The sequence below is a fragment of the Molothrus aeneus genome, chromosome 10 (genome assembly GCF_037042795.1).
Source record: "Molothrus aeneus isolate 106 chromosome 10, BPBGC_Maene_1.0, whole genome shotgun sequence".
In the NCBI taxonomy this organism is placed as follows: Eukaryota; Metazoa; Chordata; class Aves; order Passeriformes; family Icteridae; genus Molothrus; species Molothrus aeneus.
The window spans coordinates 17,374,204-17,445,938 of record NC_089655.1 but is presented as its reverse complement, the minus strand read 5'-3'; the positions used below and the strand labels follow the sequence as shown (position 1 = coordinate 17,445,938).

Genomic DNA, 71,735 nt, shown 5'->3' with positions numbered 1-71,735 from the left:
TGCTAATCAATATCCTTATTGGATTTCAAGCATTCAGGGACTCTTCTTAGACATACCCCCTGAAATTGCCATGAGGACTGATTACAGGGAGACAATCAGATTTGCAATATGGCAATTCCTTTCAGCAACCACAGAAAGGTCAATCAAATACTTGTGAGCCATTATGAACCACTGGACTCATCTTCTCTAGTGACAAGGTGAGAGCTGTGTTTTGGTTGGAATGCAGTATTGCTGCCGGCTTGTACAGTTCGTGTACAGCTCAAACAGAGAGATGGAGACCTTAAAGAGCTGGTTTAGTTTTGACCAGGGAAGGTTTGACTAAGACTGACCATGCCTTTCAGGAATGGTTTTATGTCAGATTCATTCTCTCATCCTGTTTTATAAGTTTTAGAGTAACCTTCCACTATTCCTTGAAATGTCTGGGAAGTTAAAAATCCACTTCTCTCTTTTGTGCCAGTGATAGCAACAGAAAGCACATTTTGTTTATCTGTTTACCACTGTTTACAGCTGTCTAATACAGCTTGGTACAGTGAATAGGTGCACAACTTATGTGCACAATAATTGGCAAAGATGTAGTAAAAGTCCATTTGCCAATGCCTGGTAACTGACATTTTAATCATATTTTTGTATTGCCCTTGTTAAGCATTACTTCCTAATCAATACTTACATCCAGGTACCACTTACTAAAAATATTAACAATTAAAATCAAAGCTAACAATAAATCCAGATCCCAGCAAATCAGTGAAAGCTTCCTGTAGGTTGTGGGTATAGTCTGACCAAAAGCACTGAAATGAGTGCAAGGATCCTTATCCAGTTTAGTAGATGGGATGAACAGTCAGGGTCTTTCTTCTCTCACACACAGCCTCACCTTTACACTCACAGCACGTCTGTGCATACAAAAAGCTACAGAAGACAGATCCCTGAAACCTGTTCAAAAACATTTTTGAGGTTAGGACTCGTCTTCAAGGAGTTTTGCTTCATCCTAGAACAGTCAAAATTAATAAACTTTTTATGTAAGTACATACACCAGGTTTCATTTTAGAAGTATTGGTCAAATACAAATGCACTTCATAAGGAATTTAGGGGATTTTTTCCCAGATAGATGTGAAATAAATAATGTGAATATTCTCACTTCTAGACAGGCAAAGCACACTTAAGAAATGGTTAAAAATACCCGTGAGAGAGCTAGCAATCAACACTCTTTTTACTAGTTTTGTTTTGTATTCTTTTCTGACTAGTATGTTCATGACCAGCTGTTTTTAGAGCTAGTAAAAATTCTCAAGCTCACATTAGGAAGGTTTTCAGTTACATGATCTGTAGCTACAGTTGTTAGAATACTTGGCATGGCCTTTAAAAATGAGAAAATTGTTTTTGTTGAGTAAAGCACCAAAGCTCTGAAATAATATTTCACTGGACTTACAGAAAATGTGTTTGAACTTTGCTTTTAATGCCCAAGTGACAGGCAATTTGGTACTCAGGGAGTTTCCAAATGTGACTTCAAGCGACATCCATTTAATCTGTGTGAACATTAGAAATTTCTGTGCATTTATGAGGGAAGAACTTGTACCAAATCAACCTTGACCAATATTTCTTTGTCCACACTATTGTGCTATCTTGTCTCACCCAGGCTTGCCTCAGCAGTGATGGTGAAGTGCTGCAGCAAGGGCGTCTCCTGTCTTTGCTGCTCACCTTAAATGGGAAAACTGCCCAAGTGGAGTTAAATCCTACCAAGTTTTCCTCTTAACTGTGCACAGCCTAATAATGTTTCTTGTTTTCTGGGCAGAAAATACCTATCTTGTCTCCCATCAGTCTCTGCCTGGCAGCTTGTACAAACCTCTATTACAGACGCAAGCCCAGTAAGAAGCGTATTTGGACTACACTGATAGAGAAACTGGGGCTTATAATGGTGCAGTGGTTTGTTGCTCTCTCAGATTACTTCAGACTCCACAGGGAAAATAAATTCTGAGAGTAAAAGGAATGTGTGAAATTCAGAAGGGTTACAGGAAAAACTAGCCTGCCATTCTCAGAGCAGCAAAACTAATGAAATAAGGCCGGATGATTGGATTTACCACTAAGATTTATTAGGCAGGATCATTTCAAGATTCATGAAACGAGGTGAAGGGCACAAATGCCAGTATTGCCTGCAGCCCTACCCCCAGGTGCCCATGGGGAAAGAAGGCCTTGTGAGAGCACTGAGATGGGCCTGCCTGCTTCCTCCTTTTCATACCAGTGTTTGTGCCAAACAGGGAAAATGCTACATCCTGCTTCCAGCTCCTGTGACGTGGCAGGGAACAGGGAACAGCTACTGGCCCCACATTGGCCAGGTCAGGAAAGAAACTGATCCTGTCTCTGGTCCCTAGTACCAGCAGTGTGGTGAGGGAATGGCCCTGCAGAGAGAGTTTTCATGGCAGACAAGAAGAGCTTAGTGGCCCTTCTCAAATGTCCTGTGATTAATTCCCAACCCTAGTATTTACTCCTTGAAAATCGTTCCTGACTATATGCTATAGTCACTGTCTCCATATAAAAATTGAGAAAATAAAGTTACAGAGCCAAAACGGATCAGCATAAGTAGTGTCAAAGAATCTGAATGATGGGCTTTATTCTTAGGGTAGAAGTGGCCATTGCTTTGGATATGAGTGGATGGAGGATACAAAATCCATAAGGAAATCAAATATTCAACCTCACATTCAGGACAACACTTTGTGCCTCCTCTCAACAAATATGACGACTAAAAGGATCAAGGAAGTTAAATATCAGTGGGGCTGGTTGAGATTTTGTTGTAGTTGTGTAATGAGAAATAGGGCATATTCCTGCTTTTTTGAACTGAGAGTCAGATGGAGTGTAACTAACATTTGTCATGGTACCACTAGTCAAGTTAAATACACTGGAGTGGAACTAGAGGGAAATTGGGAGGAATAATTTGGTCCCACAGCCATGACTTATGGACTGGAAGCAGGACAGTCTGGAGATGTGACAATTACTTTTGTCCTGCCACAGACAGTTGTAACAATTACACTTACACTTAATTACTGCATTTTGACTGTGGTAGGCTAAAGCACTCCATAGGATAGGAGATGTTAAGAAGCAAAATGCATTTTAAATTTAGAAAATCCCCTTGAGAAATATCCTTATTTCACACTTATTATTAGTAAAGCCAGCTTTGCAGTAAAAATCTTTTGTTCCATGACTGGAACCAGTGTCTTCAGCAAGAAGCAATTGTACAGAAATCTCTCAAATGGGGACATCGATGTTCCATCTGCTCTGAAAATCTAGGAGCTGCTGAGTCATCTCCCATCTCATGTGTATTTGACATAATTTTTAAAGGTTATCAATACTGGGGCACTGAGTGCTTAACAGAGAGGGGTTTTTATCTTATTTCATTTTCTGTGAGCCAGGAAGTAAATACCTGCCTGATCCTGCTACTGTTAAATTCACTGACTGAAGTCCTTGTTTGTTCCAATGGTAGAGCATTTAATGTTGCAAACTTAAATAATTGAAATAAGTGACCCTTAGTGATAGAAGGCACACATCCAACAGGCAGAAGGTCATTTTCTTCTTAAGCTGTTTATAGGTATGAATTAAGATGCCTATGAAAAATGCTTTACCATTTCTTCAAGATTCACCCATGTAGCAAAATACATGCAAAGCAAGCAGAATTTAGAGGGGAAGGACTGGAGCAAAAAATTACAAATAACATTGTGCAGCCCCCAGTCTTGGCTGAGACTGTCAGCACCCAGCAGTTTCTGTGGTGCTGCTTATGGGCTGGGATTTTTGGTGTCCTGTGTTCACTGCACACCTTGTGTGTTGGTTTCCTTTGAAAATTTAGGTACTTGTTTTCCTGCCTAATTGGAAGCAGAACTCATTTGAAAATGTATTCGCTTCCCCTCCAGGGATGGTGCTATACCAAAATACAGTGTATGCTTTGGCTTAATTTAATAAGTCATAATCTCTTCTCATATTTTATTACATTTTAGTGCGAGGTGATTTTTTCCAGAGATGACTCAAAATAATACAAAAGAAAAAGCTTGTCCCGTGAACAAAACATGAATTATAGCTGATAAAATCAAGATAGTTTGAAGCCTTGCCAGACAAAGAACAAACTCCCTCAGATTCCTAACTTAGAGAGTAATGTTAGCAACACCAAATTTCCTGAGTAATTTTGAAGTCTAAAGGAACCTTAAGGACAGTCTAAGGAGATCAATAGAAAGAAAAAAAAATTCTGTTAATGCAGAAAATTGCTGCAAAATGAGGAAAAGAACAAGGTAATTTCTGCTGTTCTGATGAAGACTCACAGCTTGCAGTGCTCTTGGACACACTTAACCCGTGCTTTTTGGATATGGATGTTGTTATGCTCATTGGGAACTGCCATCTCAAGAAAGTATGTAATGCTGCCTGTGGAAATGTCAGCATAAGCAGAATGAGGTGTTCACTTGGTTTTCTGAGCTGCCTGCACAGGGGTATTGTGCTGAGGCTCTGTACACTGCACTATCTCACAGCTCCTTGCCAGGTGCTGTTCAAGATGAGAGCTTTGGCTCTAAAGCCATTTATGGGTGGAACTCAGCACTGCTGGCTCGGGCTGAGAGCCTGGACAGAGGGTGTAAACTAAGCAAGTAGCACAGCTGAGCACTCAGAGATTTACACTCTGAGTCCCATAGGATTTGGGTGGAGCTGTTTATTTCAATCTTGAGGTGCATCTTTCAGTCAGACCTTTCTACCAAAGGAAGTGGAACATCAAAGAAAGAATATATTGGATTTTTTAATATATTGAAATCACATTTAAGAAAACATAAATTCATAAAAATTCATTCTACAAAATGTGTAGAAGAGCCTCTCTTCGTCCTCATTATTTTCTCTGTTGCAGAATGCAAGAAATGAACTGATTTCAGTGGAGACTATATCTCATGAGCTGAAATCAGCCCTGGTTCGGTAAAGAATAAAAGAATGTATGTAAGCACTCTTACATTAAGGCTTTGGATGTAGGTAGAGTTGTGACTAAAGTGAAACATTTTTGTTAAACACTTTTAGGCGTGAAAGAGGCAATCACACAAAGTGTGTGAAGCTCTCTCTCTTCAGGATGTCTCACACAGGAACTTTTCTCTCAGTGCACATGATGTACAGGCTTGGTATTTTTAGAATGACAAAAGACTGTTCTTTCTTCATCAGATCATTCACTTTTCTGGATGCCTTGGACCAGAGTTTTCAGAAGGTTTCCACTGGCTCCGGACCTCTGCACAGTTTGAGAGATTTATAATCACTGTGCTGCTCTGCCTCGTGCTTCAGAGAGACGTTCTTGAACATTCCCCAATCTGATCTCTGTTGGTGCTTTTGGGCCTCTCCAAAATTATAATTCTCAGAAATTAGACCCCTTAAGCCACTGGCAATATATCTAAATGTCTGAATATCATGTTCCAGACTTCTTTTGTAGCCTTGGGCAAGTTGCTTAACCTCTCTGTAAGCTTCAGTTTCCTCACCTGAAAAGGAGGGAGAATATGTAATCGTGCTGTGCCACTTAATTCAGGAATGTGAGCAGGAGGAGCTCTGAACTCCTGGGGGCAGAATGCAATTAGGTTACCAAATATTACTAGTACTAGTATTAGTATTAAATAACGATACATATTTATTCTAAATATACCTTTGTTCTACTTGATGCAGTACCATCTAAAAGACCATTCACATTACAGAGATGTGCCCTCTGTGGCATGGCTCAAGTCTGAGCTTCATGAAAATTTTGCCATTGGCTTGTGTGGAGCCAGAATTTCATTTCATGGTCAATCTCAAACCTGTATAAATCAGTGCAAAGACAAGACTTCTATACTGTGAAAGTGTGAGTGGTCCTTCATTATAATAAATACTACAGAAACATTTTTTTAGGCATAAAATACATTTAAAAGGAAAAAACCCCTAACTATGCATTTCAAATCAGTTAAATATTGCTGGCATTAAATATACTTTAGTCTTATGAATAATTTGGAAAGACTATTTCAGAGAAAGATTAATCAAGTTTCAGAAATATCCCAGAGTCAATGATACTCATTGCAACTACTGTCTGAAAATCAGTATGTGCTTTCTGAAGTCTTCAGAGGACTGGTCCCTACCCTAAAGAATTTAAAATATAAGATGGGAAAGAGAAATCCCTGAAACAAAATAATAACCTCTCAGTGTTTTTCAGATGCTGGAATTGAAATTGGTCAAAGTTGATGGCAGTCTACTAATGTCCCTCTTATTCTTTAGGATTTTGTTAAAAATGAAGGCTGCAACACAAAACAGATTGAGAGGGTACAAAATCTGAGATGAGGAATCAGTTCCCCATTGACACATTTTTTGCCTGAGGAGTACATAGCCTCAATTTAAGTCAGACTTTCCAATTCTCCTTGTATAAGTGTAAGAGTGGTTCTTTCAAATGCATGCATCATACTGAAAGGATGGTGGAATTGATGCTTTCTAGTTCAAGGTCTACTGCTGAAAACATTTTCTGCTTTATTAGCTGTTTGCAGGCTGTGATCTCTCAGTGCTCAGTGAGAGTACTCTTGGGTGCCAAGATTTGCAGGGTTCAGGCCAGAACAGAATGTAAGATTAGGCTCTGAACTGGTACAAGTGGACTGACTGCAGGGGTGTAGAAGATGGTACCAAAACTACACTTGTTGCTGCCCACTTATCACCTCCTGGTGTCACTTGGAGTTTTTTCTTTCAGTCTGTTGCTGCAGCATGTTGGTCTAATAAATCACTTGTTTTACACCAAATGCACTATGTGGATCTCTGCTGCTCTTAGCTCACTAACAGTTAATATCTGTGAGCCATACTCTCCAAGAAAGAGAGCCACTCTGTCATGGAGAAACTCTTTATCAGCCTGGCAACTTGTGAACTCCTTAGCATTTGATCTGATGCCGACAGGGCTCCTGATGAAATCAATAGCTGCATTGATTGAGTAACAACCTGAGGGACTGGGCCCTGGGCTGGGCTAGCACAGCCAAGCGATGAATTCAGTGATTGAAATGTTTTCAGTAGAGCTGGGAGCTGTCCCCTAAGACAGGAGATTTTCTGCAGACTAGAGATTTTGGATGTCATCATATGAACTCTGATATATGGACAACTCATCCCTAAATCAATCTTTTCATGGTATAAACATGGCTCTCAAAGTTCTCAGTGTGACTGAGCTCCCAAGAAGAGCCTGAAGGTGCTGCCTTTTGTGCTTCCCCAGCTGTGCTTTCTGAGGCAGAGCAGGGGCTCCCTGCAGGGCAGAAAGTGCAGCTCACTGGCTCCACAGATGGAGCTCCTTGGAGTGACTGGAACAGCAGCACCTCAGAGCTGCCCTGGGCTGTGCTGCCACAGCCATCCCAGCCTTTTGCTCCCCTAGACATGAGCAAAGGCAGCTCTAATTGCTGTGGCTCTCCAAATCTTCTCAATGCCTCTGTGACACTTTCACCTTCCAGTCTTTCAGAAGTAATCCTGAAAATGGTCACTGTCAACTGAGAAAAAAACAATGTGTTAATCTCCACAGCCCCCTGAGGGGCAAACCAGACTTGGAGCACTTCAGTAGCTGGGCTTCATGAGCTCTGTGCTCTGTGCCAGTGTGACCAACCTCTGGAGACCTCAGGGATTCACTCCTCACCTTGGCTAACCAGCTTACCCAGCAGCATGACTGGGGTCAGTTACTCTCACTAAACCCCTGACCTTGGATAAAGCCTCACTGATCCCCTCAGCAGGACAACATCCTTTTGCAACAGTGATAAAAGACCTGGTTCTGTGCACCTCTGCACAGTTTGTCATTGAGTTATTCTCGACTAACAACAACATTAGGAAAACAGCTAAGATTTCTGAAATGTTTACCTGGAATATTGTTTTGGTAGGGTGTTTTGCTGCTTGGTTTTTTCTAATTGATACTAACTGATCAATACTTTTTCATGGCACAGTGAGGATCAAAGCCAGAAATAGGTCTGCATCTACTTATCAGTGCTCTTTTGTAGTGGAAAACACCATAATTTGCTTCAAAATATGTGGTATCTATAGGATTACTAAAGCTTTGTCTATGTGGGGAAAAAAGAGTGGATTAAACTGATGCATAAATTTAATATGGGATGAAAATTCTTCTTCTGGGGTATGAGAGGTTTGTCAGAGTTTAGCTTAAAATGAAGGTCAGAGAGACAGCATATCTGTGCATTTTTCTACCATGAAAAACACAAACTCAGAAAAAAAAACCCACCCCAAAAATGCCCAAACCAAAGCCAAACAAAAACTAAACTTTAATTAATTGTGTTGTCTCTGTTTAGTGTGCCAAAATTTTGACCCAGTGTGTGGGCCACAGGAAGTGCTCTTAGGTAGGTGCTCAAAAAAGCTTTTTTTTCCTCTGTGGGACCTTTTTTACCAGGTGATTCAGGTGATACTGTGATAAGCCAGGATCAGATATCCATCTCTGAATCCAGTTCTCTAAAAAAGGGGGTTATTATCTCCCAGTCTTTCCTCCTCTCCCAGCTGTTTGTTGGTGTCTTCCTGCCAGATGTTATCATGTCCTCAGATTGTTTGCAGGAATGTTCAGAAGAGGGTTCTTAAGTTGCTTCTGACAAAATCCTCTCAGTTAGCAAAGAGCTATTACTTAAACCATTTTAAGTAAACCTGTCTTGTTTTGATTGATAGGATTGGGAATGCTTAAAAGATCATCCCCTAAGAGGCTGTGTCCTGCTTGCCTGCTGATCTGGTGGCAGGGCAGTGGCAGGTACCTCCAGGCAGAAACCACTCATGAATTTTTGTTCGATGCCTCTGCCCAACGTCCCACAGGAACCCCTCAGCCAGTGGTGGTGGCCCAAGACTCCTGGGCTCTGTTCCTGCCTGAGTGCTCACCCTGTACAGAGTCTTAAGCACATCAACCATTTATGCCTCAGTTTCTGCATCAAGGCATAATCATCCTCCCAGCAGGAGCCCTGTGAGAGTTAATTGTAGAGTGATTTGATCCCCTTGGTGCTGAGTTACAGGTGACTGCTGCTACTTCTGCCTTTCATAAGAATTAACTTTTTTTCTCTCTCTCTGATGTCTTCAGTAAATTAAAAGCCAAATTTGTGTTCACAATTGGAAAATGTGCTTCACTTTGAAGAAGTTGTTTATTCTGATGATTCACTATCAGGAATGTTGCTATGTTTAGTGGCCCAGCAAGGAATCCTCCCTCTCAGCCCTCATCAGAAGAGGCACACAATTCCCAGCAAATGCATCAAACTATTCAGCTGTCCACAGGGAGGGCTAAAATCTGCTCTGGGCGCCCCTCACATCCAGTTCAACTTTGTAGTGCTGGGTAAGGTTAGTGTGAGTGCATTCTTGTGTGCATTCAATTAAAACTCACATCAGCTTCTCAGGGAGACCAACACTCAGTGGAGTCACAGCAGCACACCCAGCCTGTCAGTGAGAACAGCAGGAGGGGAGAGTCCCCTTCCAACCCTAACACAAGGTAGGAACATCTTCTCTCCTCACAGAGACAGGCACATAAAGCCATATGCTGTAATGCCATATGAATCTAAGGCTAGAGCTCTGCAGTATAAAATATTTCTCAGCAATGCCAGCTTGAGGAATTCCCATCTCTGGCTCATTCCAGTGACAGCACGGTCCCTCAGGGGATCATCTCTCCTGGCAGCACACCCCACAGCACAGGTGATAATAAAGTCAGGGGTCATTTCACTGCTGAAGAGAACAGAACATGTCACCACACCTGAAAGTGCCTGCTAAGGTGGTGCATGGCTGGGATGCTCCTCAATTTGACTGTTGCTCCTCCTTAAACCACTCCAGTTTTGTAGAGCAGCATGGCATGTATGTGGATATATATACATAACCCATAATATGGTCTGAGCATCTCTTCTAGTGGAATAGCTGCGGTAAGGAGTGTGGCTTACGTGGCTGGAAGAATCTGAAATTGGGCCCTTAAAATGAATATTAAAAACTATTCCTTGGTGATGGCAAAGGGTCAAGTGTGCAAAGTGAGTGATTTTGTAAAACTGCTATTGCCCAGGAGTCAAAAAGCTCTTTTCTAGCAAGTATCCTTCCAGAAAATTCTCACTCTTCAAATTATTATAAGATGCTTTCAGCTCTCCCAGGATGATATGATGGATAGTGAGAAAAGCAAATGAAACATACTGAGTTTAAGCTGGTTTACTGAGTTTAAGCTGGTTTACTGCTTAACTGTATCCTCTACTGGGTTTACTGTTTTTTTTTTTTTTTTTATTAAGCTGCAAAAGAGTTATTACCATTTTAAAGTTGGGAGCTCCAGTCTCCAAATCCTTATAATGCCATGCAAAAGTAAATGGGACAGTGAACTGAAGGACACTGTCACACCTCACCTGCTGGAAGCTCACTAAAATCCTGCCTGTGAAGGCACAGAACAAATCCAATCATCACCTGAGGCTGAGACCGTGTGACCACGGCAGCTTTGGGTGGAGCTTTGTCCGCATCACCAGCCACAGTTAAGGGCCAGCCCTTTCCTCCTCTGTATTCCAAGGACATCTCTTCCCCTTGTGCCTGCCTGAGCAGTCACAGTATGACAGCGCCTGTCATGACTGAAATCTTTAAGAGGAAATATGGAAATAGTGCAGGGAAGTTGGGAGATTGGATTTACCAGAGAAGCTTGACCCAATTCATTCCCCCAAGGGCGGGTTGGGATTGCAATATCTCCTGTCAGCCTCCTGCAAATAGGGACCATCCACCCTGGTCCTTGGGGTCCTTTCCTCCCTCCCTCCCTCCCTCGTCTCCACCACACCAGGGCTCCCTTGGAGCAGCATTGCCAGACATCTGTTAGCTGCTGCTGCCTCTGATCACCTCTCTGCTTGCCACACACTGAGCCCCAGGAGCAGCTCACACTCTCTCAGTGACATTCATTACCTGCTCTTTCTCCCTCTCTCTCTGGCTGCTGCTGCCTCTGGATGGGCTGGTGATGGCACCAGGGCTCCTCCTTCCCAGCAGGCCGGAGCCAGGGCACAGGGAGGGCAGTGTGAGAAGCCTTTCCCCCTCCTGCTCTGCTGCCAGGGTATAGTCCAGGCTGCTCATCTGTTTTTCTGGGACATTCCTGCTTGCTCCCTACAAAGGCTCATTTTCTCTGGCTGATTTCAGAAGCAGTGGGAGATGCCGATGCAAAGCCAGTGTTGTAAAAGCACACTGAAACCTAGCTTAGACTTGGAGCCTGGCCTAGCCAGATCAGCAGTAAAATTTTCAAAAGGAAAGAGGAAAAAAGCTATTTCCCATCACAGGAGCAGTGGGGTGTTTTCCATGGGAACAATGATGTTCTGGTTAAGTTCTAAGAACTTTTCTAATTATTAGGCCAAACCAATGAGAAAGCTGATGTCAGCAGGAAGAGCTGATGGGAGGAATTATAATTGTGTCTGGGGCCATATGAAAGCATTATACCATGTCTTGCTCCAGACTTTGCATGAGTCATTTTCCTCCTGGTCAGGATTGTGTATTGAAGTGCAGACTGGCAGTTGTCTGGATCTTTCCTTGTGCCAAAACTGCTGTGAAGTTGGTTTTGTTTGTTGTTGTTTTTTTTTTTTCCAGTGCCACTGTGAGAAGTACCATCAACAGAATTTCTTTTCTGTGGAGGCAGCATCAAGCAAGGCATCACGCTGTGTGGGGCAGTAATTGCAACACTTGCTGCTGATTTATTGTCAGCAACTTCTCTTGTGGAGAGAGTGCTTCCTCAGTTCCATCCATAAAACTCCAGTGGTTTCAGGAGGAATTATGGCTGCTTGCCACTTCTGAGTATCTGCCTCTGAGCACTTAGGTCTTTAACTGTATGTAGATTTGTTGTAGAAGTCTCTTTGCAACAGAGATTGACTTTTAGACACCACAGTGCAGGAATCTTCCCAAATTATACTGTTGTTTTCATCTGTAAAGCTGAGATACCAGTTTTGCCTCTCCCTTGATTAGAAGGCATTTTAAAAATTAGATCTACCAAGTGATCTACCTCTCTCCTCCCCTTTCAGCACATCCCAGCTCCTCTGGTGTCACTGGACAATACCTGTTGTTTTCAGATAGAGCTGGATTGAAGTTCAGGATACTCTAAGGAGACAGTCATCAATTTATTGATGTAAACTGGTGAAATGAGCTACATGACAGTGCAAATCTAAATTTTGTAGGAAGCAACAAAGAAAACAGTTATGTCATAGAAAACAGGCAAAGCCTGAAAACGGTCCCACAGTTGTGCCAAGCACTTCCTGCTACAGTCTTCAAATCAGAGGAAAAGCCATCAGCCACCTCATGCTCTGTGCCTTTCATGTTCCTATGATGAGTTAAGCCACCAGAGCAGCTTTGGTGCCTTCACTCACAGATCTGTGGGACCTGCTGAATCCTCGTGCAATCTTCCCAGGGCATAATCTCTAAGGTTTAGTTGTACATCAGGCCTACTTAAATGTTCATGCACTGAAAATATGCAAAGGCTTCTGTCACAGCAGCAAAGCTCTGCAGAGCTCCCCTTCCTCAAACCTCTCCTAGGCAGCTCTGGGAGAAGCTTGAATTTTCAGCCACTGTGGGTATAACTGAAGGGTCTGTGCTCAGCCCTGTTGTGAGGGCTTTGTTCACAGTGGAGCACAGATTTTCCCAGACTCAGACACAGGATACTCAGAACTTTTCAGTTTATGCATGCAAGGATATGTTCTTGCACAGAATGCACCTGCTTTGCACAGAATTTTGAAGCACAATTGCTTTAGAAGCACAAAAATAGAGAAATCCCAAAAAAAAAAAAAAGGGAAAAAAAGCCACTGACCAAATATCTATATTTCCCACCTCTGTTTTTTTACCACCATGAGCATTATTCAGATAATTGTAAGTTGATCAGTTTGCCTTTGCAGTTCATCTTATGACTTTTGAGACCTGAAATCTGTTCCCAGCTCTGCCTTCTTGCTGGTACCTCATCTAAACCAGGATGGGCCTGATGAAAAAACATTTCCTTCTTTTGTCACATCTTCTACTCCAAATCTTGTGTATTTTGCTGGAAGTATCTTTCTATATCCCAAGGACTGATATATCTTGATTTATGTATTTGTTTTTGATGCATTTCTCAGCTGCAAAGAGCAGCCCTCTGCACAAGGGCTGGAAGAAGTGAGCTTTCCTGCTTGATCTTATCTTCTTCCTCCAGATAAGCTCCCTCCCATCAGACTTCAATGTTTTCTGATGCAAATTTGTAAAAGTGGAATTAAAATTCATCCTGCTGCAGTATGTGGTGGTTTTCCTGTGACAGTTTTCCGAGTGAGAGCAGCAAGTGTGAAGGTGTTGAAAAGCTGCCTGCAGTGCTCCATGTCAGCTGCAGCTCCCGAGCAGGAAACGCTGCTGTACCACCATCAAAAACTGCTATTAGCACGGTGTCCAGGGCAATGCTGCCTATTCTTCTTGTTCTCTTAAAGAACATGCTATTTTCTTGCTTCATTGCTCCATCTGTAGCACACTGGCAGTGGTGATTGTTATTATTGTTATTAAGGGAGAGCCTATCATGCTTTTCAGTGGAAAATTGGATTCTTGACAAGATCGTTTTGCTTGAAGTTTAGTCTTTGGTGGGAAATTTTCACTTTTTTTATTAAAAATCATTCAAAGAATATATTTTTTGCCTGGAACTTTTATAAAGTATTTCTTCAGTGAAATGTTGTTAATTTTTATGGGAGATGGGGACAGATGTGTTTATATTTTCTGTCTGTTTTTATGGCTCACTGTTATAGCACTGACTCTTGTGGCTCCTCAGAAAACCATTTAACTGCCAAAGAATGAACAGAGGACCAGTATCTGCTTCACAGTTTTATCAGGACAAATCCATGCTAGCACCACTGAAAGAAAAGAAGTTCCCTTGTATATCTGTCAGTCTATCCACAGGCCTGCTTGACTGGTTTAGCACTGGGGGCAGAAGATCCCTAGTGCAGACATGGCTTATATTGGCAGAATAATAGTAATCTTTTGCCAATCTGCTTCAAACTAGTTTCCCATGCTGCATGAACTATGCCTGGAAGAAAACTCGTTTCTGCTGACACTGCTATTGTCAGAAGAAGAAAAATATCCAGTTTCTCATCAAGACAGTCGTTTGACTGCACCCATGATGTGCAGGCAAGGACTCAGAGGCTGTACCTGGTCCTGACTGTCACCTGGCTCATCCTGCAAGGGGCTTTCTGCTCTTGTTGCTTCCTTGGAGTAAAAACAAGTAACACTCCTCCCCACCTCCTTGACTTGGGTCAAAACTGTAAAGGTGCAGGGAGATTTGGTAGTAAAGCAAATCCCCCTCCCAGGCAGTGACTTTCACATGAAGGGCTGGGCTCATGGTGAGACCTGCCAGCAGAACAAGGTCCTGTCTGCCTGGTGATAAAGGCACAAAGCCCTGGAGGCACTGCTGGCACCTCCTGAAGTGCAATCTAAGGTGCATGTCAGCACTGATTAAATGGAAGCTTTATAGAAGGCGGTTTGGACCTTGATTATTTTAGAAGCACCAGCAGTCAGGGAGCTGGATCACTTGAGCTGTCAGCTGGGTGATTTAGTGCAACTCCTAGAGGGAATAATGAAGGTTGTGATAAACTGCAGTGTAAGAAACTGGTAAATAACTTTAATGGAAGAACTGTATTTGGAAACACTGAATAATGGCAACTAATGTCACAGATCTTATGGAAAGGTGATTTCCACAGTTATATATTTAAATGGTCATAGTGGATCTAAACTGGTCTTTGGTAACTCAGTGGAAATCAATAGAATTACTTCAGGGTTGATTTAAGAAAAGAAAACATCATCAATAATGTTACATATTTATTGATAACGTGAAACAATTAACTGCTTTGGAGAGGAGGAGTAAATGTGTTTATGTTAATGCTGATTTATTACTTTATTACTTCTATAACACAAAACAAGACTTCCAAACCACAGCATCCATTTTTTTATCGTGACCTATTTATCAGTTCTTTTTATCACAAAGCCCACACAAATGAGGAGAGGCATTTATTATGTTCTTTTTATTTCACAATGCATAATTCAAATCTGAAAAAACCTGTTTTCTAGCATAAATACACATTTACTTTTAAGGTTTTAAAGTTATTTAATTTTCTATAGGTTATTTTAAGAACTGGTCACATTTTGGTCTTCATTTTTATTATTTTTAAATTCAGAAAACTCTCTAAATTAATGTCCAGTGGAAAATTAGATCTCATGTTCTGATTGTAGACAGAATTAAATCATAAATTCTAACTAAAAATTATACATGAGATCCTCTTTAGGCTTTCATGAGCCAAATTTCTTTGCTACTCCAGCAAAATTTGCAGAGTAAATAACTGAAGTCACTCTGAAATACTGTTTGCTTTCAGAGTGCTATCCCATGGATGCTGGACAGGTGCTTGTATTATTGTAATTAGAATTTGGCTTGATCACACCTGAAGCATCCATACACATGGATTCCAAAAATCCATCTGCACAGTCACAGGGATCTTTTCTGTGCACTTTGGGAGAGCAGGCAGCTGACATTTTACTGCCTTGGGGCCTGTCCTGACTGGGTGCACAACTGTGCCATGGTGATGGATGATGGAGGATCAGGTGTGTGCTGAGCCATCAGACCCACTCCTGTTCCAGCTCTGGCTCCTGGCTGCTGCAGGCAGCAGGGGCTCCTCAGGACGAGTCAGTGCTGTGATCCCTGCTTGGTGTCTGGCCACTCATTTTGTCCATCAGCTCTGTAAATCCTCTGCAGCTCTTGCTATTTGAGTCCTCATTACTTACCAGGCTGAACTTACACCAGTGGCAGGTCTTGTTCTGCCTGCACACACTGGCACCCAGCCCCTCTGCAGCTCCCAGGGCTCTGGTGCCTCCCATGATCACCCCAGAGATTTATGTGCAGCTGGGGCCTTGCATTTCCCACAAGCTCTGGTCTCTCTTTACAGTGTCTGTGGCACAGTGGGATGTGCCCCCAGGAAAGAGGTTGGAGGCACTGGGGACAAGAGCATCATGACACAGGTGCAATTTGGAATAGGTCAGACAGAAGCCTTTTTAGCTATGATCAGTGAGAGAACACTTGGACAGCATCCTCCCCTCTGCTCCTCCTTCCTCCAAGTGGTTGCAGAAATCCAGCTTATATACTGGTTCAGAAAATAACAAACCAGGTGGAGAAAACATCATTTAGGCTAACAAAGGCAGGGAGCCAACCCTGGGAGGGAGGGACTCCTTAAAAGCTTCTTTACTGCCACAACTGTGAGAATGAATCAAAGCAGATAATGAGGCCTTATGGAGAGCTGGCTCTTGGTGGAGCCCACAGGAGTGGCACACTCAGTATTATCTTGCCTCAGAAGTGGGGAGCTGGGAACAATCACAGGCTGTTAAGCCAAAGAGAGCATTCTTCTAGTTAGGATAAACTAAGCCAACCCTCTCAGATCTTAAAAATAATAATTTTACCACCACAGAGGTAATATGAGGTGAGCATTGTCTTTTTTTCATGTTGCAATGAATCTGCAATAAGTGTTGAAATGCCGTCACTGTTCTCCCTGCAAAGAAGAATTTTTAAGACCAGAATTATTAGAAGTGTCAGAAAATGTGAAGAGCAGCAGGGAGCTGCTATGGCTGTGAAGTGGCATAAGGAGAATCTGAGGGATGCCAGGAGGGTGGAAAAACAGTGCCATGCTTCTCCTCTAGCTTTTGAATTTCTGGATGACAGCTGAAGTTTGGAAGCATGATGGTCAGTTTTGTGACCCCTCACTGCAGCTCTCTGGGTCTGACTTTCAAGTCCTGGGCAGCTTCTGATTGACCAGAGTAATTTATGATAAACAACAGTCAGTAATGATAAAAGTGTTGTTTTCTGCAAATAGACAGCATCACTGGATAACAGCCTTGGTGAACTTTTGTTTAGGACCAGTCAGGGATCCTTTTATGATTTTTGGCTTTCCTTTCACTATTTTTCTCCTCTTAGAAATCCTGATTTTTCAAAATTTAAATGATTAATGAACCAGGATCTTCTCTAGCTCAGCCAAAGCATGGAACCACTTTTTCAAAATGTATATGACAGTATTTTTTGACATTTTTTACCAGAAACCTTAATATTTTTATTTCAATTGAAGTCACTTTCTACTTCAAAGTTTTAAGGTAGTTGACATGAGAAGATTTAAATGAATAAAATTAAAATAGAAACAAAATGTTTAAAAATTACAACAAAACACTCTGAGTGACCTAACCTGAACATTTTGTTCAGCTTTCAGTTTGCAAAATTTCTAGACTTTCCTGATTTGACTGCACCACAGGAGCAAAGCATTGACAAACCAGGATTCTTTGGCTGGTGCAGGGGTTCTTCCTGCCCTGCAACAACCACATAAAATTGTGACATAGCAAAGTCATCCCTGAGCAATAGGACTTCTGGTGGCACCTACAGAGTATTCTGACATTTCCAACAATTTTGTGAAGTAGCAAGTTTTCCCTCTATTCTGTTTATTCCTGCCTTTTGGAAGGAATACTAATGAAAACAATTTGTTTGGATGAACTTAGCAAAAGGCTTTTCATAGGTGCATGAATGGATTCAAGTAGCAGCATATGTAGCATATATAATGTATATGAGAATATGAGAGAATTAGAGCAGATCAGAAAATCAGCAATTGCAGTCTTATCGTTCAGTTTAGTCATTCCTTTCTAGAATCCAGCTGTTCCCAGTCCCCTCTGCCTTTCCATAATGCTGTGTTGAGCTAGCCCCATCCCTGAGCAGCCAGGATTTTCTGGGATCCCATCTCAGCACCAAGTGAGGGCACTGCCCCTCCCGGGCAGAGGCAGCAGGTTTTGCTCCTGTGGGTACAGCCCTGCTGCAAAGTGTGAGTGCAATGCTCTAGTGCTGCTCAGACCAGCATAGGTGTACTTGCCAGCCCCAGAAAACCTGTACACAGGTAAAGTAATGCAGTTATCCACTGCTCTGGGTTATGCTGTCATTCTGTATCAAGACAAATTAGTGTACTCGGAAGCAATCAGAAGTAATTACTCTTTAAGAAACAATAGGCATCACTCTGTGGCTTCTACCTGACAGCTAAAGGACTTGGCTTCCTGTGAAAAACCCATACAGCTTAATCTTCTTGTGTCAGATCATATTTCCTTGTCTTCTCTTGGTAAATGTTTACATTGCTGCAGTAAAAGGGGCACTGCATGATCTCTGCTAACAGGGGACTGTGTGCTCAGAGATAGTAATGGGAGCTGCATCTCTCTGCTATCACCAGATGAGTGCAGAGAAGGTTTGCAGGTACAAAATAGCACCTCTGCAGGGGCTTGAGTGGTCCCATTCTCAGGAGTAAATCCTCATTCCATGAAGTCAGTTCCTACTGTTAGATAAACTGACCCTGTGGCACAACAATGATAGGAATAAAATGATAGGAAGTGAGCACAGAGACCTGGCTGCTCTTTTGTTCTTCAGGAAGACACTCAATGACATTCCAGCTGATCCATTTTAGGAGTGTAGATGCACACACTGAACCCTGCTTTTGCCACCCCTGCTGCTGCATTCTGATCCCACTTGTCATTTTTAAGTGTTTCTTTAAAGACTGAACCCTTCTCAAAGGTTCCAGTGGCATCTTTGAAATCTGATAGAAATCTAAAGTCAATGTGTGTGCCAGTCAATGACTTTGATTTACATTCTCCAGGAGGAGCTGCAGGATCCATCTCAGTGAGGATGAAGTGAAAGAATGGCAGACTGAGATCCGAGTGAGCTCCACACTTATAGGGATAAGGAAGAATGACTTTTTCTTACGTACTAACAGAGAGCAATTCTAAATTTCAGATTCTGACAAAGACTATCATCATTCCTGCTGGCCTTAGATACTTATTTCAACTTTTTGCAACTTACCTTTGCAGTAGCTGGTGGGAAAAGAAACACTAAGTAACACTAAAGTAATTTTGCGGTTAATTCAGTTATGCAGTGCGGAGGAAATCTGGATTCAGCTCCCGGCTTTGTTTTGGATGTGCTGTGTAATTGAATACACAGTGTCTGTTCACCTCAGTTCTCCTTCCATCAGTTAAAACTGAGAATATTTCCATACCATCAGAAGGTGATTTTGAAGATATATTCACTGGTGAGAGATTAAAATAGGCCAGTAAATACTATTCTTTAACTGGGTTTTACTCTTTCTGTGAGAATTAACAGTGAGACAAGACTTTTAGGGACAGCTTCTTAAGAACAAAATTTAGTTGACCTTCATTAGTCTTTTACAAAATACTACAACTCTCAGCAGACTTTCTCATGCTAGATTTCTTCATCAAGAGGGTGGTGTATCCCTGGAAGAGGTCACCAAAAGTGGTTGTGAAATTTCCGTCTTTATATATTTTTAAGAGGCTGTGGGGCCAAGCCGTGGATGACCTGATCTGGTGTTGGCAGCTCTCCTGCTTTGAGTGGGAGGCTGGACTGCAGATCTCCAGAGGTCTCCTCCAACTAAGATTTCTGTGACTCTGTGAATCTAATTAGCTTCATCCTACATGGAAATATCAAAGTTATTTTAGGAAATATCTGTATCTTTGTGCAGTGGAAGGAAAGAAGATAAGTGTTTGTTATCCTTTATTACTAGGATTGAGTAAGTATTCTACCGAAGGCAAACTCTTGAAAAGCCCTGCTTTCTGGCTGTCTCAAAGCAAAACTAAAGACAGATATTAGATTAGATTAGATATGTTATCCATTTTTCAAATTAATTTTTCTATTATATCCATTGGTTATGCATCTTACATAATAATTTATTTGACAACACCATCCTGGTATCACTTCTGTATAATAATACTAAACCAAAAAATTGTCAAGCATTAACTCTACAAACATATTGCAAACTGCAGCTTAAGTATGTCAGTGTCTTATGAGGATACTTGAGGCTGAAATATCTTCCCTACCTACAGACTTTTCAAACTAATACATATATGCTCTACAGAGTTAACAGCTGCTGCTATTCCACTAATGGGAAGTATCTTCTCTCTCTTATATTCCAAATAAATCATTATTCACGTCTTTCTGTCTTATGTTCAAGGTCCAAATAGTCCCATCTCTGTAATAGAAACCAGTAGAACTTAATGAGTTCTCTCAACTCAGAGTGACTTGTGTGTACTCTCCTCTAGCTATTAATGCTAAAAGCTCTCAAATAAAGAAGAACTGTAGTGTGGTAACAACATGAGGGTCTCGTTTTATATTTTTGTGTTTCCTACTTATTACTATTTCACGTACATGAACTGAGATAAAAAGAGTGTGCATGCATATTTACAAGGATGCACAATGCAACAAATTCTGCATCATTCTATTAATGGGCTTTTGGGTCCTGTTTTTATGGTGGAGGAGAATTGTTGCATTTGAGTGTCATTTGGTCCTTATGCATCTATGAAAAAAGTCTGAATGACACATGGCAGGAATTAGGGAAATGAAAGATACAGAAAGTCAAGGCACTGAGTGGGTTTTGGCCTTGATTTCCTTCTGTTACCTTACTGGTATCTTACATGCATATTGAATACCTACATTCTCCACCCCTGCAGTTTTTGTCCTGAGAAAAAGTGTAGTAAGTGTGCTAAAGAATAATTATTTTCCTTTGATGCACATTAATAATTTAAATTTTCCTTTTAAGCACCAGAGATCTGGCTTGTTACTGCATGTGTGTGTGTGCTGGGAGAAAAGGGTAGGAAGAGAAGCAATGACAGCACTGTTTTGGCTGGGACTTGGGGAGCTCCAGAGATGAGCTGTGCAAGCTGCCCCAGGTGCAGCCAGGGGCAGGGGCACACACGGGCAGGGAGTGCCACAAGTCAGGAAGAGAGCACACTGTGACTGGACTGTGGGGTCTCCATCTCCTACAGCCACCATCATTGAGGCACTGGGGAGGACACTGTTTGCCTATATGGCAGAAGACCAAGCAGAAGTACCAAATCAGAGTGGGTTCTGTTCTTCTGGCTTGGATTTTTTTTTTAAGTGAATTCAATAGACTGATCCTAGTTTCAAGAGGTAAACAGCAGTGAAGGGTACTGTGCCTGCCAGAGCTGCCTGGACTGGCTCTGGAATGGTATCTGAACACATACTTATGTTACTCTCTCTCTTCCTTAGGAGTCCTTGCACTGTGATTTTTGCCATTATGTCCCAAGAGTGTGGCTGCAGGGATGTAGCAAACAGCTGCCTTGTGTCACTAGTTGTCTGGTTTTCTGCCTGGGCTGGGAGCAGTGCAGGGTTTCAGCAGGGGATGTCTGCCTAAATCTGTGCTCTGCTCTGTGTTTATGTTGGAAAAGGAAAGATCAAAGTATGTGCATGGAGTTGAAAATGGAGACTGTGTAATTAGGGACCCCCCCTCGTTCCCAGTCCCATGCACATGTACTGACATACATGAGATCCTCCTGCCCTCACCACCGCCCATCCTGGGCCAGCAGACAGCTCCGAATCGAGCTGTTCTTGCCGTGGCCATCAGAGGTCAGGGCTGCCTTTGAAGGGAAGTGGCTTAACCTTATCTGTGACTAATCTGCTGTCTGCAGGGAGGAGAGACCCAAGACCAGGTGATGATAGTGGCCCTGTCGAGTCAGAACAAGGACCTGCCCAGCCTGGTGTCCTGTCTCAGACTGCAGTGCTGGAAGTGTAAAAAAGAACATTAGTGGAGAGGACTCCATTTTTTGATGTCTTTCCAGCTTCTGGTGCCCAATGTGGAGGCACTTGCTGAGCTCCAGGCTGTATCTGAATTGCAGTATGTAGTGGCTGTTAGAGTCCCATGAATTTATCTCATTTTTTCAATGCACTTATTTCCTTTGGACTCTACATCAGTGAACATCCAAATTCAACTACCAACTGTGTAAAAAGTGTTTCCTTTTATTGTAAGAAGAGCAATTACTCCATTTGTTTCCTCCATCCCACTCCATGCTAAATACCTCAATCACATCCAAGCTCAGCTATTGTTTGTCAAGAAAACGAGTCCTTGTGTATGAAGTCTCTTCTGCTACAGGAGCCATTTGGTACCTCTGATGTTCTTGTTGCTTCTCCTCACTCTAATGTACCTTTTTGAGATTGCACAAACAGAATTGCAGGCAGTGCTCAAGACATGAGCGCACTGGGGAATGATAAAATTGCAGAATAATGTTTTCCATTTTGTTGCCTCTTCCTTTCCCATTTGTCCTTAGCAGTGTGTGAGTTATCAAGTCGCTCTGTTGTTAGAAGGGCCTACAGGGAGAGCCTTGCGGACTCCTTCTGGAGGAAGGATGTGGATAACAGGACATGATTTATCTGTTTAATTTATGTTGGACTGTTTGATTTTGCAAAATTAACTTCCTCCCCGAAGAAAGATTTCAGATGAAATTTTCAGTTGAAAGGTGCAAGGGGAGAGTGAGAGATTAGTGTTCAGAGCAGTGCAAAGTTGTGTGCTTTGATCCTTCTGCACACTTACTGCTCCTCTCCACTGTGTGTCTTGCCTATAGGACAGAGTTTGGGGGCAGGAATGGGGGACTTATCCAAAAACTGCCAACCAGATTGTTTCCCTTGGATCAGACCCCATCGAAGCATTTACGTCCTTGGCTTTTCACATGCAAAAGAAGCACTTTATTAAAAGAAACAAGATACTTCCCAGAGTCTGACAGCTTGCATTTTAACTATCACCCCTAACAAGGGACCTTAAAACTGACCCCAGGACTTAATTTAACCATTACAATTCCATTAGTCTAATTTGTCACGAAACGTCTTTAACTAATTACCTGCATTTGTAAGTTAGTCCACATGTCATGAGATAAGAAGTCAAGCATAGTCATAGGTCACTGCTCTGGGCTGCCATCACATAACACAGACCCCAGATGAAAGGGAATTCAGAGTTGATAGGAGGAATCCAAATGACAGCTACTCAGCCAGTACAAGGCAGACATGGCTGTAATGTAAAAATTGGACCATTGTCTTAGAAGTGGTGTTTTGGAAAAGATGGGGTATGCCCTCATTAGCAGAATAAGGTCTAGGAAGACGGAGCATTCCTCATAAGCATTTGTCTTGAAGGTGGTAATTTGATAAATACAGGTCCCCACTAAAACCATTTGCTAAATTTGGCAGACAACAGTATTAAATATTTATGACTGAATTTAGAGCTGTCCCTTTTCAAAGAGACCTGATTATATCCTGAATGGCACTTTAAAAAGCTCATTTGGGAACTTTTGTTGGTTTCCTCAAACAACAAATGTTGAAACAGAGGAAAAGACCAATTAGGAATCTGATTAAAGGTTGCTCAAGCCTTTCACTGAATAGTTTGGATTTGGCTCCCTATTACTTGTTGGAAATCTGCCCATGAATTTATAGCGGGAGCTACAACATGCTGTGTGCCACAAACACCTCTCTCTCTCTCAGATTTAGGCAACTGTAAACTTCCTCTCATTTCTCTTGTTCCAGTGCCTGTGACATTCCCCCTGAGACTAGATGAGGAGAAGGATATGGTACGTGATTAATGCAGTATGAAGCATTCAAAAAATTTTCTCATTCTTGTTCCCATTTCCTTCCTCACTGAGCAGAGGTGCAGGGGGAGGTCGCCGGGAGTGATTCCCCCATCACTACAGAGTGTCACTCTCACACCTCTGGCTGCTGGTGCTGGGTGTGAGGGGTAATGAAATCCCTGCCTCCACCCCAGCTCCTGTCCCTTTGCTGTTCCTTACAGACAGCAAAGGCCGTTGAATTCTTCACTCCCATCACTCATTGGATCAATACAAAGGGCCGGACACAACACAGTTACACTGGTCAGGCCAGCCCTACCTTGGTACTCCCTAAGTACAGGCTCTGTCCAAGCCATAAATCACAGCTACTCTAAATTATAGAGGCTGCCAACACATCAGAGGCCTGGAGTGGGAGCTCCCTGTGATCACAGCAGGGAGGGGAGGATAAGGAAGGCCCTGACCAAGCTGTCTATTCTGTACTCAGGAGCTTTATTCAGACAGCCAGGAAGAGGGCCTGGGAGCCTCTGTGCTCCTCTTGCCTGCCGCAGTGGCTCAGCAGTGTTCTGGGGTTACCTGCTGTCCTCAGGAAAAATCGAAATCCTCCTTCTAAAGGCCACAAGGCAGTCACTGGGATTAGCAAGAAACTTCCTTTGCTGGCATATTACTGCAGACTTTATACCTGCACGTACCCTTTTTTTGCATCCTGTGGGGAGACAGGACTGACTCATTGATTTGCATGTTCCTCTTAGCAGCACTGGGAGTGCTCAGCCCTCTGTGAGGGGGAGGAAGGGCAGCGCCCCGCTGTCCCCAGCTCCTGCCACACAGCCACACCATGGCACTTCTTTCCTGTGTGGAAGTTCACCTGTTATTTTCTACCAATATTCTTCCAAATCTTTCGAGATAAATGAATCTTCAGATCTCCAAATCTTTAGCCTGTCTGAAACCAGCATAAAATATCTACCAGTCTGCAATGAAAAATCACAGACAATCCATCCTTTCGATCTCTTGCTTTTATCCTAAGCTGATAAGGGAGGCCCTCCTGTGCTTGTCAGCTTTGCATTCTTGGTGTGTGCAGCATAGCTGAGGATTGCAGATTAAAGGTGAAGAGTTGAACAGGGAAAAAATGCAGGAACGAAGCAGCTGTTTAATGAGATAGAGGGGCTTTCCTCTTGAAAACTGCTTATCCATATCCTGTCTCTTGGTAATTACAGAGTATTTTCTTTATGGGGAATGCTAGCACTGTTTTCCTGGTTTAATATATTTTACCCACTTGCATGATCATCTGTTCACTTTGGTAGGTGAAACCATTCTTTATGAAATTGTGAATGTCAACAGCATTGTTTTAAGCTGATTAGTTCTGTCGTGTGCATCTTTTGTCTTATAGTTAGAACAAAGTTCAAGTGTGCTCAGGAGTTAAGGCTCAATCTGTAACTAAATTTGAGGCCGTGCAGTTTCCAGTTGGAAACTCCTTTTCACCCAAGTGTGTCTCAATCTGTAACAGAGCATGTAAAGTTACTAATCCAGATATTGTTGAATTGACTTTCAGTGGTTGGATGTGCTGTGCTGATAGTTAGAACCAAACATTTGAAAGACAAGCTCTGGCAGCTGTTTTAGACTGCTCATGTCATGTCACAGTCTGTCTTTCTGCTAGAAATATTTTAATTTTTGAAAAGTCCTCCCTGTGCTTTGCTCCATTTTTCAGGTAGACTCTTCACCTCCCGGTCTCCCTAAGGATCTCAGGTGGGACAGCTTCATCACTGGTCCTGGTGCCTTCACCAGTGCTGTAATTTCCTGGGATTCACCTCTAAAAGGAGATCTAAGAATCCATCATTACAAAATCTGCATAAGCTTACAGGGGCCAGAGCAGCTAGTAAAGATCCCTGGGAAATGACTAATGCAGATGTGCTGCCCCTGTACCTACCACTGTCTTTGCTGGTCTCTGGAGAGGTGCTGGGAGAGCACAACAGCCACTGGTGGAGAAAAACAAGAGAAGAGAAAGGATTCATCTGCCAGGAAGAGATGCAGTCATGACTCTGGCTTGGTGTGATAAACAGCATGTGCTGCTCAGAGATCTGGCTGTGCACAGCCCATATTCCCCTGATCTCTCTCCAGCTTGGAGATCCTTCTGCTGTAGTTGATGTCAACAAGTCTCATTCTTTGTATCACCTCCATTGCAAATGAGGTTAGGAAATGGGAACATTTCAGGGTTGGAAGGAGTGCTCTGGGATTCTTCAGATACCAGAAGTTCCTGATCTTTTTTTTGTATAGATAATGTCAATGTTTATATATGTAAAAGTGATAACAGGAAGTCTGGAGAAATGGTGGGATTTTGAGTTGGGATTGGGGGGGTTGCTGTGAGGTGGGGGTTTCTGAAATGGCAGAGACTTGGGATCATAGTCTGGAGAAGATGGATGCCTTGGCTTGAAGTGTATTGCCACAGTCTGGAGCAGGAAATCATACTGGGTTTGAGATGTGGAACAGAAAAGAGAGAAAATCTGCTTCACAAGGGATTGAAGGAATTTATTTTAGGGACTTGAAGGATTGAAGTAACTCATTTCACGTGACTTTTCCTCCTCTATCCCATGCTCATGACTGCATGCAACAGTCATTTTTGCTGATGGAAATGTGGTCGCTGTATTTTCTGTCCCACTGTCATCTCCTTGTCTCTTTCCTTGTCCATAGAGTATCATATACCCTATGGCATCATATAATTAAAATAGATGATTATGCAGATGTAAGTGGATCCCTAAGGAAACTTAGCACATGGACATAACACCACAGACAACTTTTAACTGATCATGCAGCTATAAAGAAGTTTCTTCTTTTTAAAATTAAAAACACCTTAACTTTTTCCCTTTTTTTTTTAATGCTAACAACGTAACATTTTCCTCTCCAGATAAGCTCTGGAATTGAAGATAGAGAGAGCAGAATACCTTATGGAAGGCTGTAGGTTTATGGGTTAGAAATCTCTGAAAAGCACAAAAATATTTCCTCCCATTTGCAGCACCCCTCCCCCTGCACGCAGAGTGCAGCCCCTGTATGCATTTGGTTTCCAGATCTGTGATTCCCACCCTCCTTTTTATAAGCTGTGAATTTTTTCTCTTTCAAAGCACAGATTTTACCCCCCTCCCATGCCCCCAGGGAAGCTTTTGTCCTGTGAGTGCCCTAGGTTTTTAAAGAATGTGGAAAGTCCTTGGTTTGTTCTGTTTCTGTACTGCTACCTCCAGTTCCTGATTCCTGTTCCTCTGTGGCCTCTGCTAACGCAGAGTCTGTCCCAAATGGGGGTTTTCTCTGCAGTTCCAGTGAAATGTGGCTGTGTGCACAGGGACTGCAGCCTTCTAGCCAGCATTCTTTTCTTGTTATTTAGTAGAGAAGAGATATCACTTCTTCCCCCTCTCCATCATCAGCCTGATTTTATTACAATCACATAATGCCAACACTGTTCATGTTTCCTCATCCCAAGACTTGGTGGATCCATTCAAACACCGTGTTAATCCCCCTCTATTCTCAGTAGCACCTTTATGATGGTATTGCCTTTCCAAGCTACAGTTAATCTTGCAAACCTTCACACCAGCTAATCCAACCTCTTTTGGCTTCTTTCCCAAAGGTGTAGAGTTCTAAGGGGAACACTCAGCAAGGATATTTTCACTCAGTATCAGTGGATCCAGAATTTCTTATTTTCTTACCCTACAGGGCTGCTCACTCCTCTCCATTACTAGCAGCAATGAGGGATAGATACTGCTCACATAATATAATAATTTTAAAAGGAAATAAGATAGGAAATAAGGATTCTAGAAGCTGTCTGCATTTTCTATCTGTAGGTACAAGTCAGGTAGAGCTGCCCTAACATTTGTGCTGCTGATTAAGGAATAGCCTGTTATGTAATAAGCAGTACACACTCTTCTATAGGAGCAATCTTGCAGTGAAGCAGGAGAAACCACCTGGGTGGAGGGACCAAGGATTAGCTGGTGCCTGAAGCAAAGACTGTGTAGACAACATCTCCAACAGTATTCCTCAGAGCAGCTTGAAGAATCTGGCAGATCATAGCAGAACACTTCTACTTTATTATGTGCTGAAAAGTAACTGGTTTTTACACATTAGACACTAATCAAGGTCACCCTTTCATTGCTGAATGCTCTGCATTCACTGCGCTGTTGGCAGGAGGGGTTGCTCTGCTCCTGTGTGTTCAGAAAAAAACACAAAATAAAATAAAAGGAGAAGAAATCCTTTGGCCAACCATCTGTTGGAACAGAGGCCATGGACACAATGCAGATATCAACGCCTGGATGCATTTTGCAGGTGTGCCCTGTGACCCATCTTTCCGTGGAGAAATTCACTGGCAAAATAGATTGCACTAGACTGTGCCTGCAACTGCAGTTAATCGTGCCTTTTCTATATTACTGCTACAGGATTAACACAAACATTGCTTCTATTTTCAGGCTTATCAAAGGCAGCAGCACATCTCTCTAATCTCCTATTTCCCTGCTCTCTTTAAAGTGTTTAAATGAATGGAGCACTGATGAGCAGGGATGTGGTGCCAGCAGGGATGGTGTCATTTAATGCCTCGCTATTTATGCTATTTAATGCCTGTGTGGCTTTATGTGCCCTGGGTGACTTGCAAACCATCTGGCAGCCTCCACCCTTTCGCAGGACAGACGGAGGTGTAGACAGCACCTTCACTTGTCTCTGGCTCAGGGAGTGACCAGCAGCAGTAAAACAGCTCAGTTCTGATGTGCCTGCTCCGACACAGCCTGCACCTGCTGTCACTGGAGGATGGAGCTTGGAGGCCATGGATTGGTGACCCTGGAGATCAGGCAGGCTGGATCCCAGTGAGCTGTGGGCACTTACCTACATTCCTGTTGGACTGGCTGGCACACACAACCTGGATTTTTCTTACAGCTGTAAAAAGCATAATGACATCTGATCTGCCCCAGCACCTGTTTGTGCACTGTTAACTTGTCAAAAGGTTTCAGACAAGCTGGAATTGGCAGAATTGTGTGTGTCATATCAGCTCCTTGTCCTAAGAGTCCTACAGCTGGATTTGCAGTATCATTGAATCATAGACTGAATTTGTAGCCATATTACTTACACAAATCACAAATACTTGTGTTGTGTCCTCCAATCTGCTAGGAAGTGGGCTGAGATCCACCCTGCAGCTTTCACACCACTGTCAGCTGGCATTAACTTCCAGTCATTTTTTCCTTTGAGGCCAGATTGAAATCAGTGACCTAGAAGTAAAATACTCTGTATTTTGTTAGCAAGAAGTCCCTGGAGTTGTGCGGTCTAAATTGGGATGTTTTCTCAGTGAGCTCTTTTGTATATCTTCTATGGCAATTGCGCTGTAATCACCACAATCCCCTTTCTGGTAGCAGAATTTATTAATTGCTTTCTACTTTCTCCAATGTATTTCTGCTCAGATCACAGTGAAATAAAGACTTTCTTCAGTGTGTGGAACAGTTATGATAGCCTACTGTAACACATTAGTTTTCTATGGTGACATAATCAGAGATTATATTATGGATTCACTGATATTCCTGCAAGGAGAGCAAACTGGAAACTGTCTTGGACACTTACTGCACTGCCTATTAGCAGTATAGCTGTGGGATCTGACCCTGAAAATGCTCATGGCTGGGAGAATATTTGCAGAAGTAAGGACTAGTCATGTGTAGAAAAATTTTCACAATTAGCCTTCATGTTTATGGGAGGGATCACTTGTGGACAGTGCTGAGAGTCTGCTGGGAAGTGCTGGCTGCCCTTGGCAGTGCCATTGCTGGAGGTTCATTTTATTCAGCATTTTAAGGAAGTGCCCAGATCATGTCGTAACTTAACTGCTGTCTGTTCATATGAATAAGTTATGTCTCCACTTTTTCTGGAGTTCGGGTTCTGTGTTCAGATTCAAGGTCAGATCCAGTTGGTCACTCTGTGGCAGTGTATAATGAATTGCCAGCATCCCAGAACATATAAAACTGGAGATTAGAATCAGCTCCACCTTATTATCATGATAGTCAATTGCAAGTGGTAGTGCAGTGGATAAAGGGCAAGGTAATGTGACATGTGAGTGGAATAGCTCTCAATCTGTGTATTATGAAATTGTCATTCTGTGCCACTGTTCAGCATAAATGGACTAATCTTCAGTTTGAAAATGAGGAGAGCTTGACTGTTAAAGAATAGGTCATTTGGCTTCTGGCAGCAGCAGAAGATGCTGTAATATTAGCTGTAAGAACTTGTGCATTCTTGGTAAGGAGATAAAAATGATTAAATTGCACTGCTTGCTTCTCTATCTTTTAAAGTAATTCATATTTGGACCCGGATTCAGCTAAGCATTTGCATAATTCCTCAGGCCATTCCTATTCAGCCATGCATTTCAGCTTGTGCTTAAGCTCAAGCAAGTGCTGAAGTTCTTTTCAGTTCCTGGGGCTTCAGCCTTGCAGAACAAAGTCTGGGCTGTTACTTTATGTTTCAGCAGCTTCTGAGGTGGCTGTGCTCTAGCAAATGGAAGTTTGCTTTGTATGCAGCAAATGGAAGTTTGTATTTGTTGCATTACGGGCTGAGTACTCTTTAATGACTCAGAAAGGTTAAGGGTGAAGATGTTGGGGCCCTGGAGAGGATAATTTTTAATAGAGTCCTCTGTTGGAAATCCAAGAGCCAGAACAGGGGTCATGTCTCTGAAGAGTTTCACGGACTCTGCAAAACTGGCAGTCACACTGACTGCCTCCCTTCCGCTGGGCTCCTCCTGGAAAGGAATGAGTAGAGCCAAGGGAAAGGTTTTGTTGGGCTCTTTGGGAAATGGAGCTCTTCAGGCTGACTTCTGTTCCAAATTATGCTGTTTTCCAAAGTAACTTCTCAGCTTTGGTAGAATTGTGCCAGGTGGTAGCCATTTGTGATGTGAATTGTAGTTTTAACATATCTTTCAAAAACTGCAGTATTACCATATGTATTTGTACTGTGAAAACTTGGGAGTGAGGGCTGGAGAAGAATATTGATATGCTGATTTTTTTTCTTTTGTGGAGCTCAAAGTTCAAAACGTTTTGCCTGGCATTATCAAACTCTTGTGTGTCAGTTCAGTCTAGCAACAGAACATGTCAGCCAACAGAGTTCTACTGCTTTGTGAAAATGTGTGTGGGAACTGAAAATTTTTTAACTGAGATTGACCCCAATCTAAAATGAAATGTTTGGTTACGGCTTTTTATAGAAAATACAATGAAACAATTAACTTTTTTTTTTCCTTTGGAAAAAATAATTTTCAAACATTTGGTAGGAAACCCTTTACAGAACAGATTTATGGCCTGAAGTCTTGTTCACAGTGAAGCTGGTGGGAATTTTGCTGTTGACTTTCATGTAGCCATTTTACTGAGGTTTTCTTTGCAGCAGGAGGGATTGTGTGACTCTCTATCTGGAGGTATTAATGTAACTTCAAAGCTTCTTGGCCCACTTCAGAAATAAAAAATATTCTTATATATCCTGTTGACTTTTTGGAGGTCTTGCTTCATTGAAGGTAACGCAATTTTTTGTCCCTGTCCCAGAGAACCACAAGGAAATCAATCTATATTTGTTAAAATGGAGACCAGCAACATGTTCTTCTAACACAGCAGTAGCAGAGGGAAAGGGCAAATGTCCAGGTTAGTGCTCTGCTTTGCTGGGCAGTTTTCACATCATTGCTTTTAAATTGTTTGTGGAGGAGAATCACTGCAGGTTCCAGATGTAGGTGTTTACAGGGAGATTCTGTTTCAGTGCTGTGCTGTGCATGATTCTGCCTCTGTTTGCCAGCTCCCAGTGCATGAGATGATTCACCTGCTCCTGGATTTTCCTTTCTGTATAGCAGATTTTATTAACCCCCAGAAAGCTCGATCTGGAAGCTGGTTTTCCATCCCAAACTGAGGTCTTACTATTAACAATATTTTACGAGCATGGAGCAGTTCATTCCACTGCTGAGTCCTCTGTTCCCTCTTCTTCACATGTGTCAAAGTGTCAACAATAGTGAGAGAAGGAAGAGAAATGACTGGAAGAATCAGAGGAGGGGGGAAAGGAGAACTCTGTGATCACTTTTCATGAGATACACGCATTTGGAAATTTGCTAAAATATGTTTGTAATGTTTTTCATAAGAAACATTAAATGAAAGTACAGTTAATCCTGGACTTAACCTACCCATTTTTCCTTGGATTTAGGGCTACCTCAGGGCATTCTTCCAGTTTTGCACTTCAATCCCATCTCTACCTGCTTTACTGGCAGGTTGCACTGCACTGAGGACAGCTCTGTCCAGCTCTGTGTGGTAGATACAAAAAGAGCAGGACCTTCCATGGAAGAAGTGATTCCTGGGAGGGGCCTGAGAGCTGAGTTTCAAAAAGCATCGTGTTCCCAAAGAAAGGCCAAATTTTTCAGAAGGGCTGAACAACAAGCACTCCTGCTGTGACAGATGGCTGAGTGTTTCAAAAGATCTTGCTATTAAAGCTGGCTGGAGATTCTCTATTCTCTCGTTTTTGACAGGAACTTGGGTTTTCAGTTAAACACAATAATAGTGCAGAATGGACAGATTTTCCTTCCAGCATTCTATTTTTATGTAAGAGTTTAAATTGTTTTGGTCAGGGAAACTCTCACCCCTGTAATACACTGATTTACACTCACTGTGCTGGAGAGCCATGTGACAGACACTTCCCAAAGTCTGATCCCAGGTTCTGACTCCCCAGTGTCAACAAAGCTGCTCCAGAGCTCTGTCTGAACACAGGGATGCTGTGTGTGATGTGGTGGGCAGAGCACTGCAGTGTGCTGCTTCCAGACAGGATTTCTTGGGTTTTCTTTTAGGTTTCCGAGAGAGGGTTGAGTTTTGAGATACTTGATTTGGGGTCCTGAACACAAGATCTCCAGTGAGTGAATGTCTTCACTTGTGGCTGCTCACAGGTAGGATTGGGAGTGAAAGGAAAGCCATGTTTGTATGTACCTGAACATGCAGAAAGTAGGACCTTGGAACTTGAGGCTTTTTCTCAAAATGTGTGCTTTAACATTTCCATGATTTAACTTTCCCATCCATAAATAGGAAATAAATCTTCATCATCAGTGAAGGACTTGAAAAGCTCAGTGTTTATACATGCAACTTTGGAGAAGCAGAAATACAAAAAAAACCCTTTTATTTCATCTGAATGTCTCAAAGCTCTTTTAAACTGTTAATTAATTGAGCAGTCATAATGATGTGCCAATGGGGATGAAGGGGGAGGAATAATTTACAGGTGGGAGAAATGAGGCATGAATGACTTCCTAGCCTTACCTGTGCCATGCTGTTAGTCTGTGTCAGATCCAGACAGATACCTTCTGTCCTGTCTCCTTTTGCATCTGTGATGGGTGGCTGCGAGCATCAGTTGTTCCCCCTCCCTGCTTCCTCCTCTTCTTCTTCATCCCCATGTTCTGTTTCATGGAATTACAAGTTGTCCACGTGGCTCACCTCTCTGAGGGAGCAGGCCTGGAAGCTGGGACATCTGTTTCAACTCCTAAGTTCCACCTACTGAACAGGACACAGCCAGAGTCAACTCCACTGCCTGGGAGAAAGGAGTAAGGAAATGAAACTTCTGTGTGCTCTTAGAGCAATGGCACATTCTGCTCTGCCTTCCTCCTCCTGACCTTCTGCACAGCTGGATTATGGTGTGCTGTCCTCTGCACACCTTCTACAACAATTGAGTTTATACCTTTGCTGCACTGAGCAGAGTAGCTCAGGAATATCTGACCTGGCTCTGAAATACCAGCTCACCTCTGAGAAACAACAGAGCCCCCTTTGTCACTGTCTCTTTCTTGTCTGAACTCCTGTATTTGGGGTCAGAACACTTTTGTACAGAAAACATTGGATCTTCTGGCATATATTGAATAAATGAGCACAAGGTAAATTCAAATTGTTTAAAACTTATGGAATGGGCAGGATAAAACCACTGCTTAGGAAAATACCCAGTGCACAATTTCATCTAGAGTTTGGCTGAGAATCATGTTTAAACTTAGTTCTTAAATACAGTTGTGAAACTCATGAAGATGCCACATCAGTAGCTCACCCAACAACCTTGAGAGCCTCCTGGGAAGGTAATCACAGCATCAATAGCGAGCACTAATTCTAACAGGCTGCTTTGCTTCATTCCTCTGGCTACTCCTTGTTGAGCTCCTGCAACTCCAGACATGAAGTTTTTCTTCTACCCAACATGGTTCCAACTGCTTCTCCCTATCAGTTATTCATATCTGAAAGGGAAAGGAAAAACACTGACATAAATTGCTGGACCCTGGAATACAAGTTTTTTTTTTAACTGACAGGGCTTATGGTTACCTTCAGACATAGCTTTTAAAGTAGTTTTTAGCTGGATGACAGAGATAAGCCCTCCAGGAAAAAGCAGTGGTAAAGTGGTGGGTCATTATAAATATTTTGTTCTCTCTGTAGTTGTGTTTTCCATTCTTTTTCAGTTTATGTATCTTGTAAAATTTTTCCAGTAAATCTGCTACCTTCTATGTGGTGAACTTAAGCCTATTGATTTGTAGCTGTCCTAATTGCATTTTACAGAACCCCTGCTGCCACTGGGACCAGAGCTTGAAAAGTCCTGTTTAGTGAAATGGATTGTCTTCCACAGGTCATTGACACCCTATATTCTGCCTTATCTAAATTAGGCAGTCTCCAGCATTCTCTGATCTAATCCCAAAAGTGGCGGGTGTGTGTTATGTGCAGATATAATGCTTACACATAAATTTCTATTGAGCAGTTGTTGGAAAAGGAGCTGAAAGCAGGTAGACCTTGCCCTCCCGGCTCAGTGCAGTGCCTGCTAACAGCTGGCTTTTCTGCAGCTCGGCAGGTGATGAGTTCCCACCACTTCAGGAGCCCACTGCCAATGCTTAGCACATGCTGCTGTGAGAAGTCTCATCAGTCAAAAGCGTCTCATAAATAATTTAGAGGAAAGCAATTAGCACACACAGCTGTAGCTGTTTGCAAAGTCACAGTTATACCTGCCAGGGCAATCTGGAAATGGAAATTTCAAAACACATTTCTTGAAGTGGCCAGAATGGTCTAGCTTGGAGCTAAGGCTGATGGGTAGTTGTTGATGAGTAAGGAGCAAATTGCACTTTCATGTCTTTTTATGTGTAATGAAATCCAGGAGAGAATTTTAGTATTTTGTGCATATTGGGAAAGGGATCAAAGGGATGCATAGTTTTGAAAATCTCCAACAGTCAAGGCCTTATCCTTTCAGAAGCTCTGCAACTCATTCAGCTTCAGAGCAGGGGGGACAGATTTTAACAGAGACTTGGACATGCATTTTGAAGGCATCAGCTAGTTAGAGTTTGTCTGTATGTACAGACTGCTCAGGGAGGACAGGCAGGAGGAAAAGGAAGAAAATACTGTTTGAAGTGTCTCATCTGAGTATGCTTGCTTTGACAGATCGATGAGAGCAAATTGTTTGAGGACTTCTGGGTAATGATAAAAGGGAAGGGAACCTGCTCTTTAGGAATCTCAAGCAACTACAGGGAAGGTGTGAAAACAGATTTGTTTGTGCAGGTGAGTCCTGAAGAAGGGGTATCAAAAGAAAGGTATCAAACATTAAATCTAGAGATGACACAAGGCTGTGTAAATAGGGCACATGTAAATATATTCTAGGAGAGGGTTAGAAGTCACCTACCATGACACTACATTGGGACAACGGACAACATAGTGCAAGATCCTCTCAGCATCATGGTATCTCTGCTAACTGAATGCCTAAAACATGTTCATCTTCACAGGATCCCTCCTTGGCTAGGGAATTAGTATTCCTATGTTACCAACTGGAAACTAAATCACAGTATGTTACCACATGAGGCAATCCCAGTCCTAAACTCTGATTCCTTCCTCTTTCTAAGAGGGAACACTGTATTGTGAAAAAAACATTCAAATGTGGGTTGCTCATAGTATGAATGCTACAAAGCATTTCACCTATGCTTAAAGACCATCTGAATTAGAAAAGATTGGAGTTAGAATTTGTAGCAGTGGCATTATTTTATTCTGCAACTCTCCTGTGGAAAAACATGTCCCATTTCCTACTGTTGTGTGCACCATTTGACCTGTTCTTCTAAATCCAACTGCCATCACCTGGCCAAGAAAGCAACAGAGAAGCCCAAGAACCTGCCTGCCACTTTTGGGTGGTCAAGGCCTTCATCCAAGGAAAACTCCACAGGTGAGCCTTAGAGAGTAACCAAAGGCAGCAGCTGCTCATTGACTGTGAGCTGGATGAAAATCCCTGCAGTCAGTCAACAGGCTGCCCCAGCTGCTCTGGCCTCACAGAGACAAGTAAGACCTCCTGTAAGTGATATTAATTGGAGTCTATCTAGAAATCTCTTACCATAGATTTTGTTTGACTGCAATGGAAACTTTAGCACATTATTGAATACATTATGGCAGCCTACCTTCCTGGACTGCATTATGATTAGCTGTTAGTGTGCTTCAGTAAGAGGCTCAAGTATTTAATTTGCTTATTTCTTTCATGTTTTTATACTTACTAGCTCTTAGTAGAAGTGGGGAATGTGAAGAATGTCCTTCAGAACTGCAGATGAATAATTGCTCAACAGCCAGAATTTCAGTAACTTTGAAAATCTTCCTTGAACTGAAATTCAGCCTGGGGTGAATCACTGGTCACTGGGGTGAATCTGGAGTATTTTGTGGTTTTTCTTCTTGTGAGTTAATCCAACTTTATTCCAATTTAACATGTTACCTAGATGGGATCATTGTGTGGCTCTTCTTAAGCCAACTTAACACGTTTTATAAGCTTCTAAATCACATTATCTTCTGGACCACAAATAAGTGTTCAAGAAATGTAAGTTAAAATAATTATCTAACAGGCTTTAAAGAATATCTTTCCCTCCTATCCAGAGAAAAGTGAGTGCAGAATTTGAATGACTATTCATAAAAGCCTGTAGAAATATTTATAGGTATCCTTCTTGAAACAAGTTGAGCCCTTGATCTTTATAACAATATTGCAGGTATATATTAACAGCACTGCAACGCAGAAATGTGAGAAACTACTAAAAATGTCAACTAGGTCAACTAAGGATGAGTCAGGATTTTGTTCAAAACAATAGGCATAATGTTTTCATAATTCAAGACAATATTCATTGTACAAGAGAGATGACTCCTGTTTTTATAAAGGAGATTATCTGGCTACAGGGTTTGGCTGGGCTTTGCCAGTGACTGCCCTGTACATGAGGGTAAACATCTGCCTTTGATGGTATCTTCTGGGTCCAGAGGTTACCACCTGAAGTGTCCTATCACATCCCCATGCTGGCAGCTCTGCAGTCTGGATTGGGATGTCTCTCCATTGTCTTTGTGATAAATTAGGGAAGAAAGGAAGAATCTGTTTTTCACTAAAGGTAGATTCATCTGCCTCACCTTTAATTTGTAGGAGCTGTCTGGGTGTGTCCATAATGAATGGAGCAGGAATGGTGTCTTCACCTGAAGATTTATCATCTAATCTAGATTTGATGACTTGCCACTGGAGAAGGATATACTTTACTGTTCATTTCAGAAGTCCTGGCAGTAAGGTCAGACTGATGTCTCCTTTTACACGGTCAGTTTTGGTTAATACCACTGTATTTCAGCACAGGAGGATCCCTGATATTTCTTGTACTAGAAAAACTCCATTAACACTGTAAGGCTTTGCTAGGGGTTTGTTTATGTGTTACTTGTGGGTTTTTTGTGTGGGTTTTTTTTTTGTTTGGTTGGTTTTTTGTATACTTGAAGAGCACAAGGAATCCTTCAATCTTTTTCTTTTCTTTTCTTTTCTTTTCTTTTCTTTTCTTTTCTTTTCTTTTCTTTTCTTTCTCTTTTTTTGAGTAGAGCTGAATAATCTATTTTATTTGTCAGTTCTAATTTGAAAAGCAAAGTTCATTCTGTGTCAAAAGCCTTAGATATGGCAGCCCAGCTACAGATGATATTGCATAAATGTCTTCATGGGACACTGGGAAAGGCTGACATCCTTGCCCACGTCATTTTGATTGCCCCACTTGACATTACTTTCTCCTAGTGGATTCTCCCAGGCTAAGAAAAACCATAAACACAGCTGCCTTTAAATGGTGTGAATACATGTAGGAAGGCCCTTCCAGCACTCTCATTTTTCTCTGAAAATGGTCTCAGCTTCTCCAGCCTCTCCAGAGAACAAAGATTTTCACCTACTCAAACATCCTCATTTCTGTCCTACAGTGCATGTTCTGTATCCTTCCCCAAGTACAGTTCTGGTGCTGCAATAACTGGAGCTATATCCTGCTTTAGAAGGAGTTCAGCAATTACAATGTTAGTATCATTTGGGGAAGTTGATAATGAAATCTCTGCTGGTTTTTACCTCTTTTTCTTTCAAGCTGCAAGAATTGCAACAACAGCTTGGTCCTTCTTCTAATTTATTCCTTATTCCATTTCACTCTTTTGTTTCTGATGAAACAACCCCTCACAATCTGATATCAGTGAAAGCCAGCACAGTGTCAAAAGCAAGTCCCACGTCTGGCTGCCAAGCAAAAGACAAAATGTACCAGTAGGATGCTGTGCAGCAGCAGCACTTCCAGGAGGCAGCCTTCCTCCAGATCTAGCCCCTGGTGTGTCACTGCTAGAGAGAACACAACCAACATGTTTTAATGAAGAATACTGGCAGCTGACTGGAAAAGAAAAAACTGTGTTTATTCTTTCTGTATCACCATTTGGACTAGTGCCATTTATACATGTTCAGGGGAGATTCCCACCTATGCTTCCAGCCTTGACCATTTCAGCCCCTACCTCTGGTGGTCCCTGTGCAACTCTAGAGAAAAATTGTTGGGCATTGCTTCTCCTCCTTTTTTTTTTTGTTTGGTTTGTTTTTTTTTCTTTTTGTTTGTTTGTTTGTTTTGGTTTTGTTTTCTCCATGTGGATAAATTCAATCATTCAGTTTCCAGTGAGCCTCATGGATAGTTGCAGTGGCATAACAGGAGACAGTGGAAGGGAACAGAGATGCAGAAGCAAAAAAGAGTGTCAGGGATCAAGAAATTCCTCTGCTGGCTTCACTGCTTAAATAAACATGTGGAATTGTACCTAGAACTAGCTTTATATTACCTGCTGAGCAGCTGGTGAGCTGCAGAGCACAGCAGTGGTACCTGCATGTTTTCAGAAGTGGACTCTGCAGCCTGTGTTGGTACCATGATGACACTGCCTGTGGTACCTGGAATAGCTCATTTAAATATAGCCTGTACATGGTCTCCGTGAGCTTTGGTTGGTGCAGACACACAGCAAGATACAATTATGGATTTTCCAAGTCCAAAGCTAAGCACTATGTAAGGGCTGCCTTTCTTTCACTACCACAGTCCCTTCTGCAGTTAAATCTCGAGCCTGTTGACTTCAATCTGTTTGTTTTCAAAACATACCTGCAGGGCAGGCAAGCATCCCTGTCTGGGTCCTGTCAGTGAGATGTGAGAACACACTCAAAAGCAGCAAGGATCACTTGGGACTTTACTACTCCACCAGTGTGAGGGCAGAGAGAGAGAGAGGAGAGCTGATGAGCTGTATGGCTCCTCATCCCTCAGCACAAGGCTGGGTATCTGCACTTCACTGCTTCAAGGTGGCCCAAGATATTCTGACTTGCACACAAAGTGGACAGGGAGCAAGAGCATTTTGTGCCCTGCAGCCTGGGCTAGGAGGTGACACTGTGGGGGAAGCTCTGTCCTGAAATGCCAGATATGTGGGAGTTCACTCTAGCAGCTTGGAGTGGAGCAGAATATTGATGTCAATGCACATCATTCTCATCCTCTCTCCCCCATGAAAATTAGCCTTCCCTCTGAAATCCTTGTCAATGTTGTAATTATGAAAGTACAGATATTTTAAATGCAGTTGGGTAAATGTGCAAGTCGTGGTGGTTTTGTGCTTTAAAAGCTCTCTCTGTATTTATATAATTGGGTTATAATCATAGAGGAGGAACTGAAAGCCTCACACTGCAGTGGTAAAAAATGTCAGAGGTGTCTCCTCACCCCCACCTCTGCCAGAAGTTGCTGTGGGTGAATTGTGCAGGCCATGGAGTGGCCCTAAACAAGCTATCAGAAGTCTGCCTTTAAAATATTGTGGGTTTGGGAGTTTTTAACCAGGTCACATTGCAAATCCAGTTTGGAGTTTGCTGCATACATTATATGGACAGTCCTTGATTTGGGGTAACTGCATGTACTAAAATGCACAGCTGGAAAATTGGCAATCCCTTAAATGAGGTTTGTGTGGATCTACATGGCTGTAGTGATATAAAGCTTAATCCTTATCGAGTCCATTGAATTTGGGGGAAGAAGAAATGACACTTTTACTTTATTGTTACATAGAGATCAATGTTCAAATTCTAGAAGATTCACTTCTGGGATATGCTGAAGTGATCTTTTCACAAGCTGCTGTGCACTTGTCCTGGGAGGAATAAGTGAACAAGTAGGGGTGGAGGCAGCAGAATCCTGGGCAGGGTGTAAGCACATGGGGAGGGTCAGCAGGGGCAGAACTTCTCCAACTGACTGAGATTCTCTTCAGTAACTGAGCAGGGGCTAGAAATACTGAGGTAAGATTATGTAGTGGGGCTGTTTCCTCTTAGGGAAGCTTGGGCTACCTCTGCTGTATTATTGCTTTCTTCCCACCTCTTGCACCCCTGTGCCATTGAAGGATTAACCTCATGAAAATTCTTATGGCCTTAAAAAACTTCAGACTTCCAAAGCATGGGCCAAGGAGTAGCCACATTCCATCATTACGTACATAGTTATGTTCAGGTTAGAGTTTGCCTGCTGTGAATGTACCTTTTTCCAAGCTTTTTTACTTTGTTGTAATTTAACAATAATCCATTCCATGTATTTAATGAAAGTATGTGCTGAGACCTACAGATATTTCTGCCAGTATAGTCTTTACATCACAACTTGACGTTATGTGAAGGAATGTGCAAGTTCTCTGGAGTGGTCCTTCATTTTATTCTGATTCAGAAGCGGAAAAACAGGCAGGGACAACAAAGAGCAAATTTAATTTTCCTTCTTAAACCCTGCCAGTTCGAATAATCTCTTGCTGAGTTTCCTGATGTGGCTGTTCACATTCCTTCATGAATTCAGACTGGCTGTTAGCAGCCTCCAAATAAAACATGGTTATATGGAGATTTACCTTGGCCCTGCTCTTGCTTGGCGACATGAGACACAGAGAGCAGCCAACTGCTTCGGCTCATGCTACATGTCCTCTTCCAGCAACTGCTTCCTGTACAAGGCCACTGGTCTCCAAATTAATGGGATTGTTGCTTTAGCTCAAGATGTAGGAGATTTAATTCTGGTGTTTGTGTCAGCGATCAATGAAGTCAGGATACTGCCTTTACAGAGCATTCAAAAGCCCTTTTATTCTGAAAGAATCAAATCCAGGCTTCTGTTAAATGCAGTAAAGGCTGCCATCATTAAAACATTGAGGCTGCAAGTTTGGCCACAAAAATGTTACCGTAATGCAGTTGGTATTCAGTCCTTTCTGTCAGCGTTGCCAAGTCCAGCTTTTATTTATTTATTCATTTTCACAAGTCTCATGTTTTTCAGGCATTCCATAAAGCCTCGGTGTTTACAGGCATCTTAGTCATTTGAGAAGCTCAGCTTCCAGTTTTTAAAGATCTGCTATTAGCCCTCACGGACAGGGAGGGAGCAGGAACGTGTGATGAGGCTGATCCTCACAGGCAAAACCAGAAGGCTCATAAAACTCCACATTTAAAAAGTCAAATATGATTTTTTTAAGAGGATCTCATGAACTGGGTCTCCCATTTATGTGTCTCAAGTGCCTGGCATAGACTCTACTAATGATGGCTTGGGTCAGGCCGTGATGTGAGTGCAGAGGTGCTGTTAGATGCAGAGAGCTCTGCAGCACTCAGATGGATTGGGGGAGGAATCCTCTTTCCATTTATATATTCCTGTTTTAACTTCATGGCCTGAGCCTTGCCCTGTGCAGCCTGTTTACTGTGTGTTTCATAAAGGCCAGAGGATTCATCCTGTTGCTCTGAAACTGTTTAGCCCATCTTTGGCTGGATTTACTGTTCAGGAAGAACAAACGGTTGCTTAGGAAAGTGCTGTATTTAACGAGAGAGACGGGCTGAACTTTTTTCAAACAAACAGATAAAAGCCAGCAACTCTGAGCTTGGCATGGACTTTGCCGTTTTGTTTGTTGCATCACTCCATTGTCTTCTCTATCCCTTCTTTTTTTTTAAATTTCTTTGTTACAGCATTTCACAATCCACAGCCTGGATACAGTAATTCCTGAAGGAATGCACAGCATAATGAATACTGCATGATCACAAAATAGTTCACCTCGTGCAAAGCCATAGCAGAAAACGGTGCAACATGGCTGTTTCCCAATTGTCCCTGCTTCACTGGTTTCTTTTATTTGTAGAAATTCTTTCAGCTTCTCCTCACAAGGGCTACTGAGTGAGAGAGGAAGTGTAACCTTTCTCCACCCAGCAACAAAAATGCAATGGTTTTGGAGCACTTCCCATTTCCATGATGTCTCTGTACAATGCAGCAGGCACAGAAGTTAAACTGGCCTGTGCCTTCTTCCCCGGCTGCAGGCAGGGGAACTGGGGTACGCAGATGCTGGGTGACCCACACATGGCAGCACATGGAGAAACAAGGCCTGCATCATAGAGAAGCAGCTTTGCCAGACTGCTGGGGCCAGAGTTAACAGCAGAACTTTTTAATTTGGGGATTTTTAGCAGCACTTCCACATCGAGATACTAATTAATGGCTTATTTTAAAAGGTCAGGTTGTTGAGTTTCTTATTTTGTAAATTGAGTTTTTGAGAAGCACTTCCACAGACCGTGGTATTAATTAACGGTTCATTTTAAAAAGCCAGGTTGGCATTTTTAAGTGTCTCATTTCCGCGGCCGTTCCCGGGCACAGCGGCGGCCCCGAGGTGCCGGCCGGACCAGGGCACCAGGGAGGGCCGGTGTCACCTTCGGCTTCGCAGCTCACAGCCCCACGCGTGCCCCGCCAGCGCTTCCCGGGACCGCGGGCAGGGCAGGCACGGCGGCGCCGGGAGGGGCCGAGCCCCGGCCCTGCCCCGCGGCCCGGCCCCGCTGCTGCGCTGCGCTGCGCTGCGCTGGCTGCCCGGGCGGGCCCTGCCCGCGGTGCCGCTCCCCGCCCGTCGCAGGGCTGACGCGGCGGCGCCGGCGCAGCTCCGGCCCGAGAGCGGCGGGGGCGGAGCGCGGCCCAGGCGGCGGCCGGGCTGAGCCGGGCGGCGCCGCGGGCAGAGGTGAGCGGGGGGCGGCGGGCGGCGGTCCCGGCCCGCCCGGAGCTCGGCCCCGCGGAGCGGCGGGGTCCGGGCACTGTCAGCGCGGGGCCGCGATCGGGCGGACGGACGGACGGGCGGGCGGAGGCCGCGGGGCGCCGCGTGTGGCTGCGCTGCCTTCCGGCCCTCCCTGCGCTCCGGCCTCCTGCCCTGCCCGCCCCGCGCTGGCCGGGGCTGCCGCGGGGCTGTGACCGGGCCTGCGGGAGTCGGGGGCAATCCAGGCATGCTGTGCCCTGGGCAGCACGGGGAGGCTCTCCCTGACTACCTGCTGTGAGAGTTGGGGCGTTGGTGGGGTTGGGAAGCTGTAGAAGGGAATTTTCAGGTGTTGCAAGAGCTTTGTTTCTCCATCACTGGGCTCTCGACCCCGCTCTGCCCCCAAGTTGTCTTCTCCCTGAGTTCCCAGTCTCTCTGCAGTGTAAGCACAGCGCTTATCTGCTCCAGTCCTGTTTGCTGTCCCCTCTCTCAGCCCTTCCAAGCTGTGCTGGCCGGCAGGGTCAGGGAGTTCAGCAGCAGCAGCTGCGAGTGCTGAGCCACGGGACAGGCACAGCAGAGATGTGTTCCTGAGCTAAAAGCTGTGTTTAACTAGTGTGTTCTACCACTTCCAAACTCCCCTTGTTCTAGTCCAGACTTCTCGCTTGGAAGAGAGATGGATTGCCTTTGGTAATACCCTCATCTTATCTTTTCATGTTGCTAACACAAGAAGATAAGTAATTTTTTAAAAAAGCTGCAGGAAAATGTGTTTAATACTTGTAGAAATACACTCTCTCTTAAGGAAGGCCCTCAGAAAGCATCAGGAAGACCCTTGACCTCAGACACATTCAAGACCCCCATATGAAATACCAGTTGCTGTTCCCTTCACAGAGCTTGGACAGCAAAGTTTGATGGACTTTGTTTCAGGTGCTTCCGTGCTTCTCCCTTGCAGAGGTAATCAGGAAGGAAGGGACAAAGCTTGAGTAACATTTTATTACAATCTAAAGCCTGAAGATTAAAAAGTATTTAGATCCTTATGTTTTGCTTATAGAAAAGAATCTTTGGGTTCTTTAATGTAGAAAATTTCCATCTCTGATTTGTGACACTATGTCTCTTAATAGTTCTGTTATCTAATATATATATCTCCATTAATCTGGTTTAGCCTAAAAGAGGATGTTTCTGTAAGTAAATTCTATCATCTTGCCAGAAAAAAATCCAATAGTTGTGTAGCCAGCTAGGTGAGACTGTGAGTTCCCAGAAGTGCTGGTTGATAGAAGAGTCCGTGGTAACTGTAGGAGTTGAAACTTTGCAGTGTGACCATGAGGTCACCAGCTGCATGTCCTGCTGTGTTCCTCTGAGTCAGTAACTTCGGACTTTGGCTATTTCTGTATGGTCTTGTGCTAATGAGTTATGTTGTGTCAAAGTGCCTTTCCCTAGGGCTTGCTTCACCTCTGGGGCAAAATGTTTGCTTAACAGTTCACAGAACTGTGCTGGTCAGAAAAGAAAGAGAAGAGGGGATGGTTGCCAGTGCTGTGAGTCTGCTTTTGCATGTGCTAATGGAGTCATTTCAGACTTCCGGACCTTCTCAGCTTAGCTCCGGCCACGTGGTGGTTTGAAGAGAGACACCCTTCTCCAGCTTCCTCTCTCTCTTTCCAGTTTTGGATCCTGCTTGGTGGAGGGAGGGCATCTTCTTGCCCAGCATATCTCAGCTGCACACCACAGTCTCAGGCTGGCTTTCTCTTTCCTCCTTACCACCTCCTGTCCTTGGGAGCTGCCCAGACCTTCACTGGGAAAGGCTGAGCTCTGGATGTTGTAAGAGCTGCCTCCCACGGGAGCAGGTGATGCCCGAGTTACTCCTGCCTGGACAAGGCCACACTCTCACAGCAGCTGTTCACTCTATTTACATTACTGTGGCTCTTAGAAACAAGCTTCTTTAACAGAAGAATTTCCATGTGCCTCTTCACCCACTGGGCTCCCTGACACAGCCCTAGATGGCTTGTGCTGATCTCAGCATGAAGGAGAGCTCTTCTGCAGTACTGTGGGTTTGTTCTGCACGTGTGTGGACAAAAGGTTTCTGTGGTCTGACAGTTCAGGTGTCAGCTAGAAACCTTTGGTAGCGTTCTGTCAGCTGCATTTGCTGGGATTGCTTTCCCCATTTATGTGCTTTTCAGTTAGAACCTGGGGTGTGTAAAACTGTCAAAAATAAATAGGACTGCCAAGGACTAATGAGTGGCTAAACTAAGAGGCTTATAATGGGTGAAAGGTGAATGTAAAGTATCTTTTACAGTACTCAACTTCACTGAAGGTGATGCAGGTTTCAGCCATGTAAGTTGCAAATGGAGTGATCTGCTGATTGATCTAAGGAGAATACAGAGTGTGTGTGTGTGTGTGCACTGAGTTTGTTACTCATAAAGGATGGAGGGCCTCATGTTCTCCATTCCCATGCAAGTGTGCAGTGCTTGATGTCAAGTATCCCAGAGCTCTTGGGATAAGCATTCTGAAAACTGAGTGGTTCCCAAACATATTTTTCAAAATTCGAGTATAAAACAAATCTGTAATCAGAATCTGCCATTAATATGGAGGTGTAACAGTCTGGGGTTGCCTTCATCCAGTGCAAAAGAGATTGTGCCTTTTAATATTTAACCATTTGCAGATGGTATGTCAAACACTGCTAAAGGGGTAAGTTATGGTAAATTTCTTTCACTTTTAGTCTTTGGGACATGTACATCTTGGGCTTTTTGAGGTTTGCTGGTGTAGTACTGGCAGCATCCCTGTGCAGTCACACAGCACAGAAACCTGGCTGCCTCCACTGATGAGCCACACAACTCTGTTAGTGGTGCAAGTTCCTCAGTCCAGAGGTTTTTCATCTCTGTTAATGAATGGGGCACATATTTCACTTCTCTTCAGGTTCTTAAACTTCGGGCAGTGCTTGCTTTATTTTTGGTTTTACATTGCTCACTTCAGTTCCTTTTCTAGCAGTGAACTTCTAAGCTGCCCTTTTGTCTTGCTGGTTTATGGTGCCAAGTATACCCACTGATACTCCTGTAGCACTGGTGGAAAGTCAGTTCTTCAAGCAGCATCTTGAATGAAGTATTTGCATATGGATTATCTTTTGTCACTCTGAGTAACGCTGCTGTTAGAAAAGTGAACTGTTTTAGCTCCTAGGTCTGGGATTAACTGCTCTTTGGAGGCCTTTACTTTAAGGGGATCCAGACTCAAAACAGATCATGTTTGAAAAGGGAGAGGGGAGGGCAGGAAAACTTTGCTTGGATTAAATGGCTTACTCAAACTATTTACCCTTTAGGGAGAAACTTTTTTGTACAGAAAAATTGTGTAATGTGGAAAAATTGGTGTGGACATCACGGACAAACATGAAATATTTTTTTAATCCTGTAAGTTATAATTAAAGCATTCTTTAATGGCCTAAGTTAAAAATTAAACAGAAGAACAGGTAGGTAGAGTAGCTTTCCTAACCTCTTCCTTTGCTGCAGTTTTAAGAAGCTGGATTTCATGACACCAATGAGTAAATATTTCCATTGCTGTTGCTATTATGTTGAAACTGTGGCATCATTCTTGTCTCCATTCAGGTTTGCCTTGGGTCCTTTTTGTTACCAGGACTTAACCTTTGCTAGAATCTGATATATTGTTTTTCCCCATGAGTTCAGTCTCCTCTGGGTAGAGCAGTGGCAGCTGTAGGAATTTCAGCTCCTGAGTAATCCATGGCCATTCAGAGAGCTTTTTCCTGTGTGTGCGGCAGTGTCTGTGGAGACTGTTGGACTTGGCTGTGAGAGAGCAAGGGGAAAGGTGGTGACTCCAAATTGTTCAGGAGAGTTCTTAAAAACTGGCAGGTATGGAGCACCTATTGCAGGGCTTGAGAAGATTAAACCCTTGCCTTCATCTGCTGTGCTGTCCTTGGAGTGCTCAGCACTCACTGTGTTGGCAGAAGCCCCTTGTGTATGGGGTTCTGTTGAGAATGTTGAGATTTGCCTGGGTTTGTTTGTTTTACCTGGATGAAATGTGTCTGGAATAAGCTGTCCTAGCAAGCCTGTGGTTTGGCTGATGTTTACTGAGGCCACTCAAGGAATGTTTAATAGGTGCTGCACACAATAGACAGAGACATAAGAGTTTGTAGTGGAAAAACAGGGGTAAATTGCATCTAGGATAGAGAAATATGGAAGTGCTAGATGAGCGAGTACAAGAAAATTGGTGTGATGGGATGTTATGTCCTGATTTTTCTGATAACTGAGTTGTGTGGTGAGTAATAGAGGGTTACAAAACAGCTAGGCCCTGTTGCAGTGCTTTTATACTGTTCAGCTGTGCTCTCTATCAGTGGAGGTAGCCAGGTTTCTTTCTATGTTGTAGGTCCAGTGAATTCTGGACAGTTTTCTGTGTGATGGGAATATATTACCCAAGTGATAAATTATATTTTTTGTCCTCTCTACATTTGCACTCCCCTCTCACTCCTCCACAAAAACAAAAAACAAAACAAAAAACAGAAAAAGAAACCAAAAACAAACACAAAAAAATCCCAACTGCTGTTTGTGTCTAAGATGAGTAGAGTGAAAAATGCAGAAGAGCTTCTTAAGTCAGACTTTGAATACCTGGTTTTTCAGATGTCATTCATACTTTCCTTAAAAGTCTAGTTGTTAATGTTTTATGTTTATTTATAGACTCCTTTATTTTGAGCTACACATGCCTATGTGTAATGATTAGGACAGACATAGCTAAGGCAAAACTTGCTATAATAGTCTGTAAGTCAGGATAATTCTGATAGAGGGGCTGGAAAAAGTCCTTTTCTGAACTTGAGAAAAACACAAACTTGTAAAATACAGGATGAGATGTACATGGTGAGGCTGGAGCAATTTGCATGAAGCATCCCATGTTGTGTATGCTGCTTTTGCCTTCCCCTTGTGTTTCTGGATTCTTCTAACTTCTAATTAATATTTTTAGCTATGTAGTGAAGATAAACAGATTATTACTATGCAGGTGTTACACGCTTGTGTAGTCTCAGATATATCCTTATTGAACACTTTGAGATGCAGGGTTTTTAGTGGGGAAAGGAGTTTTTAAGATGATTAGCTGCTGTGCTGCATTGGTACTGCTTTGTTAATGCGAAGATAAACACTGATTATAGAAGCTGATAGTGGTGGAGTCATATGGAGTGAGGTGTAGCTGTAAATACAGAGCAATTACTTCAGGAGTAAACTGTGTCGTTCTTTATCTAGTCAGAGAATCAAAATTTCTGTGGGTGTTTGTGTTTTGCTGTTCCTTTAAAGGAAGACTGTGTGAGCTTGTGAAGTGTTTTCAGAGTCTGCTCACGTTATTGCACAAGAGTAAGGGCTCCTTTGTACGGTGCTGATGGTGTGGGGTACCTGCACGCACTTGTTGATAACTTGGACTTCAAAGTTTTGTTTTTCAAAAGCCTTTTGCGGTGAGCTGGCTAACTGTGCTTGCCCTAGGCATAGGCAGTGAGAGAGGTTTACCCTTAGGCTAGAGAGTCATGAATTACATATGGAGAGCATGGGATGGGTGGGAATTACCTGTTTATTGCTCTACCTCTAGGGAAGGTAAATGAACAAAGTCTGTTTACACACCGACCATTGCAACTATTACTTGTTTTTCCTTTTGGTGGAAGTGAAAATGTCTTCGGGAATGTGGGGCTGTGAATGGAGGAGGAGTGGAATTTTAGATAGGCATGTGGCCTGAGGGATGTGCCTTAGTGTTTTGCTATCATGTTACAGTCCAGATAACTCTGAATTAATTTCCCTTATTCTTTCAGTTATTTTTGAAGATAATAATGCAGCAGAAAAATGAAAAGCCATAGAAGACCTTGGCTTTGGCAAAGAAGTCAGCTGTTGGCCCAGTCTGGAAAATGGACCACTGTTTTTGGGAAGCGTGGGAAATACTGCTTCAAAAAGCAAGTTTTCCTAACTTAGAAGAAAAGACAGAGTGCCGAGCTATTTGTGAGTTTAAATCACAACAAACTGTACAGAATACTGCAGTGCACAAGGAAGACACTTGAGCTCCAAAGCAGGTGGGCTCCTGATGTGCTTCTAAATGCAGAAACCTGTCCAAAATTTACTGTTGAATTATACAACTTTCCTTACAAAACTACTGAGAGCAAAAAGATTCTGTCCCTATCACGAAGCTGAAAGCTCGTCTGTAGAAGCAGTAAGGAAACTCAACAATGAATCCTTTCAGAGTGAAGATCCCTTGAATGAAGAATTTGAAACTGTTGCTGTTCTCAATAGCATCTCTGGCCATATCCATTATGTCTCATGTGGCTCGCTGGAAGGTGCTGCCCTGCCTGTAAAGAAAGGTGGTTTTGTATATAGCGTGGAGGAGAGCAATAATGATGAGGGCAACGCAGTCCTGGTAGTTTTAAACAACTATAAAAGGAAATGCTGTTGCAAAGGGAGTGGAATGGAACTTGTGGCCCCTTGACAGCTCTAAAGAGGTCCAAATTTAACCATCATACTGTAAAAAAGAGATTTTTATTTATGATGCATAAGAAACTTTCTATGGTTAGGTTTCGGTATAGAATCATAAAATTCCCAAAACTTCGAGCAAGAGGCAAGACTTGCAAATTAAGAAAAATCAAGCGAAGGTGGGTGCAGAAAGTTACAAGGGACCATCAGGAAACGCTTCAGCGGGATTTTGAAGGTGGATTGTGTAATTTGTTTTCCTCCTGGAAATCTAAAAGTAAGCGTCTTTGGAAGCGGTACAGCTTGTCAGATATGAACAATAATAGAACCAAATCTTTAGGAGCGGAGAATGAGATCTGTGCGCCTGAGATCTGCCACACGCAGGATGTGTCCACTGAGCCGTGTTCCGAGGATCCCGAATCCAGAGGGCATGGTGGCAGTGTGGATGCTGTCCCACCAGAACTGCATGCTAGAGCTTCTCCAGAGGCAGAAACCTTGCACCAGGTGGAGACCAATGGGGCTCTTGCAGAGGATCATTGCTCTGACATTGTCGTCTCTGTGACAGGAAAAGAAATCGCTGTTTCAGATCAAGATGGGTCAGAATCCAAGGAGGTTGTGTGTGTTGATGGATTGACACTGTTGCAATCCTCCTTGCAGGATTCTGATGTCAGTGATAATTTTGCAAATGGACCTTTATCCATGGAGCTGACACAGAATGAGGACAGCTCTAGCCAGATGGAAGTAGAAGGCTCCTTAAACTTGGACATTTTTAGTTCAAAATTACTAGATCACCCTTACTGTAAAAGTCCTCTGGAGGAGCCTTCACCAGAAAGCACAGGAGTGAAATCAGGAACTCGGAAGGGAGGCAAAAGGAACAGTCAGAAAACTTCCCGGGTGGCTGATGAGCAGCTGGCAACATGGCTTTGTGGTATACCTTTAAATATCTTAGGGCATCCAGGAGTTCCTGAAAACTGCTGCGTGTATCGTGGAGTTTACATATTGTGTTAATTCCTTTATAAAATGGTTTCTTACTCTGAATTGTAAAGGTCACTTAGCATAACATTTGATTAAATGAGGCTGCAAAGAGGAGAGCTGCATGAAGGAGGGACAAATGAATGTTTATCTGTCAAGCTATTTTAAGATTATTTTGTTTTAGAGAATACAATATAGTGTAATTGGAATCTGCAGGAAATTGTTGATAGAAATTTTAAATGTCTTATCATGTGGAATCAAAAGGTTCAGGTTTTTAACTGGTTGACAATTGTTATTCTTAATTCGTTTTTTGAAAATCCTAGGTATTCTAATGCTTCTGCCCTTATACTCTCTTCTCTTGCTCACTAAATCACTTAAACTTAGGTTTTAATAGCCAAATACTGTTCATTGTCCCTTAGTTTTCTCTCCAATTGTTCATAGAGTAAGCTTAATAAATCCTATGAGACAATATTTTTTTTAAAAGATTGGTCTTAGCAAAGGTTCAGCAAAAAGTCTTTGGGGTTTTTTGTTCTATGCTGAGCATGCAGTATTCAATAGTCACTCTAAAGACAAGCATGATAAAAAATAGTAATTGGTGTCTTATTTATGTGTAGCAGCTTTTTACACACAGAGTAAGGAGCAGTAAGCTAACACGTTGTGCCATCTTGTATCCTCAGTGTAACTTCAGAGATATTCTGATATCTTCCTTTGGAGAAATTGGCTTTTTAGAGTCCCATATACTGTAAGCTGGTGTCAATGAGTGTTAAAGGAATTGTGTGAAGTTTGATGTGCTCTGATTTTTCTGCCTACCTGTTTGTCCTTCAATTTTGCAATTGATTTCTCTAAAGCAAAATGTGAAGAAGGACACAGTGAACCTCAAGAGAGGAGTTAGCTCTCCACATCCATATCTGTAAGTTAGTGTGGGATGTGTACCTCTGTGACTGGCTTTATGTGATCCAGCAAGGACCATATGCTGTGTGAGAAATGGAGAGAAACTCTGGTAACCCAGTGAAGAGATCACTTCTGCAATGGAGTTACAAAGTTTGTCCATCAGAAAAAGAGATGTAGTCCTTCTATAACAGGCAAGAGCCAAGGTTGTATCAGGGTGGCAAAGGTCAACGTTTTGTGGTTTGATAGTATAGTACTTCTGAGTTTTCTCAGCTGAAAAGCTGTAAAGAATTGTAGTTGTAGGAGTTCTTGTGTGTTGAGGAGTGTTGTTAATAATTAACTGCACCCTAAAAGATAGCGCTGACCTGGCAGGAGTTCCTGGGGTAGAAACATGAAGGAGGTGCAAGTGTTAGGGCTGCTCTTGGGTTTTGAATTTCTCTGCAGCAGCTGAACTCAGACGTTAATGGGCTGCAATGCTTAGTGCATTCAGAAGTGCTATTAGGTATCAAACAGCCCCATGGTAAATCCTGTTCATGATGGGTATCTGATTTTGCCCCGGGGCTGAACTTTGTATTCTCTTCCTTGAGTTACACCAGCCCAAGTGAGGTCGGTAGTAGCTGGAGGTCTGGAGCTCTGTAGCTCTTAGTTGTAATGACAAGAACAGTCCTTCCTCTGTGCATTAATAAAAAGCCTTTAAAAATTTTACATATTAAAACAGAATAAGGTACACTCATAAGACCCGTGCATTGTGTAGCTAGACTTCTAGCCAGAGTGAGGAACATCTTCCCTATCACAGTGTACTGAGATGTAAGGGATAAAAGTTGTTGGGCAGAAGTGTGGCAGAGTTGCAAGAAGGTTCTTTTCCATGAAGAATGCTTCATTGTGATTTGATCTTGTTCTTCAATCCTTCCTCCCTTCCTTCTCTCGCACGTCTTGTTATATCTTCCCTGCTATTCTCAGCATATTTTGTTTTGGGTTTTTTCTTGGTCTCTCTCCTTTGGTTTTTATTCTTACTGCTGTTTTTCTGGCATTTTTTCTGTCCAGTGTTTCACCTTGCTTTTTCCTATCCTGATCTTGAAAGTTTCAGGAAATGTTCTTAAAGTCTCAGTAAGCACACAACGCCCTATCCAGTGATGCTCTGCCATCACACCCCAGCCTCAGAAGAGTCCAGGACTTTGGATTAATGCAATTTTCCTGGACTCTGATCTCAGATCCAGCTTTCTGTACACAGAACAAACGTTTTCTGCTGCATCTGAAAATTCCTTTTCAGAGAGCTGGACAACTTGGTCTTTTTTCTCTTGTTTACTAGCAAGTGTTGAAATCCTGTTCCCCATTCTCTTTCATTCTTGGAGTGGTTTTGGATGCTCTTATGGAATTTTTATCTCCAGTGTTCCAGTCTTGTGTTTGAGAAAGAAAAACATCTATTTCTTAGGTTTTTCAATTCTTCCAGCATTCATCTCTTCATTATCTCCAAGTTAATATGTTTTTCTGGTGTGGTTGCTCAGTGTTTTCCTGGGCAATGACAGGCTGACATGGCTGGCTGTGTCACCTTAAATGCCATCCCTAGGATACAAGGGTAAAGGAGTTAAACTTGCTGGGAGTCTGTGTGGCGTCTTTTCCGTTCGCTGTGGTGCGGCAGCGGAACTGAGCAGGCTGCAAACACTGCCAGCTCCAGCTGCCTGCATTTGAGGAGAGTCATTCTGCCTGCCATAAGGACAGGATACTGGCTTCTCAGTGAAACCTGTTGCAGGAACTGATGGCTTTTCACGTTGCAGTAAAATGATTTAAAGTGCTAATTGAAGCAGGGAAGGGGATGGATTCTTCTCTAGCACTGGTATAATTAGTTTGCTGTAGATATATATGTGTATGGCAAGAAGAGGGGGTGATCTTTTCCTGTGAAGCTGAGTGATCAGATTCATGCATTTTTATTTTTGTCCTTCTTCCCCTACCCCCGCTTTTATTTTATGTTGCCAATTTGAGCTTAGTTTTCTTAAATAGGTACTTGACATGTGTGGTGCTGCATGTTGGTTGGGTGCAGAATGACTGCTGCTTGTACCTATAAGAACTGAAAGCTTTATTGCATTGGTGAACTCAGAAGCTTTTTATATGTTTGCACTTTAATTTTTCTGGTATATTTAAAGGATTCCTAGATGAAGTTATGAAGAAATATGGCAGTTTAGTACCACTCTGTGAAAAAGATGTCATGGGAAGATTAAAAGAAGTCTTTAATGAAGATTTCTCCCATAGGTGTGTAGCACTATCACATTGTACACCTGATAAAGAACAAAAATCCCTTGCATTGCTACTGCATGATCTTCATCTAACAACTAGGAGAACAGAATCCATTTGACATGACCTTGACTTGATTTTTCTCTACCTTTTCGATCCTGTTTTAGAAAACCTTTTATCACCAGGGAAATCATGAAGTATCGGGAAAAACATCCAAAAACCTCCACTTGCAATTTCCGGGTCTTCTATAATAAGCACATGCTAGATATGGATGATTTGGCTACACTGGAAGGCCAGAACTGGCTGAATGACCAGGTCAGAGATGCTTGGTGTTCATGTGTTTCCCTAACCCCTTTTAGCCCATTATATTAGAATACCAGTTGTACGCCTGCTGACATTACAGGTGGGCTATCCTTACTTTACACTTCACAAGTAAAAGGAGTGGTGGGCAGCTTTTACAGTGACAGGTGCAGTAAGTCTGGAAGCTGGGAGGTGTCACAATTAGACTGTTTCCTTTTGAACAAATGATGTTGGACTATTTTCATAAAATAGTGGCTACTCATATAGGTTTTAGTAACTTTCCCCATCCTATGTTTGAGCAGATTGCAAGAATGACAAAGTGAAACAGCAAGCTGTGGCCCACAGCCAAAAAAACAGGAAGGTTGCAGAGCCCAGGGATGCACCAGTAGATTTAAATTGAATTAAACTTCATTTAAGATTGAGGCAGACTTCAAGCAGCAAGTTACAGTCTCTCTCCAGGATGACCACTATTAGTTGCAGAGTGCTTGTCCTTCAGACAATGTGGCTCTTAAGTCTCCTCTCCATATTGCTGTTTTAAGTGGGTAGGGGCCTATGTTTTATGGGCATTTGTGAATTTGGGTCTTAAAAAATTGTGATGTATGTATTTAACTATTTACTAACTCTTCCAGATAATTAACATGTATGGTGAACTCGTAATGGATGCGGTCCCTGAAAAGGTGAGGGGGTTTTGTTATTACACAAATGTACCTAATGACAGATGGAGAGGGAGGGTGAAACTTTGCACACTTCAGGTATAGAATCAGGATTCAACTCAACCATGGCCAACAAATTATAGTGGAACGAGTGGTTCCATTATAATTTTTTGCTATGTGCTGCTCAGATTTTCTACCTTTCCTTTTCCCTTTTCAGTGCTGTTGCTCCTGTTTCAGGAACTGACTGTAATAGCCCTGCAGGTGCTCTTTGTGGTAGCCTGATGTCAGTGGTGTACCTGTGGAAGACATGTGCCCTATTTTGGCCCATCCCACTCTCCTAACTTCCCTGGAGGTTTCTGTTTCCAGCTTATCAGCTTCTAAAGTCCTGTATTCATGCCTTTGCTCAGCAGCCTGGTGTTTCAGCTGAAATTTCTGATGAAGATGGATTTCTGCTGAGATGACAAACCATGAGTGTTAGCATCTGAACCATGCACATGTGCTGCTTGCACTCACCCTCCCGCCCACCTCGTAGCTGTGGGGGCTGTAACAGCTCAAGCTGTGTCAGCTGCCTGCCTGGTGAATGTGAATTTCTGTGGAGCTGCTTGGTTCCTTGGCAGTATTGACTCTGCAGGACTCTGTTTTGTGCATCCTCCTCAGAATGCTTACAGCTTTGCAACTGCAGTGCCTGGCTGTTGGTGGCAATTGAGAGAAAGAAAGTGAAAAAAGTAATCAAGATAACAACCCCCCCCATTTTGTGACTAAATTTGCAGCAGTGACAATTATAAAAACCCATCTGTTTAGGGACAGAACAGTTTTCAGGTGAGACCACAAAGGAAGAACCAAACAAAGCAATTTTTAGATGAGCTCTGCACAATGTAACTCTTAAAATCTTCAAGCTCTGAAGAAAGCGTTGTTGCTTTGATTGGAGGTGATGGTGATTCTTCATTAGTATTCTCAGTATTTCCTGAGTGTGCTAGGCTAGGGGTATTGGAGATTGTATCTGTTTGCTTGTGTCTGCTTTTTCTTCCTAGTGCATAATTGAAATCCTCATGGGAGATTTTGTGCTGGTACCTCAGAATGTGGTTTTGAAGTCTGTTGGCATAGCTAATGGCTATTAGACTGTGTTCTCAGATGCTGAATTTTCTAACTTTTTTTTTCAAGTAACAGCTCAAGCCTCCTACCACCTCTACACTAGCAGAATTATTAAAAACAGATGTTACAGATTTCTATTTGTATTAATATGTTAGTATAATTGCAAGAAGTGAAGCAGAGGGAATAATAGTGTGAACTTGGAGCTAATTTTTTTTTTTGCATGACTACATTTTTTTGTCATAAATGTTGATTTTCACTTTCCAAATGGATCAGTCATACCTTAAAAATACTTCTCAATAGCAGAATATTGTTCATGTCATAAGAGTTGAATGCCAAAGACAATGTTGTTGGACTAAACCTCATAACTGTTTTGATCAATTTTCTTTTTCTGAGTCTCAGCTTCCAGCAACTAAAGCCAGAAGTTGCTCCCTTCTCCACCACCCCTGCTTTTCCAGCCCAGTGTTCTCTTCCTTGATCCCTGTAAAGAGCAACAAAAACTAACTCCTTGTCCTGGTGTTTTTCTCCCAAGTCTGTCCCCAACAAAAAAATTAAATACGATATGCCTGGAGATACAAAAATGTAAATATAAATGCTGCAGTGGCTCACATGATATATTATAGGGAAATGAGGCTTATTTTATTAGCTTTCTGAAGAACAGTAAGAGTTGAGGCTTGGCAAAACCTCTGTTTGTCCCTACTGGGGTTCTGCTTCTAAACCTACATTAAATATTGCCTCATTACAAGTTGTTTTGTATAAATTATCCTGGGGGAAGGGGAATGACTGTGCATTAAAATTTCTGTGCTCATTGCTCCTCTCTCTCTCTCTCTTTTTAGGTTCATTTCTTTAACAGCTTTTTTCATAGACAGCTCGTAACCAAAGGATATAATGGGGTAAAACGATGGACTAAAAAGGTACCTTTAACATGGTGTCATCAGTGCTGGGCTGGGCTCAGCCATTAACTTGAAGCTGGGTTACAGTGTGTTATTTGCAAAGGATGGGTTAGCAAAGGAGCTGTAGAAAGTGGGAAGGGCTTGATGAAAATAGTAGTGTGGCACTATTCAAGTTAGTACGGGTATGTTGTACTTGGATGGCTAAATCTTCAGTGGGAGGTTATCTCTTTGTGTATGTTCATGCAAGTTGTTAATTTAACTGCAAGAAATGTCTCTTACTGCTCCTGACAGTGCCAGGTACACTAATCTACAGGAGAGCAGACTTAATTCTGCTTCTTCCTTTTATCTCAGCCTGGTATTCTTTGACAAAATCAAATTGTTACTCCAAGTAACACATACCAGGTACTAGAAAGCAAAAAAGAGACCCATGGTTAATAAGCCAGACTGTTGTTCTCTTGACAAGAACAGAATTCACCTTGCTTTCCAGAACCCACACCAGATCATGGGTGTGATATTTTCAGGGATAGCTAATGCAAAAAGAAATACTCTCTTTTTTTCTAGGAACATTTGTCCTTTCTAATATGGGAGATGAGGCAAGACTAATCAAAGGCCATGTTTGAATGTATGATCTTTCTGCAGAAGTACTTAAATAGCACACATCTGTGAAATGCTAGAGATGAACTCATTATCCAAATATAAAATCTATTCATATAATTTATTAAAAATCTCTTTAAAGAGAGATGGAATATCGGTGCTTAATATTCCCACATATTATTTTTTAAACGTTCCTTTTCTCCAACAACCCAAGTTTTGTAAAAACTCCCAAAATTAAGAGAGATTCTGGAAGCAGGATCTGTATTGTTGCTGCTGAGAGGTACCTGATGAGACAGGACAATTTTTAGATATTTACACCTAAATTCCTAAAGAATCTCTCAAGCAAGAATGAGAACTAAGCAGTTTCTATGGGAAGGATTTGCAGACTCCTTCATCGTGCAATGTGCAATTAAGGGGAATTTGTTTCTGCTCTTGAAACACACCAGAGTATAGCACCATGTTTTGTAAATGTTCTCTCCTGGGATGCAGGATCTCCTGTGCTGGCTCTGGCTGCAGTGGTTTCAGAGCTCCTGTTAGTGTCTGTCCCTTCTGATCACCCATCACACTGGCACTCCTGATTCACTGCCATGACACAGAGCTGACTCTGCTCTCATGGTGAAGTCAATCTGGGTTGCCACCACTCTTGCTGTACATCAGTTTGTAACTAAAGACAAACTTTTGGCTGCCTGTTTCTGCTCTTCTGCTGCAGGATTGCACACCTGCAGTAATCCCACAACTAGGGCCACATGAGGTCTCTTGAATTTTGTGTGGCTCTGCTGTTGCTGGATATCACAGAAGATGGAGTTCATTTCTTTTACTCCAGTTTTCCTTTGTGGTCTCAGCTTGCTGCTGGCTGACATCCCTGTGCTTCTCTCCAGGAGTGATGGATTGGTGTGTAGTGAATGTGCTGTAATCCAGTCAGGAAGCAGTTTCTGCAGGTGGGAGCAGGGTCGATGCTTGTCACAATCAAAGGGCTGTTGTGAGCCAGGCTCAGCTGATAACTGCTGTGAATGCCCACACCTTTTTGTCTCTTCGACTTCCCATTGTTACTCAAGAAATAGACTTTTCTTTCCTACAAAAGACCTGCCCTTGCCAGTAGTGTTGCAATTATGTACTGTTCAAATTGCACAGTGCTTAAAAAAACAGGAAAAAAGCTTAGAAATCTTCCCACAGGATGAGTTCATTTAGTTCAGGATTCTATTTTTGCTTATTTTCTGGACTGTGCCACCAAAACCCCAGTAATTAGACACTTCTTTCAAGAGGAGCTAGGAGAAGGAAGACCATGAAAGGCCCTGGCTTGGCTGGCTTCCAAAAGCATAAGGGCTCATCTGCCATACAGACATGGGGGGTGTTGCATCTGATCTACTTGTTCTGTACTTCAAGACCTTTTCCCTTGTTTGCTTGCCTGTGACCACAGTACATCTGCTACAAAGCTAGCTTTGAGAAAGGATGAATCTGCTCTACCTTCTTGCCCTCCTTTCCTCTGTTCACCAAAGCATCCTGCACTCCTCTGCTTTCCTCTGGCAAGTCCCAGAGCCTGTGTTAGAGCAGAAGGGGTCAGACTACAAACTTGCTGGTTTTGTGGGGTGTTTGTAATTACAGTCTCTTAATAGAATCATGGAATGGTTTGGGTTGGAAGAGACCTTGCAGATCATCCAGTTTTGCCCCTCTGCCATGGGCAGGGACACCTTCCACTATCCCAGGTTGCTCCAAGCCCCATTCAGCCCCTAGGCCACTTCCAGGGGTAGGGCAGCCACAGCTTCTCTGAGCAACCTGTGCCCATGTCTCACCACCCTCACAGGGAGGAATTTCTTTCTTTCACCTAATCTAAACATGTCCTCTGTCAGTTTAAAGCCATTCCTTCTTGTCCTGTCACTCCATGCCCTTGTCCAAAGTCCATCTTCAGCTTTGTTGTAGTCCTTTATGTACTAGAAGGTGCTATAAAGTCTCTACGCAGCCTTCTCTTCTCCAGACTGGACAGCCCGAACTCCCTCAGTCTGTCTTCATAGCAAAGGTACTCCAGGCTTCTGAACATCTTTTTGGCTTCATCTGGACCTTATCCAACAGGTCCAGGTCCACCTCCTTCTTACGTATGGGGCCTGAGAGCTGGACACAGCACTTCAGGTGTGGTCTCCTGTGAGAGCAGTAGAAGGGCGCAATCTCCTCCCTGACCTGCTGGCCCCACTGCTTGTGATGCAGCCCAGCGTGCAGTTGGCTTTCTGGGCTGTGAATGGGCTGTGAATGCTCATTGCTACCTTGTGCTGAGCTTCTCATCAACAGCTCCAAAGTCTGTCACTTACTCATTTCTATCAGCAGCTCTGATAGAAATGAGTGGTGCTCACGCTGGACAAGTGTCATTACTGAAGAGATGAAGAGCTAACCTAAACTGAGGCTCAGTTGTATTGCCATCATTACCTAAGAAATCCCACTTCAACACAGATGTTGCAGTGCAGCATGAGCAGGATTTTGTCACAAATACAGTAGTGATTAATTCTGATACTGTACAAGGTTCCTCAGCCACTTTCTGGACTGCAACTGTATTTTTGTGCCTGCTAATAAGTTGTGTATTAGGTAAACATGAAGAATGTGGTGAAAGGGTGGAGGGGGCAAAAGAAGATTTCAGTTATGGAGTGTCAGAAAGGAAACTTGGATACAATTAATCTCTGGCTATGCTGTATTCTGCCTGTGGAACTCTCTGTAATATAGGTTGTTCTTTTTGCCAGGTGGACTTGTTTAAGAAGACTCTCTTGTTAATTCCTATTCACCTGGAAGTCCACTGGTCCCTCATTACTGTGAACATCCCCAGTCGAATTATTTCATTTTACGATTCCCAAGGCATTCATTTTAAGTTTTGTGTAGAGGTAAGAGTGACAGCTGTGTCTGCAAAGTCTGAACTATTTTCTTAAAGGGAACACTCCCCCTTTGTTTCTGTTCAGCCATAAACTTTAAATGTGGTATATCTGTCATTGTCTTGCTGTGTATGAAATGAGAATCAGCCTGTCCTGCTGGGGAGTCTGAAGCACAGAGCTCGAGGGTCACACCAGAGCTGGGAGCTGAGGTCAGACTGCCTATTGCCCAATTAGCCTGACCATGTAATCAGCACAGCTTTGGTGACTCTGACTTGGCACTCCCACAAAAAGCAGGAGCTCAAAGCCCAGTGCCAAGGGGAAGCAGAAGAACCCCAAGGAGAGTGAGGGCACTTCTTTCATCTGTTAAGGGGCTTGTGTTTAGGATAAATGATAAATTGTGCTCCTTTAGGGGATAGGTTGCCTGGGTGAGAGCACAGGACTGAAGATGCTGTTGTGTTGCCTTTTTCCTTGTCCTGCATTGAAACAGAGTGTTTGCCTCTGGTTAGAACCCAGCAACCTTTCAGGGCTGCAACCTGAACACGAGTTAAATTATCCGTCTTCCTGATAAAGAACAGCCAGGAAATTTTTGCTGGGCTTAGCAAATTGTAATGACCCTCTTACAAAAGCTAATTTTGTCAACTTAATTGCTTGCTTGATGCAGCAGCCCTCTACTTTTAACTGTGTGTAGTTGTTGGCTTACTGAAGAGTAGTAATTATTGTACCCAGGAGAGTTCCCAGCCAGGACTTCTGAATGAAGATAGTATGCCTGCTGGCATTTGCTGAGGATGAAGCTAATGTTTGTCCTGGGAGCAAGAGATCTTATGCTCTCTAGCTTGTGAACGTGCAGCAGGAACCAGCCATCAGCCCTAAGGCCTCTCCTGCAGCCTTGCAATCTGTTCTCTCCCATCCCATTCCAGGCAAGGCATTTGCACCTGAATGTCTCACAGACATGAGGAAATTTTATTTCTGCCTTTTCTAGGGGTAGGAGGGCAGCAATACCCCAAAATTCACTGTGATCCACACACTAAGGTGAATATTTGTGTGCTGCAGTGTTTAAATTATGCTGTAAATTCCCAGCCTGTTTACAGAGAAGTAGGATTTGTTTAACCCAAGACCATAGTCTCATTTATCTTGCTTCCTTCTCTTTGCTTGTGTCAGCCTATTTTTTTTCCCCTGTATGTCACTAAAACTCTCCCTGGAGCTTTGTTGATTAGCTGCAGAACTGGAGCATTTTGTATTGCGATTCCAGCAGGAACATGCGGCCGTATTGAACGTAAGGGCCTTGGTGTCAGCCAGGAGAGAACACATGCCAGGCTGCTCTGTTTTTCTCTGCATGTCTGGGAGCACTCTGACCTTGTGCCTGGGTGCCACCGCTAGTCTGGAATGAAGTAGAGCAGTGTACAGTGTGGCTGAGGGGTGTTAGAGCTCCCCTTGATAGACTAAAATGAGTCTTGATGGTAGAAGGCACAGTACCCACCAGAGTTCATTTCTTTACCTCTAGATTTTAGCTCATCTCCTAATGCTCACCTGAAAATTGTCCTACTGTCAAAAGGATACCAACCAAGCAGTCAGTGTTTCTCTCCTGTTCTTTAGTGGGTGAATAATGTTGCTTTTTTTTCCTTCTTTAAAGAACATTCGAAAGTATTTGCTGACTGAAGCAAAAGAGAAGAATCGCCCCGAGTTCCTTCAGGGTTGGCAGACTGCTGTGACAAAGGTAAATGACAGCACTTTGAGCCCTGGGGTCTGACTTTGTGGGAGATTTCATGGAGCTGCTTCTAAATTCATATATTTGTACAAGTACTAAATGGGTTTATGCTGCCCACAGGGAGGGTACTGGGAGAGATGCAGGTAGTTACACATTGGAATTCCAGCTCTGTTGGTCATTCAACTCCCACCAGGGCTTTAGCACTTTCTGCAAGTGGGTTGGTGATCTGAACAATTAAATGTGTGCACAGCAAACCTGCACCTGGTGTCCATATTGACACAAGGTCAAGGACTGACTGAGCTGGACACTCAGCTGCCTCCCTTCTCCTGAAGGGGCTGTTCTGAATGGATGGGCTTTGGTGAGGGAGGGAACAGGCTGATGTTGCTACTGCTGATATTTTATGTTTGCTATGGATAGAGGGCTTTGGTCTCCAGGGCTGTTTGTGGCACATTGCGTTTGATCACAAGTAAACAAAGTCTGGCAACAATAAAAGGGAATAACTTGTGTGTAGTGTAAATGAGGGAATATGTAATTTGCGTAGCCATCCCATAATGGCTCCAAAGATATAAAACAGGTCATTGCACACTAGACATATTTCCAACAGCTCCCTCCTTGCACAGATTTATTTTTAGATGCTGATACAATGATAAAATGATTCTTCTCTGCACTCATGCACAACCTGTGCAGTCAGTTCATCCTCCTGCGTTCTGTGAGGCAGAAGATCTGGGAGCTGAGAAAAAACAATTACTTTGCCTTTTCAAGTGCCAGAGACATAATAGCACTAGTGATTGGGACTTTTTAGCTCTGCATATCAAAATTGAGCGTGTTTGAGGAAATAATGAAGGTTGAAAGTTATCATTTGAGACTGCCTTGCTCAGTCCTGTTGCCTAGTGATGAACCATTTGTCATGCTCTCTGAAACCCTTTGGTGTGGCTGGGGGAGGAAAGTCACTGCTGGTAGCATGGATGCTGAGAGTAAGCTTCCTCTAGGCCTGTGTGACTTTGCTGATATAGTTTTGTCCTGTGTAAAGTAGATAATGCTGTACAAACATTTATTTAAACTAATTGAGAAGCTGTTCTGTGTAGGTCACTAAAAGAAAATAAACTTGAAAGAAAGACTGTAATTTATTTTCTGTCCTATACTATATATTTTTCTAACTATTACGTGTTATTCTAACAAGGTGTTGAGTGTCACCTTGCAAAGTTTGGGATGAGAACAAGTAATTACAACTCCAGTTTCTGGTGCTGCAAAACAGCTATCTCTGAGCATGAGACAGCTGATCCTTATGCTGAATCTGCTTTTGGATATTAAGCAGGAGTTAGAGAATGAAAGGATCTAACTAAGTAAAAGGATAAGGATCTGACATGTCTCTGGTTGTTTCTTTTCCTTTCAGTGCATTCCACAACAGAAAAATGACAGTGACTGTGGGGTTTTTGTGCTCCAGGTAAGAGTATTCCTATGTAAAAATCAGTGGCCTATGTTGTTCATGTAGTAAATGTCCTTTTTTTTCAACCAAGCCTTTTCCTTTTCCCCAGTACTGCAAGTGCCTCGCCTTAGACCAGCCTTTTCAGTTCTCCCAGGAAGATATGCCCCGAGTGAGAAAAAGGATTTACAAGGAGCTGTGTGAACGCCAGCTAATAGACTAATAAAATGCAGCCAACCTAATTTCTCTGGCATTTCTGACAAGTTGCAGCTGGTGTTTGTGTACTTGAATTTCTGAAAATTTCCATGAATTTGAGCGATTCTCAGCTGAGTGGTGTGGCCACTGTTGTTACCTCAATCTTTTGCAAAGTTCTTTAACTGGCAGAACATAACAGAGCTGCCATAGAAGATTCCTAATGTCAGTTTGGTTCTCTTATGTTCTTTCCTGTATTTAATATTTATTATTTCAGCATGCATATAGGCAAAGCATGCAACTAAACCCATGAAACGGTAGATTTGGGGCACCTTTGAGGTGTAGCTAGAAATGACAAATACAGGTGAATTTGTCTGGAAAAATAAAGATGCATGATATGTTTTCTGATGCAATAATGCTTTGAATGTATCAAAAAAAAAATCAATGCCATAAAAAGAACAGCTAGAATGTATTTGATAGTTCCATTGTCCCTGTTGTGGCTGTGTAATACTGGATACCACATTTTAGGGTGGCTAAACTCATCTACAGCTTTAATTTGTGAAGACCCCTTTTTCAAATAGTCCAAGTTGCTAATAAAGTTTGTTCTGTTAGCATTTCTCTGGCTGTCATTATCAGCCTGTCCCTATAGACAAAAAGCAGTCTTTGCACAAATAAAGCTTCAGCACTTGTCTGTGTAAGAGAAAGTACAGAAGTGTTCAGTCAGTCAGATAGGTGGTAAGTTCCAAGATGCTGCAGAAGTCTCCATGATGTGTGTATTAAAGAGAACTATAAAGCTAGCCTTGAGGAGTCACAGCCTAGATAGTAAGATAAACTCCTTGACAGTAACTGTTTACATCTCAGATGGCTTTGAGTCATTTCTCAGATCCACGATATGCAGTGAAAATGTACCATTTCTCCCTTCAGCTCTGTCTTCAAAGCTTGTTGTCTTTAACCTCCCATTGGCTTTTGCTTTTGTTCAAATGTAAATTAATTCATTTCTGCTGCATCTGCTGTTTGATTGTCTCGAACATCCCTGGTTTTGTCTGTGTCCAGTAGCACCGATGGGTCTGGCTGGGAGTTGCAGCACTTGTGGTGGGTGCAGTGCAAACACAGCAGTGTCACCCTGCTCCAGAGGGGTGGGAGCCCACGAGCCCAGCCCTGAACTTTGCAGGGTTGCTGTGCTGGGCAGAGGGTGGGTGAGAGCAGTGGGTCTGCTGGGCTTTCACCTTGGGCTGTAAACTGTGATGTGCTCCTTGCTGAAGAGAGCTACTTCTGCTTGAAGAGATTGTTGTCTGGCACTGCTACACCAGCAAATGTCTTTGCTGTGTTTTTCTGCCAGATACAGGAATGAGCCCAGAGGAAAAGTATTTTCATTGCTAAGCATCATCTGCTGCACAGCTTCACTTTGTGTCCATCCATAGCCCTGGCTTCTGATGGAGGAAAACCACTTTGACTTCCCTGTCTTGCAAATTAATTCAGACTTGAGCTAAGCCAGGTGCAAATCCCTCCTAGATGACGGGAGGGGGTGCCAAGCACAGTCAGGCCAGGAAGTGGAAGCACGTGCACACTGCTGTGCTGGAGAAGGAGTTCCTGCAGTGTTCTTGCGTGTTCCCACTTCCCCTTGTTGGCAGCTGGCAAGGACTGGCTTAATTTAGCAAGATAAGGAAAGCCTTAAGTACTTGGTTAGATAATTTAAATGAGGAACTTAATGAATCAGAAAGAACCTAAAACCCAGACAGGCAAGATATATCTGCCCACTGTATAGTGCAAAGCACCCCACAGCACATGGTTTGTGTTTCCCTGAGGTGTAACTGGAAGGACAGCAGCACCTTCTTTAGGTGAGTGCTTGTGAGCAGTGGAGGGTGACTTCCATGAAAACTGGAACTTGGGATGTAGTTCCTCCTGTGGGGTAGCACATACAAGCCAGTGCTGCCATTCTCATCTCTGTGCACTGCTGTCACAAGAATGGTTCCAATGCTTGTGTGGTGGGACAACTGATCCAGGCCACAGCTAACCCTGAGGACAGTTCTTACCTCAGTAAAACCTGCTACTAATTGTGCATCCCAGTATGAAGGAATACACGGAATTGGGTGGCCAGGAAGAGGTGTGGAGGTAGTGCCACTCTGGGTGCATGAAAGTGAGGCTTTATTTTGAAGACTCCTGGCAGAAAGGGAGCAGAACAAAAAGAACTGCATGAGCAAATTGCTTTTATTTTCAGAACTTGAGCAATTTGGTAAGGAAGCTTGAAAGGTGTCCTGTGAGACTATCAGCCCGGGAGGCTCAATGCCTCAAAAAAAGACCCTTCTTTTTTTGTGCAAGTTGCCTTGTTGATGGATTTATTTCATTGCATGGGAATGTGCTGGAACGTTGCACTACAGACAGTTGTTTCCTAAGGCTTGGTGCCTACTACTGGTTGGTAGGCATCCATCTTGCTCTGTATGAGAGATGGTGAGGAGCCTTTAATCACGATCCCTTATCAGCACCATCAGCCAAAGCCCAGGATTTCTGTGAGCTGTGTGTTGAACGTGGGTGCTTTGAAGCAAGTGCATGTGTGTCCCAGATCATTGGAGGGGAGGGGGCTTGCATTTGAATTTGCTGCCTTGTGAACTGGGGAACAGGGTGGGGAAACATGCATGTTGGAAAGTACTTCTTATGTGCTTTCTTGTCATCTAGAGGTTTCCTGACAAGTGTTCCAGTTGGTTATGGGGCAGCACAGAGGAGTTGCACTTGAGTCTCCAGCTGTGAACACACCAGTGAGGGGCCTCTGAAAAAAAAAAAGGAGGGGAAATTGAAAACAGATCTAATGTAAGCAAAGTATGTTGGTGCAGTGTTGAAATTAATCACAGGCAGTCGGAATCTCAGGCTCTGTAATGGTGTATCCTGTGAAACTGGACTAATTAACTCCTCCTTGAGAATGTCTTTGATGCCTTAAAGGAGATGGACTTCATAATCTGTAGTCATTTTACTAGTTCTTAAAACATTCAGAACTATGTAGAGTGTTTTTATTTTGAGAGGCACATTTATGTGGATGTAGTTATGGCTGTTAACAATTCCATTAATGTGATCTTCAGATTTTCATAAATCACTCTGAACTGGTTTGGCAGATGCTTAAATTTCACGACTTGTTCCAAAGAGATTGTCTCGCTGTGCTGATTTATACAAATAGTCCCAGAACTGGTGAAGCCTCTGCCTCGTGCGTGACAAATTTCAGCTACCTGAGTTGTAATAAACCTTAAACAGAATTGAAAATGAATTATCAGTTTCCATTTTGTTTGCTTTAATCTATAGTTTTAAATGACTGTGCCCCTGATGCAAATCAATAAATGCAGAGTGGCCTTGATTCTGCAAGGTAAGGAGAGAGATGCCTATTGCTGAGCTGCTGGCACTTGCAGAATGCAGGCTGGACCTTTGTGCTGTCTAATATGCAGTTGTTCTGTTCTTACCTGTCTCTCTTGAGTGTGAAGGTGATATTTTGGATGTTTCACATGCACTGATCACCGAGCCAGACAGGCTTGCACAGAGCTGCTGGCTTGTGTTGCATCTCCAGCGTAATGCTTAACCTGCCTTTACTTTCTCAGACTTTTGATTGGCGTTATCTACTGTAGCATTTACTCAATTCAACGAGAAAATTTAAACCTTGCAAAATGCTGCAGAGTTAACTCCACGACTGTGCACTGTGGGTGTGCTCTTGCATTGAACGAAGCCCATGTTCCTGTGCAGTAATAAAATTGAGTTTTACCATAAACCCTATTTTCTTTCAGTGGTTTGGTTTCATTTTAATTTTAAAAGCAACCGATGTGATGTTTGAGGGAATGTTTGTAGCAGCTTGTTTGGGGATGTGTTATTAGGAGAAGCCTCTCCAGTTGATTAGTTCAGTAACTCTGAGCTGAACACTAATGATGCTCTCTGTCTCACAGTGATGTAACTTACTGTGGTTTAAGTTCTGACAACATACAAGATTGGAGATGTCACCCATTGCATAAATAAGGGTGGGAATCTTGCGTTAGACACTTTCTTCTAAGGTGGCATTTAAAAAACACAAATCTGTCAACAGAGCACGTAGGACTTAAATTGCTTTTCTAGATCAAACTACACTAATGCCCTTCTTGTATTGCTTGTGGATTTAGCTGTGTAACTATAGAGTTAAATCTTGTCTTTGCTGCATGTTACAAAGCTATACAGCTTGTGAATTTGTGATAATGGTGAGAATGAAGGCTTAGCAAATGTCTCTTTAAGCTATTAATCATGAGACTGGCAACATCATTGTCTTTATTACATTCATAATTTAAAAATCCTATCTTGGAGGAGGAAACATGGATGCTTGTTAAATATATTCTTCAGTGGAAAGTACTAAGAAATCAGATCATTAAAGTACAGAATCATAAGAGACACTAGAGCCTTGCCAGGAACAATAATTACTATTTATATGTAATAGGCACTGGGAGGGAAAAAGATGAGTCTGGTTTGCTTATGCCTGAACTTAATGGTTTTTATGAGTAACCAGCTAGAAGGATTTGGGGATTGAATTTCATTTCAGAGTATGTAATATTACAAACTACAGAGCTAAAAACTGTTGTAAACGGAGTGAAATATCTTGAGAAATCAACTGGTTTGTTTTCTCTCAATACAAGGAAGCAGAACATGTGCGAAGCAGCTCCAGCTCCTGCCTGAAATTCTGATGATTCTTCATTCTTGGGTTTAATTTCAGCATTGCTGGTAACTCATCTCCCCTAACCTGGCACTTTAGAGTTCCAGAGCTTACCTGAGCACTAAGGTTACCTGGGGCTTTTTACAGGCAACTTTGGGAAGTGGCTGAGAGGAGGAGGGATCAAAAATCCATTGGGGAATCTGGTTGCACCACCTTGTGATAAATGTTTTGTGGGAGGAAGGGCAGGGGAGAAACTAAGCTTTAAGAAAGATGTATTTTACTGGATAATGTGGGTCAGGTCATGTTTATGGTATGTATAGAGCTTGATGCAGACAAGGAGCCATCTTGTTTATGGAAACCTTTGGAGATGAGTGGGGGAGAAATGCAGGGAAGAGATGCCTTCTGCAGGGATCATTGCTCTGCACAAATGGACACTCTGTCTTGCTTCAAGCCTGTGCATTTTCCATCAACTTAATGCAGGCAACAACTGCAGCAAAGGAAGAAATTCCCTCTGCAGTGTTCAGCTGAACATCACGTTTCTTTAGGGCAGTTGGGGCTTGACAGCTCCTCCTCAGCATCTCTTGGCAGCTCCAGCCCATTGAAGAGCTGGCAGGCATTGCTGCTCCAGGCAAATCCAGGGCTGCTCCAAGGGAGGATGCTCACAAATCCAATCAATTCCAGCTCACCTTTCAGGTCTGGCTTCTTCAGAATTTCAGGTTTGGGGGGTTGCTGGTTTTTGTTTTGTTTTTAAAGAAGTCTGAAGTACAGAGGGTTTTAGGGTAATTTTTCAATTAGTATGTTCCCTTTTCATTCAGGAAACTTGGCTCAGATCTGCTCTCAGTTTTGCATACTGAAATGCTTCTGTTTCACTATTAATGGGCAGAAAAAAGTCTTCAGGGCCAAATTTTTGGCAGAGTTTTGGGTTTTGTTCTCTGGTGAATGGATCTTCAGGTCAATGTTTTTTCCCTTTAGAACATGAATATAGCTAAAATATTCTCAAGTCATGAAATGTAATGCCTTGAATTAATGACCACTTGAGATTCTTGTAAGCAATTGGTTGTCCCCAGATGGGATGTCCTAGTCTTTAGAAGGGACTGGGAAGTATTTTGAGGGGATCAGTGCTCTTTAGAAAACAGAGAGCATAAAGGTCCAGCTCCTAAATTCACTCTCTGATCATTTTACCTGAATGAACATCAGAAACAGAGCATTTAAGTTCTGGTGCAGTTCTTAGAAGGGCTGTAGCTCATGGCCTTTCCTGGGGCTGTGGGGTTCCCTGGGTGCAGCATGAGTCAGATGGATCTTCCCAGGGTACTCTTTGGCCACCAGATGTCACGCAAGGACCACCAGAACAGCATGTGCTGCTGAGCTCCAGCTCCCAGCTCATGGTTGACCAAGCCATGGTGTCTCCTGTTGCGTGTCGCTGCCACGTCGGTGGTTGTCTTCTCACACGTTCCTCAGCAACGTCTGCACTGCAGTTGCAGAAAGAATGTGTGTGTTAAACCAACCCCCCCACCACCACCTTCCACCCACCATCAAATCCACTGAAAATCCCTCTGTATCAAACATGTAAGTGTTTGGCTCCAGTGCGATTACTCCAGAGTCCCATCAATTTTACAAATTGGTCGAAACATTTTTTGGTAGAGAAGCCTTGCATACCAGAGGTCTTTAGTCTGATCAAACTGCTGCCCTACCATAGATCATGACTGTTATTTTTATAACTCTGTATTACCATGGCAAATGCTGGGGGGGGGGGGAAACCACATCAGTAGCAACCTCTGTCTGATTTGTGGTCATATGCTTATAACTTGACATGGTCTTGCAAATAACTAAACAAAACCAGGAATTCTTTTAGGGGGAGGAAAAAAAAACCTACCCAAAACTCAAAAAAACGGCTGCATCAAATATCTTGTGTGGAGTCTGAATTGCTCACAATTTGCATCTTTTAATGGAAAATGGTTCAGTGCAGGAATGGGAACTGGTTGCCCTCTGTTAGTGAGCTGGGACTGTGCTGTGGCTGTCAACCACTGCCAAACACTGTGACAGCCTCTGGGCCATGCATTTTCTTGAATTTTTATTTAATTGCTGGTGTCTGCTCAGGCTTTATCCTAAATTTAGTAACATTCAGTGCTCACTTTTCTCTGCAATACCTTTATAAATTCCCATATAATCTGATCTCTAATTTTAAAGCCATCTGTCATTTTTGAGCTGTGTATTTTCCAGCTTTAAAAGGTCTTGTTGAAGGAAAATTTAAATTCATGGTCTACTGAAAATGTATTTTTCTTTAAATTATTCATTGGTAAAATGTCTTTGAACTTGTGTTTGTGTAGCTGGTGAGTCGGGGGCAGATGCTGGGACTCCTGGATGGTCCTTGCTCAGATGCCCCCTATCCAGAGCACTGCTCACCTCATGGCAGCAGTGGGACTTGCTGCATCAACACCTCACCGAGGGACCAACCTTCAGAGGTGTCCCCGTCTGTCACACGCCATCCTGTTCACTAGGTGGCATTGCTTCCCATTCTAAAAGCTTCTAAATACTTCATTAATTATGCTAATCCCCGTGGTGGACGGAAAGTGAACTGCACTGCCATGTCTTCACCCTCGTGTCCTTTTTATTCTATCTTGCTGATGGGATTTCTTGGGTTGAGTGACCTGCAGCATCCTCATCCCAGTTGGTGAAGTTCTGGGTCCAGGGAAGGCTTTGGCTTGGCAAACGTGAGCGAGCCTGTTGGGAACACTCTGAAGGTGCTGCCCTGGCTGTTGGTAGCCAGCTCTGTGTGCCAAGTGCACCAAAGTCATCATTCTCCTCAAGTTACTGACCTGGATTATTATCTTTAATAAAAATTGTCAATGTACTTGCTGGAGCAGGGGTGCTGAAGCCTTGGCTGTCCTAGAGTGGGAGTAAAGTGCTGATGTGAGAATCCTTTCTGACATCAGACCAACCATGGGGGCAGCAGGAGAGCAAGGTGCTCTGGAGGATAATGAGCTGCTACTCATCACTTGGGTGTTTTGAGGGAGATTTGTTCATCTCTTTTCCATGTAGCCCTGTTATTTTATTTTACATTTTTATGCCCTTCCTTGTCTTCCTCCTTTCCTTACACAAAGTCTTAATTAAGGGCTGGAACACAGTAGATTTAAGAATCCTGTCTGTTGCCAATGGGAATTAATTGCAGCCTTTTGTAGGCTTTAAAGTGAGATGAATTTTGCTTTTACAGGCTCGTTTTAGTAGCAAGAGTACTTGGTTTGTCCGTGGGACACATGAGGAAGGTGGCAAGGTCTCTGTGAGGTGCAGCTCTCACCTCTTAGGTGTCAGGTCCTGGGTGTGTGAAATCACAGGAACCTGCGAGGCTGAGAATGACCAAACCCCCTGAGGCAACTGATGCAGCTGAGATCAGGGTGCTGCCCCTCGAGGGAGGGGGGTCCTGCCACTTCCCAGCCTGCAATATTTGTGCCCCTTTCCCCTTGCAAACCCTGGTGGTGCCACATGTGAGTTAAGACCCACAGAGGCCGATCAGGACAGGCGAGTCCCACGCTGGGCTCAAGAACATCCTTGCTTTGCTCTCATGAAAGGACAAGACAAAGTAGTTTTTGAACAAGACTTTTAATGAACAAGCAAGATAAAAATAAATGTAAATTGAAGATCCTGTTTCTCATGTGTATTTTATTAAAGACTACAGAGTTGTTCGTTCTTGCTGTGTAGTATAATTGCTAAAACATGATTTGTAACCAAATATAGCTGCTTGCATTAAAAATGGCAGTACTTCTTACTAGGGAGGATGATATGGTAAAAGAATGCTCATTTAAACAATTACATAGTTCAATTTTTGTATTCAAAACCTCAGCTTTTTCACTTTTTAAAGTGAACATAACCTTGAGATGGTTTTTAGCTTGAATTTTGTTGGGCTGCACTTGGATGAAGAATGGTATGCAATTAAAATAAACAATATACTTTTAAAACTGGTTATATACAGAAATTAAACTTGTCAAACCATGTTTTGCATTTTGCAGTGATTGAGTACAAGATAATGAATGTGACAGATTCTGGTCACAACAGGACTATGCCTTTCATTGTCCAGGGCCTCTGCAGCCATGGAAAGCATTTCCAGAAGCCATTTACAAGAGAGCAAGGGCTTGCATTTACTGGTTTAGTACCTACAGCTTTTTGAAATGTTTTGTGTGGCTTTTTTCCTCTGAAATTCTAGAATTTCTAGCTCTCACCCTTCTGTTGTGGGTTCAGATTTTCCAGGTGAGCAAGGATGGGAAGACTGATTCCCTGTTCTCCCAGTTCCATCTGAGCTGGGCTGGGTGAAGATCAC

At 42.8% G+C, this 71,735-nt stretch overlaps 1 protein-coding gene across 1 annotated transcript; it reads left to right on the top strand.

The window, feature by feature from the left end:
• Nucleotides 1-42,499: 42,499 nt before the first annotated feature.
• Nucleotides 42,500-66,525, top strand: LOC136560498 (sentrin-specific protease 5-like). Its single transcript, XM_066556351.1, has 9 exons — nucleotides 42,500-42,557; nucleotides 52,990-53,095; nucleotides 53,245-53,392; nucleotides 54,007-54,054; nucleotides 55,956-56,033; nucleotides 59,330-59,467; nucleotides 61,086-61,169; nucleotides 62,554-62,604; nucleotides 62,696-66,525. Exons 2-9 carry the CDS (start codon nucleotides 53,007-53,009, stop codon nucleotides 62,804-62,806), a joined length of 747 nt encoding a protein of 248 aa, XP_066412448.1. The 5' UTR covers nucleotides 42,500-42,557; nucleotides 52,990-53,006; the 3' UTR covers nucleotides 62,807-66,525.
• The last annotated feature ends 5,210 nt before the right edge of the window (nucleotides 66,526-71,735 follow it).

Bases quoted from the DNA above. Each gene is read 5' to 3' on its own strand.
- LOC136560498 (XM_066556351.1), top strand. From the start codon at position 53,007: ATGAAGAAATATGGCAGTTTAGTACCACTCTGTGAAAAAGATGTCATG. The intron at 59,468-61,085 runs GTAAGAGTGACA...CCTTCTTTAAAG, and splicing joins ATTTTAAGTTTTGTGTAGAG to AACATTCGAAAGTATTTGCT. The intron at 61,170-62,553 runs GTAAATGACAGC...TTTTCCTTTCAG, and splicing joins GGCAGACTGCTGTGACAAAG to TGCATTCCACAACAGAAAAA.